General features: G+C 36.0%; 2 protein-coding genes across 4 annotated transcripts in view; both read left to right on the top strand.

The window, feature by feature from the left end:
- Positions 1-12,276: 12,276 nt before the first annotated feature.
- On the top strand, positions 12,277-47,724 carry LOC142349473 (netrin receptor UNC5B-like). Of its 3 annotated transcripts, none has more exons than XM_075401058.1 (15): positions 12,277-13,077; positions 20,190-20,492; positions 20,832-21,077; positions 21,564-21,737; positions 24,344-24,454; positions 28,139-28,384; positions 29,924-30,346; positions 32,452-32,523; positions 36,904-37,558; positions 39,158-39,390; positions 41,641-41,900; positions 44,564-44,791; positions 45,311-45,643; positions 45,976-46,145; positions 46,603-47,724. In XM_075401058.1, the coding sequence occupies exons 2-15, from the start codon at positions 20,192-20,194 to the stop codon at positions 46,895-46,897; spliced, it is 3,747 nt and encodes a 1,248-aa protein (XP_075257173.1). In that variant the 5' UTR covers positions 12,277-13,077; positions 20,190-20,191; the 3' UTR covers positions 46,898-47,724. The 3 variants fall into 3 exon arrangements, with proteins under 3 accessions (XP_075257173.1, XP_075257174.1, XP_075257172.1); XM_075401059.1 differs by lacking the exon at positions 12,277-13,077 and adding an exon at positions 17,324-17,635; XM_075401057.1 differs by lacking the exon at positions 12,277-13,077 and adding an exon at positions 17,325-18,115.
- Positions 47,725-65,056: 17,332 nt separating this feature from the next.
- LOC142349796 (uncharacterized) overlaps positions 65,057-67,840 on the top strand; it is a 12,817-nt gene continuing 10,033 nt past the window's right edge. Inside the window, exons 1-2 of the mRNA XM_075401568.1 lie at positions 65,057-67,165; positions 67,436-67,593. Of these exons, the coding sequence (XP_075257683.1) occupies positions 65,060-67,165; positions 67,436-67,593 (2,264 nt within the window). The 5' untranslated portion in view covers positions 65,057-65,059. The remainder of the gene's footprint in view (positions 67,166-67,435; positions 67,594-67,840) is intronic.

Genomic DNA, 67,840 nt, shown 5'->3' with positions numbered 1-67,840 from the left:
AGGAAACTTTGCTTTCATTGCGACAAACTTCTCAGCCAATTTTCTTCGTACAAAAAGAATGGAATAGCGCTTTGATGAAGTGGCTTCAATTTTTTGATGGATGATAAACATGTTTTTCTTGCGAAAAGCACATTTCACTTTAGATCCGACAACGAGGCTAGGTAAAGTGCGTTCGCACATAAGATTTCGACTCCGATCATCCGCACTCTTGACCTAATTGTCTACCAAATGAGGAAGAGATAGAAAACGTTAAAGAAATATACATATCGTTCACAAACCACTAATGGAATAAAAATTTCCAAGTTAGATTAGAGCGCTAATGAAAAATTGTTGTTAACTGGTTCACTAAAAGAGACAAAAAAAAGGTCAAATAACGGAGAGTAATTACGATCAACCCTGATTTCTAGTCCATATTTTAAAAATATATATATTAACAAAATCAGACTCGCATCAAGTAAAACCTAATCAAGACAATTTCACCTATCCTTTATTAGAAAAGATATGGGACCTCTTCTTAATGCGACTGGGTAACAAGTAGACAAAAAAACAAAAACAGCGAAGTTGAAAAAAAATTTTTTGTGGAAAACAGTTAACTTCAAAGAGATTAAAATCATTACACATTGACCGAAATAACTAAAATAAACAAATATATCTCCATAGGAAGCAATAGAGACCTGTCATTATCCTGTGTACATCATACGAACGCAAAAAGCAAGACAATTACTGGCAGAAATAAGAAGATCAAATAAACTTGCGCGAAAATGGCTTCAAAGAAGTTAAAACCTTATATTTGTCACTGAGAACAAAAAAATTGTCCAATGGGGCAATTTTTGCCAACGCAAACATTACTGTTATAACTTAATATCCTTATAAGAAATCCTCTTAAAAAAAATTCTATAGCAAAATCCTATAAAATGTACAAGAAAATAAAATCACAAACAACATATGAGCCATCGTAATCAAAAAGCCAAGAAGGAAATTCTTGAAACTGAAATCTTTACAAAAATTAAATTATAACTCACTTGAAACAGTTTTGACCTATGTTTCATCAGACTACGCTAGAAATAGACTAAAAAGCTGTTTAATAAATGGCAAAGTTCAAAACGCCAAACATGTTTTTGAAAACAAATAGCTCCAGAAGTCATAAGAGACATAATATTTCAACTTAAAGGAATGGATTAAATTGCAGCATTACAACTAAGTCACAAGACTACAAAATAACAACAAATACAGGCAGGAATTAAAATTTTGCAAACAATTTAACGACACCACTTTATTGAAGGCATAATATCTTTAAGATGTTATCTGCCAGAACTTTTAATCACCATTGCCTTACGATCTGAACATCAACGGGTCCTCTTTATAAAAGCTCTACGTTGAGACGAAAACAAAAAAAAAAGAAGTCGAACAATATCAAAAAAACTCCAAAGTTTTATGAAATTGAATTGTCGAAGCTATCAGTCAGAACATATAAAGAAAAAGGAAAATCAATATTTGAATCAACAAAGTAAGTAGTTGACACTTTTTACTTTTGAGGCTGAGTTACTTGTTACAAGATGACCAGAATGAGAGTCAAAAGGAGATAACTGAAAAAATCTTTCATTTTTTAAAAGTTCATTTAAAAGTTACTAAAACAGTTTGCTATACATTGAAATCAATAATAAGGTTCAATTATACGTTTTTTTAAAAAAAAATTTTGAGAAGCAACATAGACATTTCAATATGAGGTATATGTTTTACGACAAAAAAGACAATCACAGGAAAACCTTTGAAAAAATCTATTAAATTTTTTGAGAGAATTCTGTCTCAGCCAGAAGAAGCATGAACTACTCAACAAAATCAATTAAAATATATTCTGTTGCGCATTTTTAGCGCGCTGACTTTTTTCAACTATGCGTTCCTTCAATTGGACCCGCTAAATATGTAATCTTTTGACAGAAAACGAAATGAACCTATAAAATCTAAAATTATGCTCAAAACTCTTTTAGATAAATATGGAGAACCGTCGTATCAAAACCAAGAAAATTAGCGAAATATAAAACCGTGAAAGTCATTAATTGACATCTAAAGGGTAACGGGTTTGGGCCTGTTTTTACTGAGATTAGGTCAGAAGTTGAGAGAAATAAGAATTAATAATGTCGAAGCTCATAAATTAACCGATATTTTCTTATAACAAATACATTCAAGGTCAAAGAGACCATAGATAAAGTATAAAAAATGAACGCAAAGCATGCGAATTTCAAAAATTTTTACAAAAGCATTTGCCATAAAAAGCATGAAATTAACTCTGAAAACATAATATTTGTTCGCTGGGCCTAATTTTTTGTAATAGTATTCGTCACTAATTGAGCCCTGATTTGAAATTCTTATCAGTAATTAGCATTAAAAACTATAAATACAGAAATATATTTTAAAAAAGGCCGCGCCCTACTACAATCGAGAATTTTTTTTACTGTAAGTATCCATGGTAAGATAAATATCAGCACTGATTTTGTTGCGCCTCTCTATTTTGTTGCGACTCTTAGTTGTTCAAATGGTTGTGAAACAGATCTGTTTTCAGACGAAGTTTTTCAGTACATCAAAAATAAATTTTCGATTTTGTAAAATTATCGAGTTTCGATTTGTGAGAAACTGGCAAAATTATAATTCCAGAAAACTCTTAAGTCCAGCTCTTAAGTTTGCGACCAAAAAAGTCTGAGTTTTGAAAATTTTAGCACAAATTCGTGTCAAGAAGCTCAGATCGAACAATTCAGCAACCATCCTCTATCTTTAAAAATAAAACCAAAGCACTAACGTTAACATTTTTAACATATTTTTATCAAAATTGACAAAAAATGGGAAAAAATTTGCGGAAAATTTGAGCGAACGCAGCGTGTAACGGCTGCTCTCCTATCAAAGTCAAGGAAAACTTTACACCGCCCAGTTCGTTTCAGCGATTTCAAATCTGTCCGGATATTGTGTTTTTGCAGTTAACTTTTGTGAACTGTATTATCCGCTATACTGTAGATTACCGTTGCATTACTTGTTGCTCAATTACTCCTGATAACTAATCGCTCAGCTTTGCTGTTTAACAAACTTGTTTCTCTCAGAATAACAAAATAATTCGAATCGAAACAATCAATTTTGCTCGAGTTTTGGTTAATAACTCAAGTTATAATTCGAAATTGCAAAATCCCCTATGTACAACTCTAGGTAACTGTCCTAGCTACTGGTTAGGGCAAATAATTTCGGTCTCCGATTTCTTAATATTTTCGGAGAGTTTTTTCCGATAATCAAAATTTTCAAATGTAACCAAATTCGCACTTTGTGCTTCTCAGCGCACTCAATTGCTCAATAGCGCAATCAGTGAACTACACTAGGCTTCGTTAAAGCCAGTAAGAGAAACTGACTTTATGCTTTGCACAAAGTTTCTCTTACTTAGGAACTTCGTTCCTCAGAAAGGAGGTTTTGAGAATATCAAAGTTAATTCTCTTTTCACAAGTCAAAGTAAAGTTAAGACTGTACAATCACTAATATGATCTACAGAAACAAGACACGATAACAAGTAATTTACCGCTCGAGAAAGCGTGCTTCGATACGCACTGTATGTGAGTTTAACAAGACAAAATTAACGAGTTCCAACTGATTTTTGGTAGTTTTTCAAGCTCCTTTTATGCTGCTAGTCACGTGAATTTACATGTCAAATTCAACTGTTGATTGGTTGTAGATAATAATGTCGACAGAATGTGAACACTTTTCCATAACGTCACTTTTTCAGTGTAAATTTTATGTCATGGGAAATTTGTTAACCATGTAGAAGTTTTGTCGAATATTCTGTATCAATAACAGGTTGATTCACAATCCAATCGCAAAGAATCTGATGCAATACTGTTAAGTCGTAGTATTGTTTTGCTGGTGGTTGAGGTAGTTCGAGTTTGAGTTATAGTTTGACTTCATGAATGACGATTGCGTACTAATAATAGTTGCTAAATATAAATGTTCAAGAAAATGAACAAATCCGTATGACTTCAATAGAATGTAACATTAAATTTCGCTTTTCATGCTATTCTAGCTTTAAGGCTTGAAATGACCTTGAAGCGCTATTCAATTTGATTTCTGAGTTGTTAAGCTCAGCCGCAATATCGCCGGCCCTGTTTTCCATCGCGAAAACATCTTTTCCAGTTAGTACTGGGGAGAGCTTCACTACTGGTCTCTTGTACACACCGTCGTTCGTTCGAACTATCGCTGATCGAATCACACCGTCAGACCCGTCGATGGTCTCCGTAACTCGACCTAGGTTGTAATACTCACGCTTATCGCTGTCTTCGATCAACCAAACGAGATCGCCTTCTTTAAGGGTTTCATTCGCCGTAGATCGCCATTTTTGCCGATTATTCAGAGTTGGCAGATATTCTTTACGAAATCTGTCCCATATGAGATTTGCATAGGCTTGAGTTTGTCGAAAGAGCTTTCGATGATCAACAAATTCTTCCAAGCATGGTAGATAGGGTAAGCAAACGATCCTGTTGCCAAGCAAGAAGTGATTGGGGGTGAATGCTTCTAAGTCATTAACATCTGAACTGACTGGAGTCAAAGTCTCGCATTCAAAGTCTGCTCAACGATGCACATCGTTGTTGAAAGAACGTCCTCGGTGACTGATCTGTTCCCCAACACTGCATACATTGCTTTCTTGCAACTTCTCACCAACCGCTCCCATACTCTTCCAAAGTGAGGTGCTGCGGGTGGGTTGAACTTCCATCTGATCCCTCGTTGAGTTAGATGTTCTTTGATCCCTTCTTTGTTCCATGCCGCAACATACTCCGCAAACTCTCTTTCAGCTCCAACAAAGTTTGTTCCGTTGTCACTGATGATTGTACTTGGTTTGCCTCTTCGAGCAATAAATCTCATTATTGCATTGAGACAACTATCTGTGTCCAACTTGGGTACAACTTCTATATGCACCGCTCTCATAGTTAGACAAGTAAAGAGACAACACCAACGCTTTTCGTTTCTGAGCCCAATCTTCACAATGAAAGGGCCAAAGCAGTCAACTCCAACTTTTGTAAAGGCTGTTGAAGCATCTAACCGCTCTTCGCGTAGATCTGCCATTACTGGTGCTATCGTTTTCGCGCTGGCCTTTCTGCAGGTAACGCACTTGTTTTTGATTGATCTTAAGGCGTTCCGTATGCCTAGGTTCCACATCTTCTGCTGAAAAATGTTTCTTACATGCTCAGTGCCCTCGTGTTGATTGTCCTTGTGCTCGTTTCGCAAGAATAATTCAACCGCATGATGTTTCCAATGTAACAGTATTGGATGCTTTACATTGAAGTCCAACTGACTTTTGCCTATTCTGCCTTTGGCTCGAATAAGTCGTTCCTCATCTAGGAAGGGGGAGAATTAAAGAATTTTGCTGACTTTTGGAATTTCCTTTTCAGCTTTGAGAGATTTCATCTCTTCACCAAACTGTTCTTGTTGTAGTAACTTGAAGATTGTTGCTTTTGCTTTTTCTCTTTCTTCAATGTTGACTACGAGTGTTGCAGGTTTGTCTTTGTTCAATGCTCGCTGCATGCCACTGTATTTACTAGTCTGTTGAAGTTACCGAATCGTTCCCATTGGATAACAGCTTTCTTCTCTTCAGCTTGTATCATGAATACTGATGAGGGTATATTCTCTTCATCTGATACAAAGATTAGGTTCACTTTCTCTGGTCATTCACTTTCTGATCGCTTCAACCAGGCCGGCCCAGTGAGCCAGTCACTTCTCTTGAGTTCTTCAATGTTGATTGCTCTGGGGCCAATGTCCGCTGGGTTGTTGATACCGCTCACATGTTTCCACTGCGAAACATCGGTTGTATCTAGTACCTCAGCCACTCGATTGGCCACAAACACTTGTTGTTTACGATGGGAACTGTGTATCCACTGCAATACCGTAGTTGAGTCTGACCAAAAACTGCAACTATTTATCTTCATTTCATGTTCCTTGACTATCTGTTCTTTCAACCTCACTGCCATGACTGCCTCTTGCAACTCCAATCGTGGTATTGAAAGATGCCTCATCGGTGCCACTCTGCATTTTCCAATAACAAATGCTAAGTCCGCTGAGTATTTTTTTGGTTGTGAACGTAGATAGGCCACTGCACACATCGTGTCTTCAGATGCGTCAGCAAACACATGAAGTTCGGCTTTGTCCCTCTCTTTGTTGAAGTACCTTCTATTGATGCTTGTTTCAGCCACTATTGGAAGTTGCTCTTTCCATCTCAGGAATTCTTCTTCTTCACTAGGCTCCACTTCGTTGTCCCAATGTTGTCCATTCTTAGTCCAGATGCCTTTCAGAAGTCGTCTCATATGAACACTGAACGGAGCAAACAATCCGATCGGGTCGAATACCAGTGACAGAATCTTCCTCTGGGTTATAGGGATTTCCATTTCTTTGTTGGTACCTCTACACACTTGAAGGCTATCAACAGTAACGGTCCATTGTAGTCCTAGCACTGAAGATCCCTCCGTACTGGGTTCCACTTAGACTTGCTTCGTGTTGCTGATTGACTTCAAGTCTTCTGGGATTGCTTCGGTAACTGCATCATTGTTGCTAATCCACTTCTTCAGTTCAAATCCATGTTGTGAGAGAAGAGGTTGTAGTTGGTTGAAAACCTCAATTGCTTCTTCCGGTGTTTCTACTGATTTGATGAAATCGTCCATGTAGAAGTTGTTTTGTATTGCCTTTGCTGCAATCGGGTACTCTTTTTCGTTGTCCAGTCCCACTCGCATGAGAGCATAGTTCGCGCAAGTTGGAGAACTCTTAGCTCCAAATACGTGACGCTGATATTCGTATATCTGAACAGGTTCGTTAGTTCTTGGACGCCATAAAAACCTCAAGCAACTTCTATCCTGTTCGGGAACTTGCACTTGTAGAAACATCGATTCGATGTCGGCTGTTAGGGCTATTGGTCCTTCATGGAATCTGAATATTGTTCCAATCAAGCCGTGTAGCAGATCAGGTCCTGCTAGTAGCTTATCATTCAGGCATGTTTCTTTGTATTTGGATGCGGCATTGCAAACACGTCTTACTTTGACAGGCTTTTTCGGGTTTAGCACTGGATGGTGGGGCAAATAGCATTCTTTCCCGAAAGTGCCTTTCACTTCGGACTCGTCCAATATCTTTACGAATCCTTTTTCTACATCTGTATCTATTGACTGTTGATACAAACTCTTCAAGTTTGGGTCCCTTTGGAATCTTCGCTCCAGTGAGTAAAGCTGACCCAAGGCTGAGCTGTAGTTGTTCGGTAGGTTTGGCTCTGGTTCACTCCACAGCATTCCCACTTCGTACCGCTCGCCTGTGAACTTCGTCGTACTCTCTAGCATCTTCTGTGCCTGCAGTTCCTTCTTTGACTGACTGACGACGTTGATTTTGGAAGCATAGGTTTCTATGTCCCACCAGGTTTGATATTCTCAGCCACTTTCACATCTTCTGTGAAGGCGAAATGACAAACATTTTGTCTTCTTTTGCCCGTCATGGGTCCACTGACTACCCATCCTAGCTCGGTTAGAACGGCGAAAGGTTCACTTCGTGTTCCTATCTTATAGTCCAATGGGCGTTGTAGCTCATAAGCATCTTGACCAAGGATGACGCCAACTTCCATCAAGTTGAAGCTTTTGTTGGGTAGAACACTCAAGTGATTGAAGCTTTGCTTCAGCATGTTGTAGTTGTAGTTTGTGTTTCCCAAGGAGATTGACGGGTGTGCAAACGCTTCGATTGAATGCACCTTTGAATGTAGTCCCTTTATTTTGAGAGGAACCCTTTCTGTCTTCAGATCCTTCGTTCCGTGTATGCCAGCTATGTTGAGCGTCACACCGGTGCCTTGGGCCCGTAACTTCTCTTGCACACTTTGATCGATGAATGAAACCGTTGATCCACTATCGAGGAAAGCATATGTGTTCAGCCTGTTGCCACCGCTCTGTATTGAGACAGGAACTATCTGAAGAAAGCTAGTAACTTCGTTACTCTGGTTGATTGTTGCTGCGCTTACGTTGACTGCATGATTGCCCTCATCCATTTGGTTTTCTGAGTGTAGCAATCGGTTGTGCTTCTTGATGCATCCATTGATGCCGCACGCATTGACTTTACAATCTTTGATTGCATGCCCTTTGCCTAGACATCCGTAACATAAGCGTTGCTTCCTCACTGGTGCGTACCGATCATTCACACTCATGTTCCTGAATAATGGACAGTTCCATATTTTATGAGTGCCATCAGCTAGCGGACAGTGATCACTTTGCGTTTGCTTCGTTTCTTTCACGTTCGAACTTGCACTAAAGTTCGATGTTTTCGAGAACCGTTTGTCTCTATTTGTGCTTCTTCGGTCTTCTTCTCTTCGCTCTCCCTTGAAAGCTGAAAACCCTTCGTGCACGAATGCTATCCTTGATAGCCATTTTTCAGACATAATCAGATCAGGCCAATCTTCATCTTTATCATCAACATAGAACCACCACTTCTCTTTGAGAACTTGGGGTAGCTTATCTACTGCCATATACAGTGTCGAGCTTGATTGCAGATCACCAATCTGCTTGTACTCTTTGAGCACATTCACAAAGTTCGAAACAATAACTGAGAAACTGATCAGGCCTGTTGAGTTGTGTGGTTTCACCTGACTTGCTTTGCGAAGGCTCTCCAGTTGTGCATCAATGATCACATGAGGCCTTCCAAAGTTCCTCTCCAGAATGCTCCATGCAGCACCATAGAACTGTCCAGAACAGCCCATTCCAGAGATTGCTGACCTTGCCTTGCCTGTCAGTAGAGACTTCAGATGGCTCATCTTCTCTGAGTCTGGTATTGGTCGTTGATCCACTGTAGCAATGAACATACTAGACCACTCCGGCCATTCGAGAGGGTTCCCGTCGAAGTTGTTCAACTTCAGCTTTGGTAGGCTACTACTACCTGAATAGCCAGTGTTGTGTCGTAATAGACCAGCTCTGGGGGAAACGTCTCGTTCTTCAACACTTGAGGATCGGTCTCGTGAACTGCGATATCGTGAGAAGTGACTTTGCCTGTTCACTTCAGGGGTTACTTCGAAGCGAGCTGTTGATCGATCTGGTGTTAGAGGGTTGTCGATTCTGCTGGCCCAGTCAGAGACATCTCTTTTCTTGGGGGTCCAGTTGAAAGGCGATTTGTCTCGAGCACCAGTTGATTGGGAACGAGCATCATGGTTTTCTAATGCCGTTTTCTTCACTTTGCGCTCCAGCTCACGCTTTTCCTCCAGCAGTTGATGCTTGGTTTCCAAATCTTTCATTTGCATTTCCAGCTCTAGCCTCCTCCACTCGAACCGTGCCTGTTCCAGTCGCATCTTGGTTTCGAACTCGATATCAAACTTCTTCATCCTTTCCTCGCGCCTTTGCTTTGCTGAAGATGTTTCCGAAACATTCTCCGTCTCTTGGCCACTTGCTGTTGCTCCATTTTGCACTGTTTGAGCAACTGGGCTGTCCGTTGGGTAGTTGTTGTGGCTCTCGCTGTCATTCACAGCTTGGGTTGCGTTGTTTTGCTCTGCATTCATTTCTGGTTGCGTGCCTTTGCTTATATATGAAAGCCAATGATAGTCCAAACTTGCTTTGCACTTCCTTGCTTCTTTCAGATGTTCTTCAACGAAATTTGCTTGGTAGGGCACAAGCTTGTTTCGACGCTGCAGTTGCCTGGGTATTTCTTCCTCTAGGAGGTGGACGGTCTGTTGATAGAGGACCTTTAATTTGTTGGGTCGATCTGAATCTTCAATTATTTTGTAGCCAAGACTTCTTTTGGTGTTGACTTCTTCCACTAAGTCTCGGAATCTCTTGTCGTATCCGTGAGCTGTTGATTGAAGCTCCTCTCTGCTGGTTGTGCTCGAATTGCCCGGTTGCTGTTTGCTTTGCTTGTTCCGTTTAAACGAGGTCAATTCTTCAACGTGTTTTGTGAATTGCACTCTTCTGTTCGCCTCACTGGCCTGTTGCTGTTGATTTGTTTGACTCTCTTTTGGGGTTGCCTTCGGTAATCTCTTCATCAAGTTGGACAGCAGTTTGCCTTCCACTGTCCGGGTCGGCGGACCAAATGTAACGGCTGCTCTCCTATCAAAGTCAAGGAAAGCTTTACACCGCCCAGTTCATTTCAGCGGTTTCAAATCTGTCCGGATATTGTGTTTTTGCAGTTAAATTCTGTGAACTGTATTATCCGCTATACTGTAGATTACCGTTGCATTACTTGTTGCTCAATTGCTCCTGATAACTAATCGCTCAGCTTTGCTGTTTAACAAACTTGTTTCTCTCAGAATAACAAAATAATTCGAATCGAAACAATCAATTTTGCTCGAGTTTTGGTTAATAACTCAAGTTATAATTCGAAATTGCAAAATCCCCTATGTACAACTCTAGGTAACTGTCCTAGCTACTGGTTAGGGCAAATAATTTCGGTCTCCGATTTCTTAATATTTTCGGAGAGTTTTTTCCGATAATCAAAATTTTCAAATGTAACCAAATTCGCACTTTGTGCTTCTCAGCGCACTCAATTGCTCAATAGCGCAATCAGTGAACTACACTAGGCTTCGTTAAAGCCAGTAAGAGAAACTGACTTTATGCTTTGCACAAAGTTTCTCTCACTTAGGAACTTCGTTCCTCAGAAAGGAGGTTTTGAGAATATCAAAGTTAATTCTCTTTTCACAAGTCAAAGTAAAGTTAAGACTGTACAATCACTAATATGATCTACAGAAACAAGACACGATAACAAGTAATTTACCGCTCAAGAAAGCGTGCTTCGATACGCACTGTATGTGAGTTTAACAAGACAAAATTAACGAGTTCCAACTGATTTTTGGTAGTTTTTCAAGCTCCTTTTATGCTGCTAGTCACGTGAATTTACATGTCAAATTCAACTGTTGATTGGTTGTAGATAATAATGTCGACAGAATGTGAACACTTTTCCATAACGTCACTTTTTCAGTGTAAATTTTATGTCATGGGAAATTTGTTAACCATGTAGAAGTTTTGTCGAATATTCTGTATCAATAACAGGTTGATTCACAATCCAATCGCAAAGAATCTGATGCAATACTGTTAAGTCGTAGTATTGTTTTGCTGGTGGTTGAGGTAGTTCGAGTTTGAGTTATAGTTTGACTTCATGAATGACGATTGCGTACTAATAATAGTTGCTAAATATAAATGTTCAAGAAAATGAACAAATCCGTATGACTTCAATAGAATGTAGCATTAAATTTCGCTTTTCATGCTATTCTAGCTTTAAGGCTTGAAATGACCTTGAAGCGCTATTCAATTTGATTTCTGAGTAGTTAAGCTCAGCCGCAATACAGCGCATTTCGGCGGAATGTTCCCAAAAGTTAAAATCTCGATAACTCTCTCTAAAAAGCGAAATTCAAAAATCCACAATTTACGCTGGACAAGCTTTCTTATGATACCACTCACAACTCTCTACGATGAATATAATGATCAGCCAGGATTGACTCAACAAAAAAACCATTTGATTGTATAGTTTCTCCCCCACTAAATTGGATCGGAACTTGTTAGGATGTTTTTAACTTGTTAGGATGTTTCCTGGACTTACATAATAATGCGCTGAAATGCGCTAAAACTTTGTAAGAATTGCGATGAATATTCAGCATAGAGGCGTTTTCTATAGAGGGTTTTTAAAACAGCAAAAACAAACCGTTTGAATTTCTACTACTGTAATTGTGGAAAGCCCTCAGCTGATTTTATCTCAGCTGATTTGTCGCCTTCGAGTATATTTTGAAAGGTACTCCAATATCACAAAAAGTTCAGGATTGTTTTATTTCGATATAGGTTTTTTGGATGTTTTTACCTGGTTGAGTTTTTTTAGCTATTAGAACTAGGATACACAGGAATCACTGGTAACACAAATTTTAAATGGAGGCAGATTGTCTGTGTAATCTATCTGCCAGAAAGAAAAAAAATTATTTATTTGCTCTATTTATTTTTAAAAGCCTGCAATTCTTATAATCTCGTACGGAAAAAGAAAAATGAAGCAATTAAATTGTTACCGTGTATGTTATAATTTAAAAACTTTGTTTTCCAATATTTACTCCTTCGGCATTTTATTTGTTTTTCCTTCAATTTGATTGACTTTTTCAATGCATACAATTGATTCAATCATGAAAACCATTTAAATTTTGCCTTCAGGAGAAACCGTCAATTTTCCAGCCAACCAAATTCGAGCTCTCTCCTGATTGGTTAAAATACGCGCATTGTGAAGTAGTAAATTTCGCAGTGTTTTGTGAAATGAATGCAATATGGAAAAATACTTTTCCTGCTGAATTGTTCTGCTGCTCTTTCTTTTCCTTCCCATTTTCCTTTTGGTGGAGATTTCTTTTTATTGTTGAAGAAAAAGTAATAATTACAAAAGCGGTAAATTAAAACCCACTTCAAGTTATAATAGCGTTATCATTCGAGGGTGCTTTACAATCTGTAATTACTTAACAGACGTTGCGCCCAATTTTGTAACCCGGCTTTCGTTTACCCATTTTCGGTCAGACTTTGCCTAATTTTAGAACTTCAAAAATTAATTTACCGTTGCGCTTTCAAACTTCAGAAACCCGTTCATGCAATTACGTTAAATTGCCAGGCTAAATTTCGCCCATTTGTTCGAAATTTACGGGAACAGGAGCATAACAAAACGCGCATTAAGAAGTTATTGTTAGTTAATTGCCGTTTCCGAAATTTATAATAAGCTCGTCTCATTAATATCCAATTCTGTTTAATTCCGAATTTCATTCTGTTATAACGTGATCACATAGTTTTGAGTTTCTAGCGGTACATTGTTTCAATATCCATTCAGAAAACCGACTAGACTTTTATCAGTCAATTTTAACGAATTTGATGGCTTTTTTCTCAATGTTACCTCAAAACACACCGCGGCGCCTTTGTATAGACCCGAAAATCCATTGATAGATTTACTTCATGCATAGCATGCTATAACCCACTTTTACTTCAGTCGTTCTGCGGAAGATATTTTTTGTGTCAAATTTACAGTCGAGTTGATAAATAAAAGGCTGCTTGTCAGAAAGTATTTTGCCACCTTTTTTTGCACCGAAGAATTGTCAACGTACAGGTAAGAAATGGTAATCTGTCATTTTATAAATCATCAGATATAGTTCATATTTGAACTCTTTAGCGTACAGAAATATTCTTTAATAGAACTACTGTAGGTCAAGTTTTCATGAGCTGTTTATAAAAATTTTGGAGCAATCTTGCTCTTTAAGGGGATAAAAAACCAGGTGGGTAAATGTTTGCAATGAGCGAAACCTATTAATGTTATTTGAAATTTGCTTTCGACAATATCAAACAAATTATAAATTTGCATATCAATAGTTACAACCAAAATCACCAATTATAATAGTCTTTGTTAAAATTCTTTTAAAAACTGCAATTTCCATATAAGTTATCATAATGAAATATCCTTAACTCTGATAAATCAATTGCATTGCATAAAGTTTTGGATATGACAATGTTTTTGAAGAGTTTCTTGAGTCTTGAACTTCTTAGCGTTTTCAAGAAGCATTAGTAAAAAAATTATCAAAGAATTAAATCATAAAAAATACTTTTTGCACGTGCAAGAGTTGAACGATTTAAAAATTATCATAGAATTGAATAGATTTCCTTCTAATGGTAAGTTTTTGTTGTGGGGCAAAACTCTGAAAATTGTTATATATCATTGAAAAATGATGTTTGGTTTGCAGGCAAGATATAGTTTACAAAATCGAAAAACTTAATTTATTTAATTGTTTTTTTGATTGAGAATATATCGCCTGCTTGTGGATACTAAAGTTGCTGTCTGTTACATATAAACTAATTTACACCTAATATATCTAAACAATATTTTGACACTACCTGCATCAACTACAGCTGAGAAACTTTGGGAAATTGAGAAGAATGTCACATTGCAAATTGAAGCAAATTTTTTTGGGGTTTAAAAGATGTTAGTCAATAAAATGCTGGCGTAGTTTTTTTTACCCTGTTGCCAGTTATTAATCTGACCAACCGATTCCTAAATGCGAGCTCATTCGGATCAGAATTAATAAAGTACAAGCATGCATATTGTGTAGGCGGATGATCATGTAGTTGAATACAGTTGAGATAAAAATTATCGGGATACCTTCAGAAAGTATAACAACTTTATTACCTCTAAACTTAAAGTATGTTTTGTTTTATGTAACTCAGATGACATCAGCTTTTCTGCAGTAATGCAAAAATCATCACTTTTATACGCTTTTTGACTTCAAATTTACCTTCTGTAAAAGTTTTTGGATCTTTTCCGTTTGTGCTCCCCTGTACGTTATGCACCCTTCAGTTACAGAGCACGTGCCATTACACAGTAACTCATTATGTAAAAAATATGGCACGTCTGTCTGGGGGTGGGGGGCAAATAATTTACACCCAACAAGCTGGGGGCATAAACAGAAAAGATCCAAATTTTTAATGTTACGACCCTTCAATTTTCTAATTGATTGCAATCCTGTCCTCTCAACGGGGCGAACTGGTCCACACTGCGGGAGTCTTCCAATGCTCTATCTATATTGCGCTATCTTTTCAGGCTTTTTTTTAAGATCACAACTTTTTTACTGGTGTGTATACTCTAACCGTTCAATTGTTTTTTGTTGCTTTTTTTATAGAGTTTTCAATATTTTGTTGCTGCTTTTCTTTATAATTAAAATGCTTTGTAAATGAGGAACGGAAGATTAAGAAATATCTAAAAATACAAATTTGTCAGTCGGAAAAGTTTGTTGTGGCGGTTAAATTTCACTTGAAATATCTATGAAAATTGTCGTTCAAACTTTGTATGTTTTTGGTTGAAAATCCAATTTAAGTCAAAACTTTTCATCAAATTGTGCACTTTTTTTCCTTTAAAATCCAAGTTTCCATAGTTTAATGTTTTTTGTTTTCAAAACTCAGGGTTCTCCATACATTTGAAATTTTTTTAAGTAAGGTTGAAATTTACCCAGTTTGTCAATTTATCTTTTTTAATGTTGTATTCAAAAATTGTATCATATTGCATGTTTATGTTGGATGTAGTATGCTTTTAGTTTTTCATTTTTACTTCAATTTTTTTTAAAACTTCTACGTTTTGTTTAGTGGAATCTAAGAGGAGAATTCGTTGGCACCTCACAGAGCAATGTTGGTTCAACTAACATGTTATTTGTTCCTCAAGTATAATGGTTCATTGATGCAAGAAAAGTGCTTTTAATCATCAACAATCAATTTCAAATTGTATGATCAATTTCAAAAAACTGTTCAAGTGTTCTTATCAGTTCACCTTTTTGTTTATTTGTTCATATTCACAATGAGCTTCAATAGTGAAAACGAAAGTAAACATGCACAACAATCAAGAGTCTAATTTCGGCTTTAGCTACCTATTGTTTGATACAGGTTTTGTTTAAATGGTGAAAACAGTTATTATAAAAAACCTAATTTGTGTCGATTAGTCTATACAATGGTGTTTTGTAAAGTCTGTAATAGATAAGTGGTTAATTTTTGAGGGCAACTCTTTGTTTTATGTTACTAGCTGTCGTGTTTCGATTGTTCATAATGTTTGCTCAAAAATAACTCTCATAACTCTGATTTTTTAATTTTTTTTTTGCAAAATATACAGTCAAAATTAATTGAACTAACGCAAATACTTCAGCATAATTGAAGAGCAGTTTTCAAAGTAGTTTTTTTTGTAAATTTTGAGCTGGTTGCTTTTTAAAAAAGGATTGTTTATCTTTTTTTGTCTTGTTTTGGGTTGTATTATCTTTTTTTTACCATTAGGGTTATGGTAGTAGGTATATAGATAGTGTACAAATCAGTGTGTATTGATTGACTGTCTGTAGAAAGGTAATCCAATTAGCCTGACCTCTTTTCAAACCCTGATTGACCTCCTTTTCTTCACCCCTACCCCCACAAACACCCCTCCCCTTGCCTTGTATGATATCTCTCCTATTTCTATCTCTAGTACTTTCTATTCCCATTGAGTGCACGCGTGTTCATGTATTTTATAAGGATAATATATGCGTGAATACTTTTTAACACTGGAGTATATGTGAGAAAGGTAACTTAAGGCGTATCACATGCTCAAATACCTTGTCGACTTTTTCGCTCTACTACATTTAAATTCAATCTGGTTTCATTTCTGATGTTACCTTTAATCTTCAGGAAATCGAACACGTCGCCCAAAATTCGATTTTGGATTTCTTCACGCTTTTCTTTTACATTTTATTTACAATTTCGTAGAATAGTCAACAGATTTTAAAACACGCAGTTTATTGTAGAGGATATTTGTACATTTTTGGCGCTTAATTCTCTTTAAGTTTTACTTAAAACACTAACCAAATCGATTAACTTTTATTTGTTTGATTTTTAGTCGGCTAATTTTCTGATATACCCCGCCAAATAGTGATTCGCATTAATTATCATCGTTTCTGATGAAAATTGTTTGAAAGTCGCCCGTGTGATTGAGGAACCCCAACTAATGTTATTGATTTCTGTTTAAGTGTTTGTTTGGTCTGGCTTGGCTAATTTAATAAACCAATTAACAACCTCAATTGTCTAAGACCTATAACTAGCACACTTCTTAATAAGGGACAAATATTTTGAAATGAACCTTAACTTGTCCTAATAAATTAAGCAAATTGCTTTCAAAACTTTCAAATTGCCCGAAAACAGTAATTAAGACGAAACAGTAATTGCCCGAAAACAGTAATTAAGTAATGATATTAATACGACGAAACGTCTGCCACGACAGGACATATTTCTACATTGTTTAAGACTTGTCATAATCCTCATGATTATAACTCATAATCGGATTTATAACTCATCGCATAAACAAATATTCACATCCTATAATTTTACACTTTTTCTCATACATGGACTAAAATCAGCAAATCTTGCTGGGAGCATTTTTGGTGCCATTTGACATAATATCCAGCTAATAGAGCTTTAGTTTATATTTTTTCAAAGTTATCAAGCAACGTGTTACCATTTCACAATTAGTTGTTAGCACGTTGTAAACAAACTCATGTTGAGTTGAAGAACTCCGCAAAAATCACTATTAGCTAAAAATCACTAAATAGCTAATTTTGTGCTTTTAAAAAGACAAAAAGTCGATTTTACAAAACCGATTTTAAAAGCTTTCTTGTTGAAACTGTCTTTTTATTTCCTGAGCAACTAATTGCAGTGAGCATTTACATAAAATTAAAAAAGCCCCAAGGCAGAATAATAAAATAAAAATTTATCAATAATTATTTATTTAATTCTTCATTGCTAAAGCACATACATTCATAGCTTACCTGTATTTTTTGTTTATGATTGTTATTTTAGCCAACTTTTGCTGCATTATTAAGAATGAAAACACATTTTGCATAAATAAGCAGTTTTGGCAATTATGAGTGCATTAAAAAGATTTCTTAGCGCCCATTAGGCGACTTAAAAATACAAGATAATGCGATGATTGTATAAATGGCTAATTAATGATACTTATAATAGTTGTATCTTGTTATTTCAAGTTGTGCATCTTTTACAGTATTATTTAGTAGTAGTCACCCCCTCTTTAGATAGAGTAAGACACAACACCACTTTGCTACTCAAAACACGGCTAAGAGTGACGTCTTAAATTACGACTAAATTACGGCCAGGTAGTTTTTTCAAATCTCAGACGCCACTATTTGTTCACTTTCTTTACTTTTTGCTATTACTATCACAACAACACCCAAAAATAAACACTATCACTCCAAAAAATCCAAAGTTATCCTTGTAAAGATAAACAACGTCAGCAATCTCATTGTTGTTCCTGTTGTTGTTGTTTTCCTTGTTTATCATAATTACTCGAACAAGCAAAGTAAATAAACAAACAAACAACCAACCATAATCAGTCAAGCCAGCCCATACGAATTTCCTTTTCCGCATTATTCGGCGTCAAAAAATTGCTAACATTTAATTTGCTTTCCGCATTTTATAACTTACAGCTGAGAAGGCAGTCTTGTTAAGTTATGAATAAGTTATTGGATTATGAGTTATAAACCTGTTGGAACCATAGTTAACATATCAATCAGTTAGCAAATTTAAAAGCATTTCATTTTATTTTCTCACAATTATTGAAGATTTGAATATTCAAAGTAAGTACTTTCCATTTTTTCGTACTTCTTAGTTGAATTTTTCACATCGAGCAGTTTAGATACAAGCTCTTTTTTCAATTCTTTTTTTTTGAAAAAAAATGCTTTTTTGAAAGTTTCAATAAACTAAGAGGTAAGGATTTTGTTTGCTTTTAAGTTATAATTAGAGTTATAATCTTGGTTATAAATCTAATTCGAGTCATTAGTCATCATAAACCTGGATATCTAATTGACTAGACGCTTCTTAGTTATAGTGGGCAGGGATCCATTTATAACTAGGGCGGTGGCTTACGTCTTTGAGTTATAAGCAGCCATAAGAGGCGGAAGCAGCGAACGTGAACAAAAAGAGTCTCTTGATTGCTTCACACCTTGTGAGTTATTCCCCATCTGGGGGTAATATAGGCGCGGGGGTGGGGTGGGGGAGGGTTCAATTTGGCTACATGGGCGGTGGTTTTTCACTCTGTCTCTTAGTATGAAACCACCGCATATGACATCAAAAAGAAAATTGCATATTTCGCCCTCCTGAAAATAAAATTTATTGATATTTATGTCATTTTCATACAAAAGTTTTTCAAATTTTTCCAGAAAATGATATTTATATGAAACAATAAGTCTCCTATTAGGAGGTGCATGTGTCGTTATGGGTGTTGCAAGTGTTCACAGTTTAGTATAGTATTATAGTCTATTAATTTTGTTGTATTTTGGTTGCTCACAGAAGCGTAAAATTGCAGTGAAGCTGTTCCAGATGTGTCAAGTGATGGTGCTTTTGTGAAATATTTTTCAAATCAAATACCCGGCGCTCTGTTTATTCAACGCGAGTGAAATGAGGGGCGCCTATTGATGCTTGGATTGAGGGCTATGACATGGTCTGTTGGCTTTATGGCCATGAATTGAGACATGATTCTGCTATGGCTAATGGGTTAACAGTCCGCCACTTTCACACTTACTAGCTTAGCAAATAATAAAATGTAAACAACCACACAAGTCACAAAAACAACAACAACTGAGATTGACAAAGACATTTGTTGTAAAATAGAAAACAAATAAAAACATCGATAAATTGTGCGTTTTGTAACATATTTGTGCTCTTTGAAAATTTTGATGCTCAAATTTTAACAAATTTTTAAAGTTTTTGTTCAGAAAATGTCGATATTTCTCTTGAAAATTGTTTCGACAGAAAGATTTATTGTTTTTAAGGAGGTTATGCGCTATAATTGATTAATTTGTTTTGAAGTTGGGGTATGTCTACGCGTCCTACGATAATTTTGAGTTATTAGTTGAGGCTTGACTTTTCAAAGCTAGAGCAAAGTTAGCATGGCGACGTCGCGCGAAACTTTCGTCTGTCGGTTAGAGCGAAAATGCGCCGAAAAGAATTGGCCGAGATTAGTAGTTATAACCAGGGCCAGTTATAACTAGGAGTATAAGTGTAAGAGAAGTTATAATCCTCATAACTAGTTTATCTCCATTCAGTCAGGTACCCTTAGACTGAGGGCCTCGCGTGGCGTGTATCTAAGCTGAATTCTTACGGTCACAAATCGCAGGACTTTGGGGTTGGAATCCTTACGTTTTGTTGATTTATTTGTTTTTGATATTTATCTAAATTAAAGAATTCTCTAACTCTCCCTATTAATCGGACCCCCCTCCAGGCTTCTATGATCTGGCCGCCTATGGAATAGAAACCCCAACCCAATCTGTTCGCTCGTAGCCCAAGTTGAAAGATCAGTTTGTTCACGACAGGTGTGAATTTACCCCGCAGGTAGGCTAGGGCACCTTGCCTTTCATAGATGTAATCAGACATCAACACGAGATTTGATCAACTCATAAACTCAATTTGTCAAATTGTTTCCTAGTTTTCGGAAATTTTCCTTGTCAATCTTTCTCATGATTTCTAAAATTTGAGCAAAATGAGTTTAATTTCCATTTTCTTTTTAAACAAGTAGTTCTTTTTTGCTGATTTTTTGCCTATTTTTCATTTAATGTACTCACAAAACATGTTTACAAATTTACGAATATTTTTGCTAAATTTTTTGGCATCTATTGAATAAAATTTTACCTACATTTTTAGTTTTTGTTTTAGCCATGTATCATCTCGGGTCAACGTCAAATGTCAAACTTAGCGCTTTAATATCACTGCTAATCTCGAGTGCACTATTAAACTTCATCAACCCAACAGAGTGCACTAGTACGTCAGAGGTCAAGAGTTCATTTGTGCTGCAACCCAAGCCAGTGTACTACATTGTGAAGAGTGACGTCATTAGTCTTCAATGCAGGGCTGTGCACGTGGCCAAGATGGCCTTGAAGTGTAACGGGGAGTTTGTTCAGGTCAGCAAGTATACACTGACACAGGATATGGAGAATGACACGGAAACAATCACTATGAGTAAGTATGGACACTAGGAAAAACCGCAAACCAAGTAACCCCAACCCGCCCCACACCACCTCATTTTAATACCCAATAGACTATACTCTTTTAGGGGTTTTAATTCTTGGTTTCAGTTTCAAGAATTATTTTGTTCTGAGAATTATTGCAAATATTAGAAGAAAAGGCAGAATTAATAGAAAATTTTAACAAACTCGCATTAACTCTTCGGTTCTTACGGACGAACTGTACAAAAAACGATTCGATCAGATTTCTGATGTAAATAATATTCACAACGTCTGTTTAGCAGACATTCGTTAATCTTGAAACGAGATGATTTAAGCATCAATGCCTTTATAGATTTCACAAAACGAGATCTTGGAGCTGCTGATGCCATTAGCATGAATAATGGCGCCTCCTCCGCCCTCTCCTCGTCTGCCAAAAGTGCAGACGGCGGTTCCAACGGTGGGGGAGGAGGTGGAATGGGTTCTTCTAATGGGGGAGGGTCAGGAGGGAACGACTACCTAGAGTGTGTATGTGTAGCGTGGAGTAGGAGCAACAACTGGTACGAGTTTGAGAGCGATTCTTCTATCATCAGACAAGCATGTGAGTATCTCAAGTTGTTCCAATTTTTTTTGAAGTATTGTCACAATTTAGGATTTATTACTCAACATTTTCTACAATTGTTTAACGTTATTTTAGAAATTGATTTCTAATGTTGACAAAACAGATTCATATAGTAGTTTGCAACCATTTTTCCTGATATTTTCAGTTTCTGATAATTTTAACTTTGTTTCTGCTGTTTAATTTTATTTGTAATTGGTTTTACAAATTCTGATATCCTTCATAATATTTTTCTAATTTTTTAAAAGTTTTTGACATGCTTTAAAGATTCTAAATTGGTTTTTACAAATTTTAAATTGGATTTTGTTTCGCCTTCACCAAGGTGAAAGAACTATTGAGGCAGAGCGGAGACAAATATATAAACAAAACAGAAAAAGCCTAAGCTCGGTGAAACTTAAGAACCTATGTTTAAGATCTCGGATAACTTCTATTATGACTTTTAGGAATAAAAATGAATTCATTTTTCAGACTTGAAGAAATTCTTCCCTCGCGAGCCCCTTCCACTGGAGGTGGAACTGGGTAACCAGGCGGAGTTTCTCTGTTCTCCCCCAGAAGGTCAGCCTACTCCCCAGGTATACTGGACCAAGAACCAGAAGAGACTTGATGAGGATGACCCCAGATACCACATATCCAACAATGGAAGTTAGTAAAAAATAACTCCTTTAAATCTTTTTGAACACTTTCTTTCTTAAAAACAAAATTGCACGAGAACTTCCTCATGAGGCCAAAAAGATCTGTTAGATATTGTAATTTCAATACGCGAAACATCGTTCCATATATCAAATGCCTCCGTTCCAAAAAGTTTGAATAAACGAGTCGATTGTACCCACCACAAATTCGGTGATGAAAAAACTGCTGTAAATCTTTACTCATTTTGAGCAAGCATTACTCTGTCCACATATAAACGATTAATTATACGATCTCTTGTTAACATTTTTTAATTCATAGAGATTGATCAATTTCATCCTAATTTTCGAATCCCGATGGCTGCGATTTCCGAGTTGATTAGGCAGAACTAAAGTTGTTTTAATCATAAATTTCCTATTTTTCCTGTAATATAACAAAAATCCTCGAAATATTTACTTTCAAGCGGAAAAGAAATTCGAAATCACACGTAGTACATGCATTTAAATAATTCATTCAGAGAGACTGAACCGGAATGAAGAAACGCCGTGACGTCATTACCATCAGTATCAGCATTTCATTTTAGACTGATAGAATAGATGCAAGTCAAGTGACTTTAAAAGGACATAGCAGCAATACAATGAAAGCAATCTATGGCATCAATGCTTACATATTAGGATACTGCGTTTTTCGACATTGAAACAGAAAGGTCATTGAATAGACCCATTGTGGGGGGCCATTTGATAAATTACTACACTTTGTTCAAACTCTTTGGGGGCTGTCAGTTGCCACTGTTTATCAACCCCCTCCCCCCCCCCCCCTAACCTAACCCTTCACCCCTTCTTTATCGGTTCTGGGTATGTGGTAGAACTAGCCCATAAAAGAAGAAAATCAGTGCTTGAAATTGTAAGCAGGCTTGAAAAGGGGTAAAATGAAAAATGGGTAGTTGAATAGATTAGGTTTAGTTGAATTGGGTTAAAAAGAAGTGTTTTACTCGCTCATTGTGAAACACTTATCCCCCATTTAAAATTTCAATAGTGCAGCTACAGTGCACACTTCCTGTCTTTCCACGTGGAGAAATTGTGAACAACTGAACAAATCACACTTCCATAATTGACTTCCTTCTAATTTGGCTGAAAAAGGCTTCTTTCACTCTTCCACTACGAAATACAAAATTCATTTCCTAGATTTATATCACGTTTCCCCTCCTTTCGCTGGGAGCTGCTAAAAACTTGTACCCCCACCCCACACCTCAAGATCCATTTTCACTTAAACTCCCTTCCATGCAAATTCTCTGCCGTTGAAGAGATGAAAATGTTGAAAGCGTGACTAAATTTCGTAAAACGCATTTCCTAAAACTGTTTCCGTCTGTTCAAAATGTATCTTAAATTGACACCGTTTTTCCCTTTCAAGAGCCTCTTTCAAAACTCAATTATGCTTCATGCTACAATTACGTTCCCTCCCCTGAAACTTAACCGTGCGTTCCATTGTGAACAAAAATTAGCTTGACAATTTTGAGAAAATGAAAATTTGTTCATAAATACAGTGTTTATTAGTGTGTATGCAGCCATTATTGCTCCGGGGAATTTATGTGCTGTTATAGCAAGATTTAAGGAAAATTCTGCTTTCAAGGAAAACTGTCTGTTTTTAGTTGTTTACTTAAAGACTTGAAACATTGATTTAAATGCGTGATTAGTAACTAAATCGTCTCCAATTTATTGCCCCGATCGGGCAGTAAAAATTGATCAATAAATCCATTTTTTCTTTGTCATATTAAATACTGGATCGTTAAACAAACTCATTCCGCTCTTTTACTAAATAAAAAGACAGTATAAGTTCAAACGCGCTTGCTAGAAGAGAAAAGGCTTTTAATTTATCGCAGAAATGCTAAAATTCTAGATAGTGTTCCCGGTGAATCCCAGAAAAATATCTAATCGTCAAATAGCCCATACCCCGTTGAGCTTCGGGGCGCTTCTAGCAGCCTTGTTGCCCTTGCCCATATCTAATCGATAAAATAGCCTCATCCAAGTTAGCAATAAGTTGTAATAAAATTGGAAAATCTGGAAAATATTGCCTTGGAAGAGAATTAATAGCTGGGATATGTTTGTAATAGAGACATTTAATGGCCTTAATGCGTTTTGTATCCGTCCGAAATTGGATGCAAATCTGGCTGTTAATTGCGCAATAGCCCCGCTTAGATTATGTAATTCTTATGTAATGCTTATGTAATTGCAGTCCCGTCTAGAATGACAGTGTGTATAGCTCTTTATCCCTGTTGGACTTGAAGTTAAGCCCCCAAAGTATATTGCCACAGTAACTTTAAACACTTTGGGATAAGTTTACTCGCAATTAATATAACCCGGATTTGCTACACTAACTAGCCATGTAACTAGCCGGTTATAACTGGGCTAACTGGTTATAATAAAGTAATATCTAGCTAATCACGCCAGTTAATGTCTGCGATTTGGACAGAACTTTGACATGCCGTTTTACCCCCACCTGGTGTATGTAATGTTTCATTTCACGCGACAACACCGCGCAGGTGTTTTTCTTTTGGAAAGAGTTGTTTACTTTGATTATTGTTTACTCGGGTGTAGTGGGGATTGTTGATTTGTTTTGTTTAGGGACTCTGCTGATTCACCAAGTGACCATGGATGACCAGGGGGAGTACTTGTGTCTGGCTAAGAACATGGCTTCTCTCAGAATGTCACATAAAGCAACTCTCAAAGTCACAGGTTGGTATTTTGACCTCAAACTACATATTTATAGCTATTATGTCCTGAAACTTTTCTCATAACTGTTCCGTCCTGTGTTTCGATTCTTAATCATATCCTCTTCAAATTGCAGATATTGAACGTTTCATCAATAATTTAAATAAGCATTTTCTTTCTGTAATTTTTACCCGAGCATTTTCTCGACCCGCCATTTGTACTAGTCACATTTTTTGAGTTCTCGAATGCAATAAATGCAGTAGCAAGAATTCAGGATTCATGACTCATTGTTGAATAAGGTATCTTGACCACAAAAATACTTCATAAACTCTGAAAATTCAATTAGACTAACTTTGAACTTAAAACTACTTCATTTTTAAGAAGGAAAAGGCAGTAAACGAGGTTCAGGCAATGATGATGTCGCAAATATTTCCGTTTTTGCCCAATTTCGCCCAGTTTTTTTCTCATAAGTGAAAACGGTTTCTTCTGTCAAAAAAATGTATGTGAAAAGAAGTGTTCGATCTCCTCTTCTACTTTACTTTATTGAAAACTCCATTAGGAATTTATGCGATCTGATTATAAAGGTAATTGCGGGTCCGATCTGACAACCCGCATCCGTCTTTTCCTCCATTCTCCCTTTTCCCAAATTTAACACTTCCCCAATTAATTCACGCTTCTCGCTTTGCAAGGCTGAGTTAAGATGAGATTTAAATTCAGACATAATAATTAGATGTTGAGCTCACGCGGAAATTATTCGCCAGTTTTCATATATTTATTTATGGGAAATCTTAGCTTGTTTAGTAGTTTAGTTACCTTTGGGCAACTAATCCACTTCCTAGGAGAGGCTTATCTTTAACTAATCATCACTAGGTGACTCATTTTAGTTATGATTTCACGCCTCTTTGGGTTTTTCAATTCACGCACTGCGTACTATCCGAGGAGAAATTTCCCTCCCTCGGTAACTTAAAACTTCCCCACAATCCCAGATTTTTGAACAAATTTTAAAACAGTCTCTGATTAAAATTCAAGAAAAACTGTCAATGTCAGTAAAGTGAGCAAATTTAAGGCCTAATCTGTTTTCACGCATGTCAATTTTCCAGTGGAGTAACCCTAGGTGACAAATGAAGCAGAAAACATTTAGGCCATCATCCTATTTTGCCCAGGTTAACCCACCCCTATCTATCTCCCTCTCAGACATTAGCCCACTCCCATCTCGCTGTGAGTTAATCACCCCATCAATCACAGTCCAATATAGGTGTCATATTTCCACGATACACCGGTAAACTTTCAGTAATCCCAGTCCTAATTGGAATATTTTGGGAAGCTATAATTTCATCATCAAAGCTGTTAATCTTTAACGTAGGACTATACAATGTTTAGTCATCATCATCGCAGTAATAGTTCCAATATTGCTATTGGAGAAATGGTATCACGTTTCGTATTAATTTTCACCCTTTTCTTGATCTAATCAATTTTCACCTGAAATCAAATGACAATCCAATTTAACTTCATTAGCCAGAGTCTGCAAATATGTGGACATAAATGCTAATGGGCAATTGGATACTTCCTTATGTCTATAAATTTTAATTCAACCCACACCCCCCACCAAAAAATTTCCACCGTCGCAGACCAGCTCAGTGTATATTTTTTTTACCTTTGGTTCTCCCAATTTGCCCAATTTGCCGCTTGTGGTTCTGTTAATTCGACTCCAATTTCATCGACTAGCTGACTAACTTGGCGTTTCGTGTTAACAGAATGAGTCACAGCTAGGTTGTTGTTGAAAAATAATTTAAGGTAATCAGATCTTTTAGGCTCCTCGATATGACTGCGTTCAGTTATTCGTCTGGATTTTTTGTCTGTTTTTGTTGTGAATTGCCTTTTTGTTTAATCAGTTCTGCTGATTTCTGCAATCCAAGGAAAAACCCCAAATTTCAAAGCAGTTGCTTCGTGCACCTTATATGCCGTTAATTGCTTCCCGAATTGGAATTGTTACCTGTGTAATTAGAGGGAGCAGAAGAAGACCCCAGAAAGACCAATGAGTCAGAAAAAGTTTTCACGTCCGCCCTCTTTTTTGTAACTTCAAGGACAAAATTTAAAGGAATACTTCACTTTCAAAGGAGCTCAATTTTCAGTCTTCCTCAAATTAGTCCCCACCTAATTAATACAGGGTGATGTTACTTTCTTTCATCATTCAGGTTTAATGACTAAAATTTAGATAATTACTTCCCCCTAAAGAATTGCAGCAATTCTGATATTTGTATGCTATTTTTTCTTCTTAAAGGGAAATTTGCTCACAGGTTATATTAACAGCTTGCTCTAAAGTTAAACAAAACCATATGTTTATATGTTCAAACCAAGTAGGTCAGTGTGCAACATAAGCTGCGGTTTTCATCGAAGAATTTGTTTCTCCAAATATTTGTATAAGCTTTGATGATCTTTCGAGACTAGTACAGACTGTGCTAATGTAAGTAGTATTACATAACATTGCTTTTTTGACATCACAAAACTTGAGACTCTTACGTAATGTTTTGTCTCGACTGTTCATTTTATGCAGGCGATGAAATGCGCGAAAGGTGTGAATGGAAACCAGGATTTAAGTGTTTGAAAATATGTGTGAAATCTGTTCACACTTTGGCGTGTTTATTGCTCTGAATCAAATGCAAGTTGATGCGATTTAAATGCAAATGAGCTTCAACTCAGACTGCCCATTTTCCATTCTTCTGGGAATTGAGACAATTGACAGACATTTAAAAGAATTGATGACTCCAACTTGATGTTGAAAAATGTTTTCACTCGTTTTTTACTTCCCGTTCAGCTCAACACGCTGAAGATGCGCTTAAATATTTGTTGATTTGTAATCTCAGCCTGTTTAGCATATTGCAATCACTAACATGAGATAAACAATCATTATTTATTTCAAATGCCTCGAATAACGTCCATATCATAGTGTTGGAATATCATAGCAGAGTTATCCACCAGAATTAGTCACTAAGATAAATTGTAACAGGTCGTTTGAATTTTTATGAGGCATAATTTGTCAAAATTGCTAACAATTTAGCCTTTTTGTTTTTCCTAAATCGACTATTTCAATTTCTCTATGGACATAGAGGTGGTGATTTATGGCTATATAAAGTATGAGCTGGTTATGCCAAGATTGATCATTTTTCTACAGGGTTGGGCAATTAATGTCAAAATAACTTATTCGTGAGTCATAGCTAGGATGATATTGTGAGTGGTGATAATGTTTCCATTACTAACCAGTCTTAGTTAAGTAATTTTGACTGACCGATGACTGCGCTATCCATCACTTAAATGCCTTTTTGTCTTGCACAAATGGCAACTAATGGGCTAATATTACAATTTTACCTTCACTTAGTCGCCCTTTGTGATTTTTCAATTGTTGCTTTTTTGCTTGAATTTGGTGCTCAATGTTTTGCCCGAAGCGTGTAATGTTCAACAAAAGTTTCCAGTCAGTTCCAATTGGGTCGAACCCAGATTGGAATTATCATTTTTACTTTACCTTAAACATGATTTGATAACATTGTCAGATCGAGGTCAGGCAAATAGAAAAATCCTTTTCTTGTTCAAAAACGGAAATATTAAGATATTTGTGAGTATATTTGTTAAGTATATTTGAAAAATTTTGATATGGTTATTGCTTCAAATTAAGAAAATTTTGAGAAATTGAAAAAACTATGATTGTTTCAGTGACTGGCACATGGTCACCCTGGTCCGAATGGAGCGAATGCTCATCCCAGTGTGGCCGAGGAATCCAACAGCGACACAGGGATTGTCATTTCACACCCCTCACACCCACACAGGCTGCTAAAGCCGGTCACCTGCAACAGCAGGCTGTGACGTCACAAACTGTGAATAACGGAATGGGAAAGAATGGGAACAATGTGTGCAAAGGGGAGGCTACGCAAACTGCAGATTGCACCAAAATGTGTCCACGTAAGTGAAGTGTCTGTGCACAACGGTTTCTATGATTTCCTTCTTACAGTATAACTTTAACGTTAATGAAAGTTCTTATAAGTTCGATAACATCTTGTAAGATCTAGCGAGATTCTTGCACAAAAAGTGTCATCTTCCAACATTAACTTATGTTTTCAAGTTAGGCGTACAGACATGCAATAGGTTAATTAAATTTGCAAGCTAATAATTTTGTTACTTAAATTTTTGTCTCAATTATTAAGAACTCAATCCTGATCCATGTGTATTATTTGCTGTTTGAGGGCATGCCAGGAGTCAACTTTTAATCAGTTTCATTATTGCTGAATGGACCAAGTTGATTTCACAGGCAAAATACCTTCAAATGTCACGAGCAAAAAAATCGAGTAATCCAATTAAATTATGTTTTACACTAGAACTATTTATCTTGAACTTTGAAACCGTCGTTTGGTGTCGTTTTTATCGATTTTTTATGATTTTAAAAGCGTTCACAGTTTTTAATGGTGTGTGCAAAATATATTGACCTCTTATTCCATTGGAGTCAAAATTAGTCCGATGTAAACATTTTTTATTGATTAAAATCAATTTTTATGGCTTGTGCTGCTCAGCAGGTCGCCAACGAGTCTGTTATGTGAAAAGCCGTTTTACGAGTTAATTAAAAAGTTAATTAACCGTACCACTAATCCAGCTCTAACCACTGGGCAGACTCGAGGGAGCCAGCTTGATAAATAGAGAGTAAGCCAATTAGTCAATTAATCTAAGCGAGCTCACCTGTCCAATTATTAGCAATTATAACTCTCTCATAACCAATTAAGCGCTTTTTTGTATACTCTAGTCAATTATTCGATTATGGCTTAGCAAGTCTTAAAGCAACAAACTCTAGTGGTATTTTCATAAACAACACTGCTCCAAACAACAAGAGCATAAATACGTAAAAGTGAAGATTCTGTTCTGATCAGAAGTTCTTTTTAAATTAAATAGATTAATGAGTATACGTCTCTTTGTGTTTATGTAAGTTTTGCTCTTTTTAATGAGCAAGTGCGTGTATGCGCTGTCATTTCTGTCTAAGTGTATATGTGCATGTGAGTGTGCGTATGCGTGTTTGGCGCTCGGGGTGATAATTAGTGATGCCGATGTTGGTATGCCAGATTGGACCAATTTAGTAATAAAAACATTTAAAAATCTTCTCTTAATCTATCTATCTCAATTTTCATCCCAAAATTGAAAACATTTTTATGTTAACTGAGAAACTCACGCTGGTTGTTCAAACATGATCTCATGTTGAAAACGATGATTTCATACTCGAGGGTCGAGGCAATTGATTAATTTCTATAGCATTTCAGTAATAACTTGAGAAAGTTTTCAAAATCCAAATAAACAGCAAGATCTTCAGAACTGCGGGGTTTCGTTAAGCAGATGTTGCATCAAGGCTATTACCGCAAGTCAAGTCAGGTTTTTTCTTGATCTAGATTTTGAAGTGTGATATCATTTGTTTGTTTGTTTCCTAATTAATGTCAACTAAAATTTGTTTGTTTGTTTTAGAAGATGGAGGTTGGAGCGAATGGGGGACGTGGCACGCATGCGGAATCAACTGCGTTAAGTACCGGAGAAGAGAATGCAACAACCCACCCCCTTCACACGGGGGAGTTCCCTGTTTGGGGACCGGTCTGGACCGGGCAAACTGCACCGGAGGCGAATGCACCAGAACTGGTCCTGGCATGTACACGGCAGATGGCACACCAGTTCTTACGGGAGGTAACAATGGTGGATCAATGGGTGTGAACAATAACGGGAAGAATGGTCCGATTGTGAGGCACGACCCAGCCCATATTTCTTTGAAAGAAGTTTTGCTCTACGTTGGGCTCATAACTATAGTTGCTGTCTTCTTGGCAGTCGCGATGGCAATTGTGTATCTATTGCACAGAAGAAACAAATTTTACACTGGCGTGCTGTCCATTGACGAAAGTAAGTATGAATCGATTAGTAGGCGGTTCGAATCCGCTTGTCTCCAAAATTTTGCGTGCTTGATTTTTATTATTTTTTCTAATTCAAGCTGGGTGGTTTTTAATAACCCAGATGAGATTTAAAGCTTTCGCACTTTTGCAAGGCTGTCACTGATTAAACCTCGGCTTAAAGCGGGGAAAACTTAATCAAAAGTGAGAAATTTTCAATAATTCCTTGCAGCTTTGAGCGGAGTAATTAATGAATTTCTGCTTTTCATCTGAAATATTGAATTCTCTCCCAGGTCTGTTTGTAATTGGCACGAACCTGTTCATTGACTTATTTGTATTCATCCATAGATTATAAATCACGCAAAGTTTGGCAGCATTTTCTTTCCATCTTTCTATTTTAGTTTTCCTTGTTGTTTTGTTGTTAACTTAATTATGCTAGTTTTTGACATTTTTGAGGTTAACGTTTTGTGTGAAAAGGTTTTATTTCCTTGTTATTATGCTGAATATTGACTGTATAACCTTTTAATCTAAGGAAGGAAAAGTACTTTTGTTTTTTTTACGACTCTAAGGGAGACTGAAAGCGAAACTAAAAAATGTAAAAGGAGTAATTACAAATTACACACTTTTCATTTATATCTTGCATTTTTATATGCTTATAGAAGCGCCATTTTTCTGAACAAAATTTTTTATTCAAACTGAATTTGGTTCTTTTTCATCAAAATTGAATACGAAAACCGTTTCCATGGAAGAGCGAATTGAAATGACTTGAAGAACGAATTCAGTGGGCATGGTTTAGGCAAATTTGTGACATAAATTGACTACTTTGAGTTGAATTATCAACAGCTTTGTAATCCTCTTCACCACTAAATAAGAATGGCTCTCAAATCTAGTTTTAATTAACTGATGTGTTTCGTTTGTTTTTTTCCATCACACGAAAACACCAAATGATGTTTGAAATGATATTAAATTTTGCCTCAATATCGATCGTACGCATTTAATGTAAAACATCAGCAGCGTTCAATAGTTACAGCGAAACCTGACAGGAAACAATGTGTATTTGAATTACTTTTTCCTGTTTTTCGAGTGAAAAATTGCGAAATTGCCATTTGTTTCCGCGAAAAAAAATAAACTTAAAATTTTCTGCTGCTTTAATTTTGTGTTGTCGTTGACAAATTCTGTTTGTTCGCACTTCAGCTAAAACGAAGGGAGGGAAAAAGTGATAAATGCTTGAAATCTCTTGAAAATGTTCAATTCAGATCTGTGAAATGAGCTCAAGTTTTTGCTTTCAATTTAACTTATCTAGGCTACAATGCCATTGAGAATTTACGTAAAGCGTCACAATTCTGAGTCGCTTTTAATCTAACTGCAGATTTTTTGCTCCTTTTGCAACTTGAGAAGCTTCAAATGATAAAACAGGAGCTGGGAAAGGAATGAATAAAATAGGAAATGAAAATGTTGGTTGAATTGTGTTTTTGTTTTTGTTCTTCTATCTTTTCCATGTTGTTTTGTTGATGTTGTTGTTGTTTTGAAATGAGACGCCGAAATGACTTTAGTGTTTGGACGTTATAGCTCCAATATGTCTGTTGTTGAAGCTCCTAATATTGAGCTGGTTTCCTCTTTTTATGGCCTATTTAGTTACATAGAAAGAGACAAATTTAATTCATTCAATTCAAATGAAATTATGAACAAGAAATAGCAATTTTTTCAGAAAGACATGTTGTTCAGGTTTCCTTCGCGCTTTTATGCAGAATTTTTTCATGCGTGGTGAAGTACTAAATTCAACTGGCGTTGAAACAGAACGAATTGAAACAATTTTTCCCCTTCAATGTCGTTTTCATGGACTTTTTCTTAACCTTAAAACTACACCCCCCCCCCCCCCCGTATGCAAAAAATTAACATTTGTTAATGAAACTTTAACATTTTAAAAACAAGTTTTGAATTGTAATAGTAGTTTTATCTATCAAATTCTTGTACTTGGAAAACTATTAATTATTTGTGCGCGCTTTTATGATAACAAGAGAATTTCACGCCATAAAAATCAACATCATACTTGGCAAATATGTGTAATTTTTTAGTGAACTATTGTTTGCTTATCCTTGTTTATTTGTTTGTTTTCAGGACATCATCACTACCCTACACTGTCTTACACAACAGACTTGCCAATGTCAAAGTGTTCTGGAAAAACCAACGGTTAGTGATTCATTATTTAGTTATAGTTTTATGACTCATTTTTTTCCATCGAACGCGCTCGTGCAAAATTTGGACAAGTTTCGTTCCGCCAAGGTTATTTAAGCTTAGCATCAAAGTATTGAACATCATTTTGTGATCTTTGATATCCTAAAATTAACCAAAAAATGTTAATCTTAACAGAAATAATGTTTCCTTTTCGGTCAAATACAAAATGATGTAATTAATGCGCTGTTCTGTCCATAAATCTATCATCTGGTTGTTAAGATGAGCTCTTTGAAGTCAAGATCATAATCATATTTGAAAAACATCTTGCAACGCAAAACACAGCGCCAGTTCCTTTTGATCAGGCGCCAAAAAACATCCGGCTGCTTAATGTCATTATTGTTTTCTACGAAGGTCCTAAAGAATATTTATTAGCTTGCAACTTATATAAAAAGGTAATGATTTCTTTTGATATAACATAGTCATTTCTCTTATCTCTATTTTTACCGCTGATGTCCTATTTAACATCAGTTTATAACGCATGTGATGTCATAAGTAACGGTTTACAATTGGTTGGACATTGATGGTTTTGAGCGTTTTGTTGTCTTTTGCAACTGCGTCGCATTTTCCCCAACAAAAGTGATCATTTTCAAAATGACTCAATTGAGCATGAAAAGGCCTGATGTATACCATGATACAACCATTGAGCACAGAGCCATAGTCGAGTGCCTCAATAACGGTCTGTCCCTAAATATTCTTTGTTGAGTGGAAAGCAACTGCTCTTTTGGGACCAATTCAAAATCCTTTCTTCCCTTTGATCTCAAGTTGGAAGGGATGAAAATTTTTTCGTACGATCCGACTAATTGCTGTCCTCTAGAAACTCTCATATTTTTTACTCTCTCTTAAATGTAAACATTAGCTAACTTTGGTACCTTGTGCTTGTGTATTTTTTACTCAATCCGATTTCCAATTATTTTTCACACATCCCATTTCTTTGAAAAAAAAATGTAGCATTGTGAATCAGAAGACAATCATTGCTCAAGTAATTTTCTGAAAGGTTTTTAAACAAATCAGTAAAAGTAATTGCTGCAATTTTTGTTGCCAAAATAAACAATGCAATTTCTTAGAAAACAGCATTTACAGGGAAATTTCCGATTTTACCACCCCCTTTCAAATTTGCCCTCCCCTTTTGTTGTTAATTGTATGTTTACATTCATTAGAGGGAGTGCTTTTGAATAATCAAGACCTCATTGTAAATTCACAGTTGCCTATTCAAATCCTCCCTTCAATGCTAATTTCTGCTAAAGTGGTTTTGATTTACACGGTTTGAGGTTTTTTCTTGCTAATGGCTTTTTGATTGGGTTCAGGTGTACATTCATTGGATTAAGAGCAATTCACCGAACTCTTCTAAAAGCCCTTTTCTGACTGTTATGTACTTATTCTAGCAGTGTTGAATTTCTTTCCTTTTAAGGAATTAAACGCTTCTTAAATTTACATTTTTAAAACAGCCCTTCATCAAGCTGAAAATGAAACACGAAGTGTTGAACAATTTCTGATGTTTTTATGTTTTTTAGAGTCCTGCAAAATGAAAATAATTTTAGCTGAACAATTTAGTGAACATTTTCAAGGTTATATTTTATACCTGTGTTTATTATTTTCACTTTTTGGGAAAAAAAGATGGTCTTAATTTTTCCAAGCAAAAGTTTAAAGTTTCTTTTGAAAATCTGGTATTATTGGTACAGCGATTTTTAAACCAAACAATCGGAATCAAATTTCAGTTTAAAGTTAAGAAGTCAATTTGAGTTGATTGTTCTTTTCATTGAAGAGATAATCTGAACTACTTGAAATGTGGCCATTGATGTATTGTTTGTATGTCTTTAATCAAATATCCGTCTAATCCCTGCCATTGTGTCCACGTATTATGGATATAATAGCCATAATTGACCCATAGATGCATCCTTTATACTCCGTCTGAGCTTCTCCATCTTCCTCTGATTATTTTTCACTATTTTAAATATCTAACCGGGCAACCATTCCCTATTTTCTCCTTCCTTTTATTTGACTTTCAATCAATTAAATCCTCGTTAATTCTCTTCCAACTAATCTTAAAATACCACCCCACAGCTACCTCTCAGGTCAATTGACCGATCGTTATTTTAGCTTAAAAGTCCTTTTAAACAATTAAAAATCAATTTAAGCATTGTTCATCTTGTATTTGACATCAAACTTAAAATAAACTTTTTTTAATGAAATCGAGAATTGAGCTCACTTTCAGATGTCATGGTTTTTATTTCCAACCGCATTTTTAAAACCGTAAAACTTTATTCTCCTTTTTCTGAATCGCGACAATGTGACAGTTCTGCTAAATTGTATGTCGGCTCAATTGGTTTGTGAATGCATCTGATAATAATTTGTTGTGATGTGTTCCGAATTGATTTCTCAGTTTAATTCTGTCCCCATTTATCTTTTGATGAGTCTCTATCCCTTTTAACCCTCACATCCAATCCAAATCCATGTGTGCGTGTCTAAGTGTGTCCAGACTTGATGTCTCTCGCATGTGTTCCTACTTCCTTCCAAATGCACGCGCGTGCCAGACTTTTTGTAGCCTACAAATTGACCCAATCATTTCGAGTCAATAACCCCCACATCACCCCTCCCCCTCCCCCTAAACCCATCACCCCTCCCTAACAACCATCTATTCCTATTGCCGCTAGAGTAGCCATTTTGCGCCCAACGTAACGTTTGTTTGATTTCAAATTCTTTTGCTCAATTATGTTAAAATAAACTAGTTTTCACGTGAAGTTTTTTGGCCTTATTATTCGGTAATGAAGAGAAGTTATCAGACTTTGCGGAATTTGGGTGCATTTAATTGAGCCAATTTTTAAGATTGTAGAAAAATTGCTACAAAATTTAAGTGAAATAGAATTGTGAATGTTGCGTGCAATTACTGATAGGACAATAAGTTACTCACGCTATATAACACTATCTAAAGACCTTTGATGAATGAACAGAAAATTGCCTCAATTTAGATAAATGATCGTACAAAGTTCCCCAGTTTCCCAAGACTATTAGACAACAATTTTTCCATCATTTCAATGGGAAAATTCCTAATTCGGATGCATCTTCCTGTCAGTTCGTGACTTTCATGATTTTTTTTTACACTTTTCACGTTTTTTCAGGTCCAACAAGAAATCGTGATTATCATATAATTTTAAGGTTGACGAAATGTTTGATTGAAGTCGATTTTTAGCAGATGTATAGCTTGAAACATTATTTGATGATGAAATTTTTGTGACTTTTAGAAGTTTGGTTACTGAAGCATCCTTTCAATTACACTTGCATATGTTGTTAACTTGTAAGTGCTAATAGAGAAATGTTTTATTACAACAAGGTTATCATAAGTTCATTCGACATAAACGTGGCTTTCTGGTAAAAAAAATTAAGAAAAAAAATGTGTTGGAATATGTTTATTTTTGACGCCTTGTTTACTAGCCAAGATATCATTGAAAGAAATTAATAAAATTCTTGGAATTTTTGTTGATTTATTGTCTGATTCGTTTTTTTGTTGTTTGTTAGAATCGTGTTGTGCTGTCGGGGATATTTTGGACTTTTGGTCTCCTAATGTTTTATTGGCATTTTGAGAGCATAAATTGGCCGGCGATTTGGAAAAGAGATACGCGACACCTATCCACTGGAGCAAGACACTTTGGCTGTGATACTAGTTATTACAAGTTAATAACTCCACATTATAACTAGTAACCAAGACAGTTAAACCAGTGTACAAACTAAGAGGCAGTGGTGTGAGTTGAACGTGGTTATAAAAGTGTACTAACTTAATCTCTTATTTAATACCCAATCAATTGTTCCGAACAGGTGCGTTTGCCCTAATCAGCAGTCACAGATCAATCAACCCAATTTGGGGGATCTCTGAAAATGGGCTAAAGTGACAGGGCTCACGTAGACATGCACATACTGGGAACGAATTAATACTAGTCTTAATATCTGCACTTCGGACTTTGACTATTTCGCAACATGTATTCTCTATCACAAGCAGATTAAACATGCGGTCAGAAATTGACCAAGGCTTCACTTTTGTAATGAACGAGGCCTTTCATAACATACTCCGGCAAATGGGGACGCATTTTGCTAACGTTACTTGACATTATAGAACCGCAACAATATTTCTACGGTGTCTTTATTTCAAGCACTACAAATCATGACAAAATCGATGCCTAATATTCGCTTATAGTTATGTATAAAGGATAATATTACCTTGTTTGAAGTGCATGATGATAATTTTTCAGCTGAGTTCCAAAGCTTTTTCTCAAGTGTCAAAAGGAACAGCTTCAAAGTAACAAAGAGCAAGCAAGCTAATAATTAACCCTTTGTTCGCTTCAGGCTCACTAACAAACATGATCGACATGCCATATCACATTTCACACAGTCACTTGTTGAGACATCCTGGACAACACGGATCCCTATCAACAACACCGCTAAACCCCCACGCCCACTACCATAACTACCACCCCCACCTCATGTCAGCCGGGGGTGGAGCTTCGTCTTGTACAGGGTCACATACGTCACAGCAACATCTATCAACTGCCACTACTACAACGACAATTAACCATCATCATAATTCGCTACTTTCAGCTGCAAGTCCAACGTCCGGCGGTGGCGCTGGCTCCGCAACCGGAAGCAACGTCAGCCCCCCTTCGTACATGAGCAGTGATATTAACAGCACTCAAGGTCTGCAACGATCTCTAACCCCTACGTACCAGTACATCGAAGAACACAACCAGTCTGCAGCGAATTCGCCCACTGGACCAATTGCGGACATGATTGGAGCTCCGGGAATTGCCATGATGCCTATAATGACCTCGGGGCCTATGGACTTAACTCACACTGCCAGTTCCCTCTACAGTGCCCATGATCCGCATTATGCCCATATTTCTGAATCTGAGTTTGGTCCACATAATAGACAACTGAACAACAATTTGGCGAGTTCGGCCAACCCTGCAACGCATAAATCCAAGAGAAATAGCGTTCATTCAAGGTAAATTTCAGTTAGAAACCTTTTTTCATTTTTTTAAAATGTTTTGTTTCAATTTGACCGTACGGATATTGTCTACAGTACATAAAATAGTCCGTTTTGAACTTAAAATAGGATCTTGAGATACGTTGAGCTATAAATATTTTATTATCTCATGATAACCTGGATGTGGAAAGTTCTAAGAATGGGAGAATATGATAAATTGATCGGCTTAAATTGATTAGCTTGTATATCAGTTTCTCATCAGAACAATTCATGAAAGCGTGTTGATTTTAAAAATTCAAGAGGTAGGAATCATTTTACATTTTGTATCGATGATTTTGGATTTGTAGATACTTCCAGTGACTGTGTAGTTTGGTTTTGTTGTTTCTGGATGACTCTTTTGTGTTTTGGGACATCAATCAGCTTCGAATGCGGCACTCCCCGTGTTGCGAAGACGGATGCTGAATAATAAATTGTTGAGTGCGCCTTTTGAAGTTCATTTTAAAATATCTAATCTATCTTCCCATTGTCATCTGTTCACCTCATTTTGCGTGAAGAGAGAGTGAACGAAAAACTGCTCTGATCTCAACTAGACCAAATCATGTCTTTTGTACGGACTCTTAACGTTTATAATACCCATACCCCTTATGCTACTACAATTAAACTACCCCCTCCCCCTCCCCCTCATCCACGCCCCAATTCACAAAATATCCACAATCAATATCCATTTCATGTAATCAGAACAGCGTTGTTTCTGAGCCTAACATAATTAAAGCCTTTCATGCAACCGCATTATCAATCGATAATTTGATGGAAAGTACTTAAAACAGCAGTTTACAGCTTTTTGCTAATTTCGGTGTCAAATTGTTTTCAAAATGCGGCCTGATCAAAGTCAATACCAGTTATGTCAATACCAATATTTGCAACAAAAAGCTCTTATGGGACCTATTATTTGTTCATATCAATTTTTTCAAATACTCTTGCATTAAAATTTATATTTCAATTTTGACTTGCGATCAAATTTCCGTACCTATTGCTAATTTACCACTTAAAAATGAGTATTATAGTCAAAAATAACATGTTGCTATCACCGGGGGAAAAGATAGTCTTTTTAAAACAACGAATGCGCCAATTGTTTTTGTTTCAAGTTGCCAAGTGTTCAGTTTTAATAGTCGACGGGTCGCGTCTTAAGAGCTATAGATGTCTCGAAGACATTATTGAAAAGAAAATCTACGCAGTTTTAAAAACAAAACGGTATAGGCTTCACGTACGAGTGTTTGAAATAAAAATTACATGGTTAGTTCTTAAGTACTGAAAATAATACGAAGACAACATTGGAACAAAAATGGACATATTTTTCACGACAAATTAAGGCCTTTAAAAACAAATGAAAAATGTTCTAAAACTTTACCCAGATTATATTATATACCCAAAATATTTTTCAATAGATAAGATGTTAATTAACAAATAAGACGGTTATTAGACTCATGGTAAATAATATTAACTGATTGTCAAAATAATATATATTTTTTAAAAATTAAAAATTGCGTAAAAGATACCGTAGAGCAAAAGTTCCCCGACTAGAGTTTTTGAGTCTTTTCATAAGACGAGGATGTTTAGGTTCAGTGTTGATTCTGGGCATTTTGGCGACCAGGCATCGCACAATTCTAGTGAGACAAATCAAGGTACCGGAGAAGACCATGGCAATGCTAACCCGAACCAGACAACTGGGTGGAGACAACACCAGCCAGTGTACACTTGCACCTCTCTCCTGCCTCCCTCGATTGACCCTGGAAGTGTGGCTGTCGGGATGGTCGGTTATGCGGGTGGTCGTTTGTCTTTACCAGAATCAGGTAATTAATTCGTAACGGTATTAAAGTCTATTTAATTATCTTTGTTACATGTTCTTTATTGAGTTGCAACTTAACAGTACCAACTGAAACTGATTGACTCGGGGGGGGGGGGGGGTTCCAGTATGTTCTTAAAGTTACAATACTATGGACCACTAAATACCTTAATAACCAAAATTTTCTTCAATGGCCTAACCTGTTAATCTCTTCTGCATTTCTGTTGATTTAAACAATTTTTAGTTTATTATGATGTTTTCTCAGCTCATAAAGATCATGTGGTATCAATCAAGAGCCTCTGTTTATATGTTTGCATGGTTAACTGAAACCCACAAACATGTCTTTAATGATTTCTAAGACTTTTCCTTTTATTGGCAACTCAGAAGTTTGAATTGATGAATCAAATGTCATCATTTTAAGTTCTATGGTAACGCCATCATTGTTGTCCTGCGTTGTACATAACTCTAACCTGTCTGATAAATAAACAATTAAGTAATTAATTACATCACCTTGTGTTTCATTAAATTTCGCTTACCAAATTGACTGACCTAACTTATATTTTGTTTGTTTACTAATTTGGTTCTTTAACAGACGGAGCATCGAGTGCTGGATACGGTATTTATACCTTATTCTATCTCAAGCTCTTTGTTTCTATCAATTTAAATTACACCCACCCACCCCACGTTTCATAATCGCAACCCGCGCCCATTATAATTTACCACCTCTCCTGCGCCAGCGTCATTATATGTCTTGAAAATTTCCATTTTCAAGGGGGAGGGGTCATTACTGCTTCGATTTATCTGATCACTTTCTGTTTTGTGTTCAAAGAAAACTGTCTTATTTTCTTGCATTCTTTCTCGCTTTCTTCCTTCTTTCTTCAAAAATATTGAGTGTTTGTTTATCGTTTCACTTGTTTTCTGTAAAAAAAAATAGTACTATTCTTTATTTCGAAACCCAATTTTCAGCAGTTTTTGACTTTTTGCTTTCAATCTCATAGAAAAAAATAGACCTATCGTTCCTAAAAATTAACTAAAAGAACAATATGTTTAAGCAGTAGTGCTTGACTCAACTATAACTTCATTTAAGTTAAAAAAATTTAAGTTAAAAAAGACAGTGAATAGTTAATTTAGCCTCCCTTGATAAATTTGCAAGGCCATTAGTTTTCTCCAAGGGGTTTTTAGTTATTTCTTGGAATAAAAACTTGCAAATATTAGACATAATCAAAAACGCATCAAAATGTTCTACAGATCAATTTAGGTTGAATACATTTTAACACAAATTTAATCGAATATATTTGATCTGATGTAAGTTGCTTCGTATCTAATCCTCACCCGCTGTTTTTCCTTATTAACCCGCAGTAAAACAGCGCCCTAACCAGGGAATGCTGCAAATAAGAACTCCAGGTTAAACCTCCCCCTTTTCCCCTATTCGTGCACTAGGTCTCAAATTTCACCGAAGGCTTCCCTGCGGAGAAATAAATTTACAACTGTTTGATTTTTTAAAACAGAAAGCGGCGAGAGTTAATGAGGAATATCAGACTAAATTACATAGCTCTGAAAGACGAAATGTGATCAAATTGCATTTAACGGAATCTAATCACACCTTGATAGAGCTGTGATCACATTTTTTCCTTATTTTTCTCACAATTTTGGCTCCGAATGACTGAGAAAAACAATTAGCCTCATCAGCCCAAATTTTCCCTATTTCCCCGGAATTTTCATGTTTTCCACTCTTTGTTCACACCCTGTATCGCTGCAAGAACCCGCGTGTTAATTAGTTTTCTCAGTTTTTCCTCCCTTGGATTTTTTAAATAAAAAACGTTGAATTAATTTACAGCATTTTTTAAACAGAAAAACTCCACCCCTTTGCTGCTATGGATTATATTCGGACAAATTAGCTCATTTCTTGTTTTTGGCGAAAAGATTCCCCGCTTTTATAAGGATTCATTACAACATCAGATATTGATGATAAAATGAAAAGGGTTCTATTGATTGAAACATTGAGTTGCTGAGAATTAATTTAAAGCCAACAAAATACATCAAATCAATTTTGTTCAATTTTTGTTTCCTGAAAAAATTGACTTCCTTTTTTGTATTTTGAATTGAAAAAAAGTTTTAAGGTTTCTATTTATTCGATAAGGTTTCCTAATTGTGAATCATAAATAGTTTTTCAAACTACGAGTGTCAATTCACTGAATGTTGATTGTTTACTTTGTTTCGTTTTTGTTTACTGTATTTTGATGTTGGTTTGTTTCAGGTATCAGTTTGCTAATCCCAGAAGGCGCGATTACCCAAGGAACAACAGAAGAACTGTTCCTGGCCTCATCTAGCGACATAAGTGAAAACCCAAGACTTTTAAACACACGAGACTCAATTCTGTCTGCGACCGTTTTTGCTGGCCCTCCTTCGGTCAAATTTCTCAAACCTGTCATCCTCAGTTTTGACCAATCAGCGAGCAGAACTGAGATCGATTGGACGACTAGTCTTTATACACAGGCGCCAAATGCCGATTGGAAGGTGAGCCAAAATTCACCTCTTCGATTTTTCTGATAACGTGAATTTCAATACGTCCTGTTCAATACGTACAATCAAAATGTCACAGAGAAACGTAGGAGTACCTTTTGGAAGTCGCAAAAGTATGCATATCGTTTTTCTGAAATTTTCCTAGTTTTTCACTAAAACACACATTTTTATACATAAAGCTCGATGCTAAGCAGCTTTCTTCAAAGAGATTTTGAAAATTTATCTTTTGAACTGGTTAACTCCTTACATCTTGAAATCGCTCTGAGTTTTTTTTTAAATGCAAGTTTCTTAAATAAGAACTTGTATTGAGAAACAGTAAAAAAATACTGTTGAAACTAATTGTCAGCTCATTTTTCCAACTTAAAGGCCCTTTTGTTGAAAGCCGCCACCTCTAACGAGGTTTGAAAGATGTGAACAATCTAATTTGCACTTGCAAGTGTTGCTAATATGCTTATATAATAAGTGATTGAGCCGATTTTCAAATGAGCCGCCACTGATTGAAACAACCGATTATTCAATTACATCTCTTCAGGGAATTCAATTGAACTTTCCTTTTTATAATTTTTAAAATTTTCTTCTTCCAAACTTTTCCTTTTTCCATTTTTTTTGCTGCTTTGAGTTTTCTCATGATTTTTTTTCTATTTTTCCACATTGAACTTTTCTTCATTTTTTTCGAATTTTTCCAATTTCCTTCAAACTTTCATTTTTCAAACTGTTATTCTTTTTTTCCAGATTTAACTGCTTTCATATTTTTAATTTTCCGCTGCTTTTAGATCTCATCCCTATTATTTTTGTTTTGAACTATCTGTTCAGTTTTTATTTTTATTCAATTGCGACATCAGAAATTTTCAATTTTTCTTCTGTTGTGAGCTTTTTTAGTCGATAAGTGATAAGACTGAGTTGGTTAATAGTGTGTTAAGAGCTTGTCACTGCTTTGTGTGTTATGTAATAGCAGATAAGTGCAAATAAGTGAAGGAGTGAGTCAAATAGGAAATTGCATTTGAACACTCGTGAGGGTTCTCCTCATTACCCATAGGGAAATTGGGTTATGCAAAGGGGGGGCAGGGGAGAGGTATATAATAACTTAGTTAAGAGTCTGATTATGATTGTGATTAGAAAGCTGTCAAAGTTAATAACTCAGAGCCTAAAGCAAAGTGATCAATATCATAGTGCTTATAGTTTTTTATTTGGCGGCTGCGATTTCTTTGAATTTGAAAGCAAGAGTTTAAAGCATTCATTTACGTCTTTACGTTTAAAAATATTTAGAAGTGTGTTTAAGGAAATAAGGGTTGTCTTAAATTTGTCGGTACGGGCCAGTTTTTATAACGAAAAACTAATTTAGAACGCTCAGAATGATTTTTAAAATAAAATAGAATTTTTAATGATTAAATTTTTCATCTTAATGCTTCAACTTAATAGTTATTTATTCGTTTTTTTTAAAAAAGAGAATATTCGTTGGCAATTTTTTGTAGAGAAAAACCTCCCCAAATTTGGATTGAAAAGTAAATTTTGACGTGATTGACGGACAGGTTGTCCACATTTGCCCTTTATTTATAAACCATTCTAGTCAGAAGAAATCAGAATGAATAAATGGAACAATGTATGAAATCTTTTGGGAATTGCGATGAGTCAAGTGCGTTCCAATCTGCACTCAATCATCGGATGAATTATACGGAGTGAAGTTGGAGTTGTAATGTGTTATAACTAGTAATAACCATCAATGGGTTATAAGTGCAATCTGGAATAGGTTAAGTGTGGTTATAACGATAATTGTAATAACCGTAGCTGCTTTGGGTTCCGAGTTAAAACGCAGACAAGGATGATAAAACTTAAGTGACTATCTTAGGTAGTTATCGGATCTTTCCTCACACAACTGATTCTCCTTTTTTCTCTAAAATCTCGATTCCGTCAACAATATATACGATGAAAATATAATGTTTCTTTAGAATTGTAAAGTAGCGCAAAGGCGTTCTAGATTTGATTGTGACATAAAAGAGCTAGGGATATTTTTTGAAGGATTTTTATATTAAAAATTGATAACAACATTGACTTTGATGTCGGTGTAAGTTGATAAGGATATGAGTGAAAGTATCATTGGTGAGTCACAATACGGCAATAAAAACACTTTTGTGAGCTTTCGGACTTTTTAAATAAAAAATTAGCTGGTTGAAATAGCGTAGATGCTTACAAATGATTTATTGATGAGAAGAATATTATCCAACCCTACTCTTGTGAGGGAAGGAGTTAATGCCAGTAGAGTGGCTTTTTCAGCCTAAAATGCACTTTTTGTTCCGACTCAACGTTGTTTTTCAATTGCATTCATAGTCAAAAGCTCATCTCAATAAGAAACATCTTCCTTATATTGAGTTTCATGCGCAACATAATTTAGAATTCAGTAAGACTGAAATAGCTGTACCATTCAAATCCAGGGTTCCAGAGGAAACGGATTCAAAAATAGTTTGTTAAGAAACCAGATCATTGTTTTGCATTTTTTCAGTTGCTGCCCCAAGGATGTCATGCAACCCCCAGTTATATAGTAAAAATATAACCCATGTAAAATATGGCCCGTGTTATTTTTTTGGGTTTTTGCATCCACAAAGCTTCGGCGATAAGCTGAATCTTTTTGGCATGTTTATTACAAACATTTGGTTCTTTAGATGTGTGGTGACAGTGGCCCATCAAGCAAAGAGAGCACGATCCACTTTGAGGGTAAAAGTTGTTACGTCATAAGCGAGAGACTCAAGTTCAAGTACTGCCTAGTGGGGAAGGCAACCTCGTCTGCTGTGAAGCAGAACCAGGTTGTGCTGTTTGGAGGATACCTCAAAAGTGGAAGCAACTACAGTGTCAGGGTCTACATGCTAAACGACAATCGCGATGCTCTAGCTGTAAGTTGTTCACACCTGGTCACTTCTCTTATTTTTGAAGTGTAAAGTTAAGAGCCTAACTTCTTTTGAAGTTGACCTTTGAATGCTCATTTTAGTGAGAAGTCTTTTTGGACAAAGCAAAACGCTCATAGCCCCCGAGATCAGTGCCAATATGATTTTTCTGAAAATCGTCTAGGGCGGGAAAAGGGAGGGGGTGTGTTCTCAGTCGTTAAAAACATGGTCGCGTATATTATTTTTGCTCATCAACCCTAATTTACAAACATTTGTGTCATCTATTAATTTAGAGAGTTGAGAATTTAGTAAAAAAAGATATATCTCGACTCATAACTGACTTAACACAATGAGCTTTTCATAATTTTGTATCATTCTTGTAGATTTTGGTTCTCAGAACTAAAGCTCTGTTCCTTTTTCGCAAAAAAAGTGAACACAATTTATGAATCAGAGATTCGGTTTCGAATCCGTAAAGCAGATATCCTTTTGTTACTTATTAACAGAAACCCTCACGTGAAATGTTTTCAGCGTACAATGGGAGATGAAATGAAGATGGGTGGCTTTCTGCTTAACTCGCCTCTCAAGTTGCCCTTGAAATTCGACCAGGGTGCCCTTTCCTTGACCTTGAATGACCTCTGCCCCGAATGGAACAACTCAGCCCAGTCTCAAATCGAAATCCCACTGGAAAGATTATGGAACGACACGAGTGGGAACTTCCACTTGAGCTTTAGTTTCGAATCATCATCAACTTATGAACAGAGTAACATGGCAGTCGCCTCTATTGGCGCTCTTTCGGCGAAATTAAACATCACCCAGGGCGATCAGCAACATGAGATACCGTTCTGCATCAGACCACACGAGGTACGTAATTATCATGGATCCCTTTTGCGACTCAAAAAAATTTTTCAGAACTTGAAACGTTCTTTTGACCTCGACAAACCAAATAATTCATTGATGTTTTTTGGTGATAGTTACTGCAAACTTGGGATATAGGAACTTTTACTTTAGCCGAGGGGGAAAAGTTCTAATAATGTTTTAACGATAGAAAGAGCAAACGAATCTGTTAAGCTATCGATTACAATTTTCAGCTTATTTGAGATAGTATAGCACTCCAATCAAATTTGTCCTCTTTGACCTTAAATTTATGCCGTTAACGGGGGCTATGGTATCTAATATTGAGCATATTTGTTCAGATCCCGATGTGTCCGTTGTTGTGTGAGAGTGCAACTGGTGGGAGTGGTAACAACTGGATGTACAGTAGCAGTGGTAGAGTTTTCAAACTATCCCCCTTTGCAAGGGCTAGACTGGCTGCCGCCTTGAGTGAAAGCTGGACCAAACTGGCCAAAGCTATTGGACTTCAAAAGTGAGTACAGCTTTGTACTTTTTCAGATCCAGACGCTGGATCTAATTTTTACTGGTTTTCTAGGCTTTTTATGCTGGATATTATGACTTATCCATTGATACGAAACCATGAAGGAAGTCAAAATTCCGGTAATGGAGTGCCTGCAGACAGTAGGAATGGTTACCTGAATGGTTGTAGGTCAACTGATTGTGATTCTGCCTCGGAAAGGTGTCCGTTCTTAAGAACCTGCATCCATTGTTCAACCGACGTTCTTTTTTTCAAATATCATAACACTGTTTATGTGGTCAATGTTAACTGCAGCATCATTTTGCACAAAGTATTAATGACAGATGAGAATGGAAAAGTCAGAATACTTTTTTATAAAATTTTATCTGATTCAACAAAAATGTTAACTGACTGTTCTCTGATTTTATGATGATAACGAATTTTTCGGTTTTAAAGTGTCCCTATTTGCCAGGAGTGTAATCGACTACTTGAAGAGACACGCACACCCAGTAGACAGTGTATTGGACATGTGGGAATGCAGAACCCACAGCGAACCCCAGGGTGTAGACTTGATCAAGATATTGACGACCATCCACAGAACAGACTTGGTTCCTCTGATCGAGGCAGAGATCCTCTGCTCCTCTCCCACGCCCCCGAACTGCCCTTCCCCCACACAACAACAACAACATGCTGGCTACGCCATGGCGGGGGGTAACCTAGCCTCATCATCAGACAACAATTCTTGCCACTTGTCATCTTCATGCTGAACAAACAAATAAACAAATCACCCAAGCAGACATTTAAACACTAAATACATAAAAGAATAGCCTACCTGTTCTCGAAACTCCCAATCAACTATGTCACCCAGATCACTGAATGAAGTCACCTTGAACAGAACGCTGTAATCCAATCAATGGAAATTGTGAAGAAACGAATTGATGAATGAATGTAACGAGATAGCAACAACACAACAATTAACCCACGATTGTTCCAATCTGTGAATGTAATCCGATCTTAATTTAACATCAATAGTATCATCAACAAAAAATATTCCGAATCTGTACATCAATTCTCGAACTCAACCTGCATTCTCTCAACACCATGAACAAAATTACAAAAAGCGTCTGAAAGAAACCAATAAATTGTTGTTATTTAGCAACAAAAAGAATGTGTTAACGAATCCGAACAAATCTGAAAAATCCCTCATCAATTAAACCTAACGCCAAATACAAAACCGCCAATTTCGATGTAACGGAATCCTTGAATCACAAATTACCAACAACTTCTTGCAACAGCAACGAAACCTTGAATGTGACGTAATCTCGAACGTGACGTAATCAACATCGTGAACTGAAGACGTTCATTACAAAGCGTCATTGAAAGGTCAACAATATTCTAATCAAAGGAGTATAAAATTGTTCCTGCGTAACACGAAAAAATTATCTAAAATAAACTCAAATAAAACTTAATATTGTCGTTGACCGAAGACAGCAACTAGTCGGTGCTGGCATTTAATTAAAACTTGTTTCATACAAATTTTACATTTCTGTTATTTCAGTTGCAAATTTAGATAAATTCAGTTTCTTTTTAACCATTTTTATTTTATAACTGAGCAGCACTACAGTAGTTGATTCGCATAATATTCAAAAAGAACTTGATCAATAGAATTTTAGTGCGTATTTAAGAGAGTGAACCAAAAAATGCGCGAAAACAGTTGAAGATGGTAGATTAAAGAGTATGACAGCTTGGTTCGCTTGAGTTCAGCTAGCTTAAGCTAAGTGAGTACCCGCTCACTGAACAAGTGGACATAGGAACTGCGCTTAAAAATGGGCAAGGGTGTACAAATTTACCAAGAAATTCGTTACCACTATGTAATAAAGCCCTGTCAAAATTTCAGCGATGAAACGTATGCTTAGACACTAATTAAATTGTATGAGAACAAACCAGGGACAAAGAGCCCATAAGTTTTAACATTTTATCCCAATTTTCGGGACTAAAAACAATATTCTTTAAAGCAAAAATTAATCCAGGAAAAATGCACGGATATCGCCAAAAAATAGTTGAAACAAACTATTTTGAGTGCGAGTTATAATGAAAACAGTAAACAAGAATAATAGACAAGATAAAATTAACAAATTAAATAAAGAGGCTTAATTATGGGAGATTGCTAAAAACTTTGTGACCCATTTTAACCGCAAAAATATCCATGACTTTCAATACAAAAATTCAAAGCTACCTTGACTTCGATTCCAAGAAAGAATTTTACATGTCATCTATAGATAAAAACTGAACGAATTAAAAATTGGGTAACGCATTGGATAAAAACACCAAAAAATGTCACAAACCTGAAATCATGTCAATTGGACTCTTTAAAAAGTTTGACTTCTTCTCTCAGTTGAAATCTTGTCAGTCACGACAAAAGTGCAAATCAAAAATCTGGTCAAAATGATCTGAAAAATCAAAAAGACCCTGGAGTAGTTTTATCCTTAATACAAAATTTCCCAAAGTGCTAATTGACGCTGTCAAAGAAAGCAAAAAACTCAATTTGTTATTTTGCAGAAAAATACTATGTTGTGCACAATTGTGTTTTTCATCTTTCGAGGAACTTTTTTAATGACAATAAAGCAGCAGCCTCTAAAATTTCAAAGCTCCTAGTATGAAAAAATTTACTCGTCATCGAAGCTTCAAGATTGCTGTTTTGGAAAGAGTGCATAAAAAACGTATGCTTAGACACTAATTAAATTGTATGAGAACAAACCAGGGACAAAGAGCCCATAAGTTTTAACTTTTTATCCCAATTTTCGGGACTAAAAACAATATTCTTTAAAGCAAAAATTAATCCAGGAAAAATGCACGGATATCGCCAAAAAATAGTTGAAACAAACTATTTTGAGTGCGAGTTATAATGAAAACAGTAAACAAGAATAACAGACAAGATAAAATTAACAAATTAAATAAAGAGGCTTAATTATGGGAGATTGCTAAAAACTTTGTGACCCAATTTAACCGCAAAAATATCCATGACTTTCAATACAAAAACTCAAAGCTACCTTGACTTCGATTCCAAGAAAGAATTTTACATGTCATCTATAGATAAAAACTGAACGAATTAAAAATTGGGTAACGCATTGGATAAAAACACCAAAAAATGTCACAAACCTGAAATCATGTCAATTGGACTCTTTAAAAAGTTTGACTTCTTCTCTCAGTTGAAATCTTGTCAGTCACGACAAAAGTGCAAATCAAAAATCTGGTCAAAATGATCTGAAAAATCAAAAAGACCCTGGAGTAGTTTTATCCTTAATACAAAATTTCCCAAAGTGCTAATTGACGCTGTCAAAGAAAGCAAAAAACTCAATTTGTTATTTTGCAGAAAAATACTATGTTGTGCACAAATGTGTTTTTCATCTTTCGAGGAACTTTTTTAATGACAATAAAGCAGCAGCCTCTAAAATTTCAAAGCTCCTAGTATGAAAAAATTTACTCGTCATCGAAGCTGTAAGATTGCTGTTTTGGAAAGAGTGCATAAAAAACGTATGCTTAGACACTAATTAAATTGTATGAGAACAAACCAGGGACAAAGAGCCCATAAGTTTTAACATTTTATCCCAATTTTCGGGACTAAAAACAATATTCTTTAAAGCAAAAATTAATCCAGGAAAAATGCACGGATATCGCCAAAAAATAGTTGAAACAAACTATTTTGAGTGCGAGTTATAATGAAAACAGTAAACAAGAATAACAGACAAGATAAAATTAACAAATTAAATAAAGAGGCTTAATTATGGGAGATTGCTAAAAACTTTGTGACCCATTTTAACCGCAAAAATATCCATGACTTTCAATGAAACCATATATATTTTGGAGTCAGATATATCAATATTTGCCGAAAATATGTTTTTTTTAATGGTTTATCGGCATTTTGCAAAAACAACCTGTTCGAATTTTAAATTTTTGATCAATTCTGAATTCGGTGATTTCAGATAACAAACAATTTTTCATTTTTTCGGTTGGTTAACTAAAGAACTCATGTAATCTCTTTTCAATACCGTCTGTCAAAATTTCCAAATCAAAAATATGTTTTCGAAAGCCAAAATGCAGACATTATTTGACAAATTTTGACTCAAATTATTCATTTTTTGCCTGAAAAATTATTCAACCAGTTTTTTATTCGTGAACTACTTCAGATGTTGCGAAAAAAAACCAAAAAAAATTAAACGTTTAATTTTTAAGCTTAGATAATGTGAGAAGCTTATTAAATAGCTTATTTTTTCTGTTTAATAAATAGTGTTTGCGTGTTTTATCTGCCTCAACGAGCTGACGAGCCGCATAAAATCTTGTGTATCTTTCGCCTTCGGTAGGATATTATCTATCCCGTTTATGCTATGTTTGAAATTTTAACCTCATAAAACAAGTTTTATACTACGTGAGATCAGTATAATGGCGATTAACTGTATCTCGCTCTAACTCGAAATTCTTTTAAAAATCTGCTGCCCCGTTCGTATTCTGTCCTCACAGGCAGAAAAATCATTTGTTTCTGTATTTGCCGTGCACAGCGATGCAGTGAAGTAGTTGTTTTCTAATGCCTCCACAAACACATACCAATAATGGCTCTAGTGAAGATGATCTAAATGAAAGTTTGATAGCATGCACAGGCAAAAACTACTAGTTGCTTTGCATAGACAAAAACTTTAGTGCCCTCTAATTTTGATTGCACTCTAGTTTTTATTTGCAGTTCTTTGTACTTGTAATCTGTCGAAGCCTTAAAAAATTTTCGTTGTTACAAATTATTTAAAAAATAAGCAGCAGACACGCATACACGCGAGACATAATTTGCTAAAATTTTTGGATAAAGATAGCAAGATTCAAAAAAAAGTTTAACCTCGCAATGTAAAATCATTTTCAAAAGTTCCTGACTAAGACTCAACATGGATTTGTCAGGAGGAGACCTGTGCAAAGAAATATGCTGCTGTTTCTCAAAAGATTATATGGAGCTTCTGATCACGATCCTCACACAGAGATCATTGTTTTCTATACTGACTTCTCAAAAACTTTTGACAAGGTACCACTACTTGAACTAAATCAAAAGTTGATTGGCTTCTGAGTTGATGGATGTTTGCTTGAATACTAATAAGTTTCTAGAAAAATTGACAAAAAAGTATGCCTATGCATAATATCAGCTCTAAGACACTTGATAAAACAATTCAGTAGTTGAGACCAACAGTTAAAATTGATGGAAAGGGATTTGGCAAACTGCTGATCTGTCAAAGATCTTAAAATCCACTTGTCTGCTGATTTATTGTAGAAAAAGCATATTGAAGAAAGAATGAAGAAAACAAATAAAACATTGTACATGCTTAAGCGTAATATTGCGCCTAAGGTAAACACATTTGTGAAAATGGGATTTTATAAATCCTTACTTTTGGCGGCACTGCTGTCAGATTTCACGTGCTTGACTGCAGGAAGAACTGAAATTCAAATTCAGTAAAAGTTTCAAGAAAGGTAGGCAAATGCATAACGGGACTAATGATACAGAAAACAAAATCAGCTTCGACTATTAAACGTATTGCCACTACAAAACGGTAGTGCAATAACTCGAGCAGAGAAACTCGAACAGAGAAAGTGCGCAGCGAATTCACCTTTAAAACCTTATGAAATGCAAACCATTTTGAAATTTATTAAACCTAAGACAACAAGTTAGACCGAAACCCAAATATTACGAACAAGGTGGAACTTTCTCTAGAAGAAAATTTCAGAGCAATATTTTTGCACTTGGCAATTGTTTTGCAACTATCTAATCTGTAGAAACAATTTGACGATATTTAAAATTAAAGACTGGGACCTTAGACCCTTCAGCACAGCTGTAAATCCCCAACAACAATAAAATAATTTAATAATATTTCAAATAAAATGTGTTCTCTTGGAACGGAGCAGTAAACGAATCCAAAAAGCGTTGAAGGGTCTTTGCTGTGGATTTTTTGATTTGATAATATGTATAATTTTATTTAAATAGTGGAGTGCAGTGTAGTGACAGGTAGTGTTGACAATATGTCTAAATATGCTCCTAAATTTTTAAAAGCTGAAGTGTTTTTAAATTATATCTTAAATGCATTCTAATAAGAAAGCGCGTTTATCAATGTGCAAATGCTTATCAGATCAGATTTGTAACGACAATATAATATTCACCGTTTATTATAAAGCTATAATTTAACATGAGTCCCAACCGAGCCTAATTTTTAAAGTATTATGAAGTTGACTTCAAACTAGTGTTAAGGAGCTTTAAACATTTTTCTAAGCAAATCACAATTGATATTGGCGAAGACTATATAAAGTCTAAGGACACAGTGTAACAAAAATCCAGGACAGGTACTTCAATGAGAGAAGACATGTAACCGTTTGTCATAGAGTCAATGACAACAGCACAACCAAATATGACGTCGAATTCATTGCCATTGGCACCGAGTTCTCTCTAGCTGAGATCAACGATGTCATCTTGTATTTTTAAGCGGAAGAAATTGATTTCAATGCAAGCCTTGCGCCTAAAGTTCATCAAGAAGAGCGCTGCGTATAAACAACACCTTGACACAATGTCAAGTTAAGCAGAAATGTCCTACTGAGAATTGTGAGCACAATTATTTCGAGAAAGGTGGCCTCGCTGAACACTTGACAAGATCAAACTACCATGTTATCCCACAGTCCATTGCAATGCTGCTGACCTCAAATGCGAAGTATATCAAATTTTCAAGCACATCTTTGAAAGAAATGAGGTAGACAAAAATTCTGGAAGAACACTCAACCTCAATAAACAAAAACCGGAAGAAAAAATGCAGCAATAAAGGCCCCCTCACTGCCACGAACTTTTATACTTACAGCAAATGGAATTGAAAAAACCGTTAAAAAGTTGTCTGTCTTTACTTCAAACGAAAACGAATAGGAGACAAGTCAAAGGCGACATATCAAAGTTAATGAACTAATCTTTTGCTTTTATAATGATCAACAACTTTTGATACCACATTACCCAGAAAAATTCATTCCTAAATCATGTGATGACCTACTCTGATTAATTACATTTTATTAATCTCAATACATTTTGAAACCCAGATCAATCAAGTTAAAGTTTATATTTGATTTTGATATTTTTCTACCCTTTAGTCTATGTGAGAACGTATTTAACTTTGTTCTTCTTCTGTTTAACGATAGTGTTTTTCCAATTGCTCCTAAAAAACCAATTGTCATCTGTGGAGAAGTTAGTTTCCCAGAACCAAACTGGAAGACACTGTATAGTCCGAACGAGACTGAAGACAAAGTCATGGAAATTGTTGAAGAAAAAAAGCGCCAACTTATCGATATTCCGACAGGTGGAAACAACTTCGTAGATACTGCTTTCTATCAAAACTGCCATCAATGTGCTGTATTAGATAAATCCTTTCCATCTATTTATAATCTAACTGGCCATGAAGCCATTCGTCTATTCTTAGAAAGCCCAGTTACTGAAATAAAACAATTACTAAAGAACTTTAAAAAATTCGGAAATGCTGATTATAATGCTATAAACGCGCTTTTTGTTGAAAAAACCGTTCCAAGCAAATCGTTACACCAACATCAACAAAATGAGTGAAGAATTCACATGGTTTGTTGACGAACTGTTTGATTTACAATTTGCAAAAGAACAAGGCATAGACAATCACTGCCACCTTGGATTTCCTGGTACTTCAAATATGATTAATAAGCTAAAGACACAGAAACGTTTATTGGCGAATACACCACCATCCCACTGGAAACAGTTGATATTAAAACTGGAGAACCAAATCCCTGATTCAACTGAAAAAGACAGATATTTTTAAAACCTGAAAAATCTAAACAAATGTGCCTGCCTGCCCAAAAGGTTAATGAATGATACCAAGCAACGTTTGCTTCAAATTGAGCTAGTAAATATTGTGAATGAAATCTTTCACTTCGTGTTCTGCCCAAAAACTAATTTCAGTTTCAAAGATTTCAATGTACAGAAACCCTCTCTTGCAAATTTTGATGTCTCGAAGACTATAATCAGAAATATATAGGATGATATTTATGCCACAAAATCAAGAGGGCCGAACGGTATACCTCAGGTTTTTTTACGAAAGACGAGCAAAAATCATTGCAACATCATGCATTCTGTCCTTCGGAATATAAAGAGGCTGCGGAAAATACCCGACAGCTGGAAAGTTGCTGCCATAACGCCAAATTTCAAAAAAGGAGACAGAAGAAAAGTTGAAAACAACCGGCTTGTCTCACTATTGAACATTGATAGCAAGATTCTGGAAAATTGTATATACATTGCCTTGTATAATCATTTTCAAAAGTTCGTAACTAAGAGTCAACATGGCTTTGTAAGGAGAATATCTGTGCAAACAAATATGCTGCTGTTTTGCAAAAGAATATATGAAGCTCTTGATAACGACCCTCAAAAAGAGATTATTGCTTTCTACAATGACTTCTCAAAAGCTTTTGACAAAGCACCACATTATGAGTTAATTCAAAAAATGATTGACATTGGAGTTGGAGGATGTTTGTTCGAAACTTTAATCGACTACTTGTGTGATCAACGACAATAGGTGCGTGTGGACAATACCCGTTAAAAGATATTCGATATCGCAAGCGGGGTACCACAGGGGTCACTCCTAGGCCCTATACTGTTTTGTATAGTTATTAACGATCTTGCAGATGTCCTGATGTTTTCTAAGCCCTTTGTCGTCGTTGATGATCTTAAAAATTTAGCTGTACAAAGAAGCTACTGGGAAGTCCAAGATGATCTGCATGGTATTGAGAACTGGGTAATCCAAAATAAAATGGAGATGACAATAGACAAGTGTGCATATCTGAAATTCAGTAGTTGAGACCAACAGTTAAAATTGATGGAAAGGGATTTGGCAAACTGCTGATCTGTCAAAGATCTTAAAATCCACTTGTCGGCTGATTTATTGTAGAAAAAGCATATTGAAGAAAGAATGAAGAAAACAAATAAAATAATGTACGTGCTTAAGCGTAATATTGCGCCTAAGGTAAACTTATTTGAGAAAATGGGATTATATAAATCCTTACTTTTGGCGGCACTGCTGTAAGGTTTCACGTGCTTGACTGCAGGAAGAACTGAAATTCAAATTCAGTAAAAGTTTCAAGAAAGGTAGGCAAATGCATAAAGGGACTAAGGATACAGAAAACAAAATCAGCTTCAACTATTAAACGTATTGCCACTACAAAACGTTAGTGCAATAACTCGAGCAGAGAAACTCGAACAGAGAAAGTGCGCAGCGAATTCACATTTAAAACCTTATGAATTGCAAACCATTTTGAAATTCAGTAAACCTAAGACAACAAGTTAGACCGAAACCCAAATATTACGAACAAGGTGGAACTTTCGCTAGAAGAAAATTTCAGAGCAATATTTTTGCACTTGGCAATTGTTTTGCAACTATCTAATCTGTAGAAACAATTTGACGATATTTAAAATTAAAGACTGGGACCTTAGACCCTTCAGCACAGCTGTAAATCCCCAACAACAATAAAATATTTTAATAATATTTCAAATAAAATGTGTTCTCTTGGAACGGAGCAGTAAACGAATCCAAAAAGCGTTGAAGGGTCTTTGCTGTGGATTTTTTGATTTGATAATATGTATAATTTTATTTAAATAGTGGAGTGCAGTGTAGTGACAGGTAGTGTTGACAATATGTCTAAATATGCTCCTAAATTTTTAAAAGCTGAAGTGTTTTTAAATTATATCTTAAATGCATTCTAATAAGAAAGCGCGTTTATCAATGTGCAAATGCTTATCAGATCAGATTTGTAACGACAATATAATATTCACCGTTTATTATAAAGCTATAATTTAACATGAGTCCCAACCGAGCCTAATTTTTAAAGTATTATGAAGTTGACTTCAAACTAGTGTTAAGGAGCTTTAAACATTTTTCTAAGCAAATCACAATTGATATTGGCGAAGACTATATAAAGTCTAAGGACACAGTGTAACAAAAATCCAGGACAGGTACTTCAATGAGAGAAGACATGTAACCGTTTGTCATAGAGTCAATGACAACAGCACAACCAAATATGACGTCGAATTCATTGCCATTGGCACCGAGTTCTCTCTAGCTGAGATCAACGATGTCATCTTGTATTTTTAAGCGGAGGAAATTGATTTCAATGCAAGCCTTGCGCCTAAAATTCATCAAGAAGACCGCTGCGTATAAACAACACCTTGACACAATGTCAAGTTAAGCAGAAATGTCCTACTGAGAGTTGTGAGCACAATTATTTCGAGAAAGGTGGCCTCGCTGAACACTTGACAAGATCAAACTACCATGTTATCCCACAGTCCATTGCAATGCTGCTGACCTCAAATGCGAAGTATATCAAATTTTCAAACACATCTTTGAAAGAAATGAGGTAGACAAAAATTCTGGAAAAACACTCAACCTCAATAAACAAAAACCGGAAGAAAAAATGCAGCAATAAAGGCCCCCTCACTGCCACGAACTTTTATACTTACAGCAAATGGAATTGAAAAAACCGTTAAAAAGTTGTCTGTCTTTACTTCAAACGAAAACGAATAGGAGACAAGTCAAAGGCGACATATCAAAGTTAATGAACTAATCTTTTGCTTTTATAAAGATCAAAACTTTTGATACCACATTACCCAGAAAAATTCATTCCTAAATCATGTGATAACCTACTCTGATTAATTACATTTTAATAATCTCAATACATTTTGAAACCCAGATCAATCAAGTTAAAGTTGATATTTGATTTTGATTTTTTTCAACCCTTTAGTCTATGTGAGAACGTATTTAACATTGTTCTTCCTCTGTTTAACGATAGAGTTTTTCCAATTGCTCCTAAAAAACCAATTGTCATCTGTGGAGAAGTTAGTTTCCCAGAACCAAACTGGAAGACACTGTATAGTCCGAACGAGACTGAAGACAAAGTCATGGAAATTGTTGAAGAAAAAAAAGCGCCAACTTATCGATATTCCGACAGGTGGAAACAACTTCGTAGATACTGCTTTCTATCAAAACTGCCATCAATGTGCTGTATTAGATAACTCCTTTCCATCTATTTATAATCTAACTGGCCATGAAGCCATTCGTCTATTCTTAGAAAGCCCAGTTACTGAAAAAAAACAATTACTAAAGAACTTTAAAAAATTCGGAAATGCTGATTATAATGCTATAAACGCGCTTTTTGTTGAAAAAACCGTTCCAAGCAAATCGTTACACCAACATCAACAAAATGAGTGAAGAATTCACATGGTTTGTTGACGAACTGTTTGATTTACAATTTGCAAAAGAACAAGGCATAGACAATCACTGCCACCTTGGATTTCCTGGTACTTCAAATATGATTAATAAGCTAAAGACACAGAAACGTTTATTGGCGAATAAACCACCATCCTACTGGAAACACTTGATATTAAAACTGGAGAACCAAATCCCTGATTCAACTGAAAAAGACAGATATTTTTAAAACCTGAAAAACCTAAACAAATGTGCCTGCATGCCCAAAGGGTTAATGAATGATACCAAGCAACGTTTGCTTTAAATTGAGCTAGTAAATATTGTGAATGAATTCTTTCACTTCGTGTTCAGCCCAAAAACTAATTTCAGTTTCAAAGATTTCAATGTACAGAAACCCTCTCTTGCAAATTCTGATGTCTCGAAGACAATAATCAGAAATATATAGGATGATATTGATGCCACAAAATCAAGAGGGCCAAACGGTATACCTCAGGTTTTTTTTACGAAAGACGAGCAAGAATCATTGCAACATCAAGCATTCTGTCCTTCGGAATATAAAGAGGCTGCGGAAAATACCCGAGAGCTGGAAAGTTGCTGCCATAACGCCAATTTTCAAAAAAGGCGACAGAAGAAAAGTTGAAAACAACCGGCTTGTCTCACTATTGAACATTGATAGCAAGATTCTGGAAAATTGTATATACATTGCCTTGTATAATCATTTTCAAAAGTTCGTAACAAAAATCAACATGGCTTTGTAAGGAGAATATCTGTGCAAACAAATATGCTGCTGTTTTTCAAAAGAATATATGAAGCTCTTTATAACGACCCTCAAAAAGAGATTATTGCTTTCTACAATGACTTCTCAAAAGCTTTTGACAAAGCACCACATTATGAGTTAATTCAAAAATTGATTGACATTGGAGTTGGAGGATGTTTGTTCGAAACTTTAATTGACTACTTGAGTGATCGACGACAATAGGTGCGTGTGGACAATACCCGTTAAAAGATATTCGATATAGCAAGCGGGGTACCACAGGGGTCACTCCTAGGCCCTCTACTGTTTTGTATATTTATTAACGATCTTGCAGATGTCCTGATGTTTTCTAAGCCCTTTGTCTTCGCTGATGATCTTAAAATTTTAGCTGTACAAAGAAGCTACTGGGAAGTCCAAGATTATCTACTTGGGATTGAGAATTGGATAATCCAAAATAAAATGGAGCTGACAATAGACAGGTATATGAAACTCAGAGGTAGAGACCAACAGTACAAAATGATGGAAAAAGATTTGGCAAAATCCACGACTGTCAAAGATCTTGGTATTCACGTGGCGGCTGATGTATCGTGGAAACAACATATTGAAGAAAGAATGAAAAAAGCAAAAAGGATCTGTACATGCTTAAGCGGAATGCTGCTTCTAAAGTAAACACGTTTGTGAAATTGGGATTATATAAGTCCTTAATTTTGCCGCTAATGCTGTAAGGTTTCACGTGCTTGACTGCAGGAAGAACTGAAATTCTAATTCTGGAAAAGTTTCAGAAAAAGTAGTCAAATGGATAAAGGGAAATAAAGATACAGAATACAAAAGCCAGCTTCGACTATTAAACATATTGCCATTACCAATGTTTATCCAGCTTAACGATCTATTGCTGGTTTCAAAAGCTTTGAATGAAGAGAATAGTGGCATAGAGCTACCAGAAGTACAAACGAAAGAAACAAGGAACAGCGAAATTTTAAAAATGACGAAAACTCGAACAGAGACAGCGCGCAGCAAATTCACCTTTAAAACATGTCGAATTGCAAACCGCCTAGAAAATTTAATAATTTTAAGGGAACCATCTGGACTGAAAAACCGAATATTACGTTCAATGTGGAATTTTTTCGAGAAGAAATCTTCTGAGCGAAACATTTGCACCTGGCAATTGTTCTGCGATTGTCAAAACTGTAGAAACTATTGGATATTATTTTAATTTGATGACAGGGACTTTAGACCCTTCAGCACAGCTGTAAATCCTCACCAACAACAACAATAAACATGCTCTTTTTAAGGAAACTTGCCATCTCTGTGGGGGTTTCTTGTAATTTAAGTGTTTTCCTACGACTACTGATAAGGCTGAACTACATGTAAAGTGGTGATTTTTTTGTGATCGGTAGTAAGAGGCCTTAGTGAACGTGAAAGCGTGCACCAGACTGATATAAAATTTTCCATAGCCCTAAAATCTGCAATTCTCACCTGTCTTCAGTAGGTTTGATTGACCTCATTGTTTTGCATGATGTGCAAACTTGTATTTTTTCAGACTGATTTCAGACTAGTGCTAAGGAGCTTTAAACATCTTTCTACAGGTGGAAACAACTTCGTAGATACTGCTTTCTATCAAAAATGACATCAATGTGCTGTATTAGATAAATTCTTTCCATCTATTTATAATCTAACTGGCCATGAAGCCATTCGTCTATCCTTAGAAAGCCCAGTTACTGAAATAAAACCATTACTAAAGAACTTTAGAAAATTCGGAAACGCTGATTATAATGCTATAAACGCGCTTTTTGTTGAAAAAACCGCTCCAGGCAAATAGTTACACCAACATCAACAAAATGAGAAAAGAATTCACAGGGTTTGTTGACGAACTGTTTGATTTACAATTTGCAAAAGAACAAGGCATAGACAATCACTGCCACCTTGATTTTCCTGGTACTTCAATTATGATTAATAAGGTAAAGACACAGAAACGTTTATTGGTGAATAAACCACCATCCTACTGGAAACAGTTGATATTAAAACTGGAGAACCAAATCACTGATTCAACTGAAAAAGACAGAATTCTTTAAAACCTGAAAAACCTAAACAAATGTACCTGCCTGCCCAAAGGGTTAATGATGATACCAAGCAACGTTTGCTTCGAATTGAGCAAGAAAATATAGTGAATGAATTCTTTCACTTCGTGTTCTGCCCAAAAACTAATTTCAGTTTCAAAGATTTCACTCTATAGAAACCCTCTCTTGCAAATTTTGATGTCTCGAAGACTATAATCAGAAATATATAGGATGATATTGATGCCACAAAATCAAGAGGGCCGAACGGTATACCTCAGATTTTTTATGTAAAGACGAGCAAGAATTTCTGCAACATCATGCATTCTGTCCTTTGGAATATAAAGAGGCTGCGGAAAATACCCGACAGCTGGAAAGTTGCTGCTATAACGCCAATTTTCAAAAAAGGAGACAGAAGAAGAGTTGAAAACTACCGGCTTGTCTCACTATTGAACATTGATAGCAAGATTCTGGAAAATTGTATATACATTGCCTTGTATAATCATTTTCAAAAGTTCGTAACTAAGAGTCAACATGGCTTTGTAAGGAGAATATCTGTGCAAACAAATATGCTGCTGTTTTGCAAAAGAATATATGAAGCTCTTGATAACGACCCTCAAAAAGAGATTATTGCTTTCTACAATGACTTCTCAAAAGCTTTTGACAAAGCACCACATTATGAGTTAATTCAAAAAATGATTGACATTGGAGTTGGAGGATGTTTGTTCGAAACTTTAATCGACTACTTGTGTGATCAACGACAATAGGTGCGTGTGGACAATACCCGTTAAAAGATATTCGATATCGCAAGCGGGGTACCACAGGGGTCACTCCTAGGCCCTATACTGTTTTGTATAGTTATTAACGATCTTGCAGATGTCCTGATGTTTTCTAAGCCCTTTGTCTTCGCTGATGATCTTAAAATTTTAGCTGTACAAAGAAGCTACTGGGAAGTCCAAGATGATCTACTTGGGATTGAGAATTGGATAATCCAAAATAAAATGGATCTGACAATAGACAGGTATATGAAACTCAGAGGTAGAGACCAACAGTACAAATTGATGGAAAAAGATTTGGCAAAATCCACGACTGTCAAAGATCTTGGTATTCATGTGGCGGCTGATGTATCGTGGAAACAACATATTGAAGAAAGAATGAAGAAAGCAAATAAAGTTCTGTACATGCTTAAGCGAAATGCTGCTTCTAAAGTAAACACGTTTGTGAAATTGGGATCATATAAGTTCTTAATTTTGCCGCTATTGCTGTATGGTTTCGTTTCACGTGCTTGACTGCAGGAAGAACTGAAATTCTAATTCTGGAAAAGTTTCAAAAAAAGGTAGTCAAATGGATAAAGGGAAAAAAAGATACAGAATACAAATGCCAGCTTCGACTATTAAACATATTGCAATTACCAATGTTTATCCAGCTTAACGATCTATTGCTGGTTTCAAAAGCTTTGAATGAAGCGAATAGTGGCATCGAGCTACCAGAAGTACATACGAAAGAAACAAAGAACAGCAAAGTTTTCAAAATGACGAAAACTCGAACAGAGAAAGCGCGCAGCGAATTCACCTTTAAAACCTGTCGAATTGCAAACCGCCTAGCAAATTTAATAAACTTAAGGGAACCCTCTGGACTGAAAAACCGAATAATACGTACTATGTGGAATTTTTTTGAGAAGAAATTTTCTGAGCAAAATATTTGCACTTGGCAATTTCTCTGCGATTGTCAAAACTGTAGAAACTATTGGATATTATTTTAATTTGATGACAGGGACTTTAGACCCTTCAGCACAGCTGTAAATCCCCACCAACAACAACAATAAACATGCTCTTTTTAATGAAATTTGCCATCTCTGTTGGGGTCTTTTGTAATTTAAGTGTTTTGCTACGACTACTGATAAGGCTGAATTACATGTTAAGTGGTGATTTATTTGTGATCGGTAGTAAGAGGCCTTAGTGAATTTGAAAGCGTGCACCAGACTGATATGATAAAATTTTCCATAGCCCTAAAATCTGCAATTCTCACCTGTCTTCAGAAGGTTTGATTGACCTCATTGGTTTGCATAATCTGCAAACTTGTTTTTTTGAAATAATTCCGCTATCAGCCGCTATTATTGAGTATTTATTTTGCATATGATGGACTTCTCTATGTTTAATTGCTCTCAAGCGAAGTTTGAAGCATTTATATAATAAAAAATGGTAAATTAAGAAATGCCCCTCCCGAACACTGGGTGAATATTGACTCGTCCGGGGCCCTGCCAGCACTACGTCTTCATAAAGCAACTCGTATTGTTTAAATCTATCAATAAAACGATTATATATATAATCATCAGCCGTTGAAGTAAAACAAAAGACCTACAGCATTAGAAAAACAACTAATGACGAAAGTAGATGAGTCAAACTAACAGCCTGCCTTCGTCAACCACAGCTTCCATCGAAGCATCAACAATTTCGCGCCGCCTAAGCGTCCTTGACCCGCGAATGCAGAGGATGGAACTCCTCAGGAGAGCAAAGCTGAGTTTTGTCCTGTGGTCTTTTTCAATTCGATTTTTTTTTTGCTTGACTGATTTTTAGTCTGGCTCATTTGACTTTACGTCCTCGAGATGAAGAGGTAACGCCCGGGAGGGCTTTAATAGCTCTTAGAGCCTTATGCCTTACCCGTCTTACAGAGAGATTACCATCTCATTGTCTGAGGTTTTAAGAACTCCGTAAATTCAGAAACGTTTAAATTTCAATTCTGTGAATAAATAAAATTTGAACGACCTATTTAGTTGTCACTTCAATGCGTTCTCTTTTTAAAATGCATTTAATATATAATTTTAGAATGCTTCAGCTTTAAGAAGCTTACGAGCATATTTAGACGAATCGCCAACATTGCCTGACACTACACTGCTTTCCACTATTTAAATAGAGTTCAACACATTTTTAAATCAAAAACTCCACAGCAAAAACCCATCCATGCTTTTTGGATTTGTTTCCTGTTCCGTTTCGTGAGAGCACATTTTATTTGAAATATTATGAAAACATTTTGTTGTTGTTGGAGATTTACAGCTTTGCTTAAGGGTCTAAGGACCCCAATCTTTAAATTGAAACAATGTCCAATTGTTTCGGAAACGAAAAATTACCTTGGATGATACTATATACTTTATTTTTGTTTTTATTATTAGTTTTATTATTGATTTCAATAATTGATCGGTGACCCTAATTTAATTGCAATAGTTTATTGGAACGACACTATTAATTGGCCAATATTTGGAAAAAATTTAAACCCATAATCTCTCTTATGGGAAAACTGAAACTCCCAGATTATGATTTTCTGTCACAAATCGTATGTAATTTGACATAAAGTGTAATTTGATATTTAGTGTTGAGGACCTGTTCGTATTAGAAAGTTTCATAGTAAGTTTAGCTCTAAAGAAATTAATTGTGACTGGCAAAGGAAGCCAACTGATACGGGAGTTGTCTTGAATTTCCGTAGCTGAGCACCCTTCCAACTCAAGAAAATATCGTAGAAAGGACTCTTCACCTCGTTTTTAAAAGCACATGGCAAAGTTTTGATGAAACTCTGAAGGAAAATGAAAATATTTGGTTTGGAAATCAATTATCTGAAGGTTGGACTTCTAGGATAATCAACGATGCTTTACATATTTATAAGTAAACCTCAACTGAAGAGTGGTGGCAAGAAAATACAACAGCTTACAGAAACCACAAGCGAAAGATGTTAAACCATTATTCTCGCAGTACTGAGGTCTCTTCAGCCTGCAATTGAAGTTAAAAAACGTGCAAAATGACAACCGTTTTCTCCACGCAAAAACTACGAACATGCTTACCATCCCTGAAATCTAGATGTGATAGCAATCTGAAATCTCATGTGGGCCAAACTTTTCGACATTTGACCACGAGAATTTCGGAGCATCAAAAAATTGATTCACCGATGGGCATGTTCTGGAATGCTGTGGGGCTCTGACAGCCTTTAATTATAAGATAGTAGATTAGTGCCAGGATACCGAAAAACTTGTGACCATAGAAGCTCTACACATTAGTAGACGCAAACCACAACTGAATACGCGGGAAGATTACAAGAGCGGGGAATTAACACTGAAATATGAAGTGCAGAAAGCATGTTCTGCCAAAAGAATTTTTTGAATTGGAATGAGAGCAACGTTAAATCGATCATAAAAACGAAAATATCCCATTCAAAACTTATAAAGAGAAAGACACATATTAACAGTTTTAAAGTTGTTTTAACATTTTAACAAACTTTAAGTGAAAACCTATAGGAGTTTTAGAAAAATTAGAAACTGTAAATAGATAATCAAGACACTTTACTGTATGTAAGCATATTTGTAAATATTTAACTTTGCAAGTTTTTTTTAACCTTAACAAGTTTTTAACTCCTGACGAAGCAAATTATTGCGAAGTGTTCGAGTAATTTAATAATTTTATATCGACTTTTAACTGCTTTAGATAAATAAATTGATTGTTTGTCTAGCCGATTAATTGCTATTAATTTTTTCCAAATCCCTGCAACACTCCCCTCCCCCGACCAGTCTACCCTCATACACCTTGAGGTTTGAACCCCCTCTCGTCCGGCCCTCACAACACTAGTACCCCCTCCCCCGTCGCTTGACCCCCACCCCCATGCCAGCCTCTCCAAGCCCCATCTGGGTACTACCGAATCCAACCGTTCGACTCGTTTGAGAGCAAATCGCCCGACGTTAGTCAGTTTTGCTAGCATTTACCATAAGTTGAGCGGCCACCCGTTAAGCGGGAGGAGGGGCCTTTTTAATTGACCGTTAAAATTTTCCGGCGTCAGCAGCAAATTTGGATTTCCAGGTTGAAGATGAGTTCACGGAATGAAAAATTAGAACTAGCACGGAAAAAACTGAAGCAGTTTAAGAAACAGAAAAACGCTGCTGCAGCGGATCAGAACTCAGCCAATGACGGACAGAATTTGTCATCAAATTCATCTCTCAATGGTAACCTGGCAGCAAGTTCTCCCGGTCGAGCCCACTCACCTTTGAGAGTAGAGGATTTTGTGCAAGATATTAATGAGAGAAGTTCAGGGAATCTGCTGTCAACTCCCAATAGTAACAGTCAGGGATATGTTATAGCATCCATGCCCCCACCAGACCCAAATCCCGTTAATTCACAAATCGTTCCTTCAATCCAGTTTAATAGTGCGGAGGAAATGTTCTCCTTACGCAGTGAATTAAGTGAAGCGGTAACAACAATTACAAAACTAATGAACGAGAAAAGTCAGCTTGAAGCTTTGGTTGAAGCTACGAAGTCATACTACACGGAACACTTTTCGAAGAACGCGGAAGCCTATGCACAACAAGTAAGTGAATATCAAAAATCAATGCAACAAGGAGTCCAAGAAATGGAAAAGAAATATCAATTAGAGATTGAGTACCGTAAAAAACTAGAAGAACAAGTCGGAGAATTTCAAGAAACACAGGAGAAATTGAAAAACGACAACAAAAACCTCACAACGGAGTTAGAGAAAACAAAAGAAATTGTTGAAGAAATTCAGGAAAAATTAATGACAAAGAACAACGCTGTTCACAACCTTGAAATCAAAAATGAAGAATTAACAAATTCTCTTGAGCTGGCAAATTTATCACTTAAACAGCACAGAGTATCATTAATGAATTTAGAAGACAACCAGAGCAAAGATCGAAAATCCAAATTCGAGATTGAGAAAATGCAAGCACAAGTGGACAGTGCCAAAGAGTCTTTGCAAGATTGCCAGTCGCAAAATAATGTTTTAAAAACAGAACTGAAAAACCAGAGGGCCTTAGCTGAAAAGGAGAGAACTGAGCTGAAAAGCGACTGCTTTGCTCTCAAAGAGCAAATTGAAAGCATATCTTCCGAAAAGGCAAAGTTACTCAAACAAGTCGAAGACTTAACAAGCAAGTTGGAGAATGTAGAAGTAACTTACATACCCAGAACAGATGTTGCCGATATCAACGCCAAACTTCAGCAAATGACAATTGAAAAAGAGGAATATCTGCTTGAAATTGATTCGAACCAGCGCAAAATTGAAAAATTGACAGGAGCTGTAAATAAAATTACGAAACAGTTTGATGACTTACATGAAGAGAACGAACAACTAAAATCACAAAGTGTTGACAAAACAGCGCTTATTGAGAAATCAGAAAGCGACCGAGTTACGATTAGTAGAGCTTTAACACAGAACACGGAATTGAAGAAAATGTACGACGAAAGCGAAACCAAGAGAGAATCGCTAGAAGCTCAAGTGAAAACTTTAGAAGATACTGTTTTAAGTTTCAGAAGCAAAGCGGAACTATATGATTCAACATTGCAAGAACTACTGTTGAGCAAAAACCAGTTGGAAAACCAAACTGAAGAAATGAAAGAACTGAAAACAGTTCTGGGACGGTATTCTGCAATTGAGCTTGTTTCCGTAGAAACGAATACTGAAGTTACGCCGTTAGAAAGTATACCGCAAAAAGAGTTCTTAGACGTTGCATTGGATCCAGTTTTCGCCGAGTCTTCTTCTGAAGAACAAATAGTTTCCGATGTGTCATTCGAAGCGCAGGAAGTACAAACAACGGAACCAGAGACTATTGAAAACAGTACAGAAACATCTAATGAATTAATCGAACAAAATCCTGAAAAATTAGAAGCGCTTTTGGACGCAAAAGAAACAGAAATAACCTATTTGAAATCGAGTTGTGAAAACAACACGTTTGAGATTGCACACATGAAAGAAAGAATTGAGCAAGTAGAACTAGAGAAAGAGAAAAGTGTCGAGGAGTATAGAGAGAAAGTGAGCATGCTTGAGAAGGCGCTGACTGAAAAAAGTGAAATTGTTGGTGATTTGGAGACGAAGTTGGAGGCTGAGGGGAAAGCCAATGAAGAGAGTAAAGCAGTATCTACAAATGAAAGCAAATCGTTAATGGACAACTACAGGAAATTACAGGTAGGTGAATCTTTTCCTGACTGCTAATATTGTACTTCTTACATTTTCTATCCGTGTTCAATGTTTGCTATCAGTGTTCTTCCGGCAGCTTACGAATCGAAAAGAGTTCGGTCTTTTCGTTAGTTTATTTATTAAAGCAGTTGAAGGGAACTTCTAATGTGTGCTGTTACCGGTTTTCAAACTGTTAAAACCTGTTATTATTCTTTAAAAAGACACTCTACAATTTCTGTTCGATTCTTGAAAAACTAGCTTAAAATTCATTCACATTAGGTGAAGATGCAGGCCCTGGCGAAAGAGTGTGAAGTACTGCGATTCCAGAACAACCAGCTTGAGACAACCAACACTAAACTGGCAGGAGAGAATGACACGATAGGAGACTACATCCTAATGTACCATGCTCAGAGGGAGGCTATGAAAACCAGAGACAGGTAGAAAAAATATGGGAACTTTCTTTTTACCCAGAGAGCAGCTTTTTATTAGCCGCGAAGCGATAGTGGTTGTTGTTGGGGTCATCGTGATTTTTTTTTTTACAATCCAAAGGATTTGGATTGTATTGGCATGCTGTCTTTTTTTAAAGATATGTTAATGCTTTTTTCGGCTTTTTCACGTCAGTGAGAAGTCAAATTAGAGTGGTGATTTTAGTCACGCTGAAGTACTAAAGGGAGAGAAAATTAG

The sequence above is a fragment of the Convolutriloba macropyga genome, chromosome 11 (genome assembly GCF_964194025.1).
Source record: "Convolutriloba macropyga chromosome 11, txConMacr16.3, whole genome shotgun sequence".
Classification (NCBI taxonomy): domain Eukaryota; kingdom Metazoa; phylum Xenacoelomorpha; order Acoela; family Convolutidae; genus Convolutriloba; species Convolutriloba macropyga.
Note: the sequence above shows the minus strand (reverse complement) of the source record. Positions and strands in the feature narration are given on the sequence as shown.

Coding starts and splice junctions, on each gene's coding strand:
- LOC142349473 (XM_075401058.1), top strand. CDS start 20,192: ATGTATCATCTCGGGTCAACGTCAAATGTCAAACTTAGCGCTTTAATA. Junction 41,901..44,563: donor CGCCAAATGCCGATTGGAAG/GTGAGCCAAAAT, acceptor TTGGTTCTTTAG/ATGTGTGGTGACAGTGGCCC. Junction 45,644..45,975: donor TCTGCATCAGACCACACGAG/GTACGTAATTAT, acceptor ATATTTGTTCAG/ATCCCGATGTGTCCGTTGTT.